Here is a 71,424-nt window from a genome sequence, read left to right as displayed (position 1 = left end):
AAAGAGACAGGGGAAAACAAACAGGAAACAAAACCCTGGGTTCCAGGGAAATCTCACTAGCCTAAAATCTCCACGGTAGCTGGGAGGCTGACTCCGCCACTGGCTGGGATCTTGTCCAAGGGTGTCTTACATTCATGGAGCACAAATTGAGGGTGATGTGATGTTATCTGCATGGCTGAAGTAGCCTTTTTTCTGACTTTGGACCTGGCACTTCCAATCCTTACCCTCAGTGACCTCTGTCTTCGTGGGCTCATTCTTGGGCAGGAGAACTTTGCACGCAGCCTGCTCTCAGGGGAGTCCCCTGGAAACTAGCCACCCACATAACGTCTTGCTTTTAGGATCTGGTGGGACATGTGCGTGTGTGTAAGAGAGAGACACTGAAATACGTTACGTGGGGAGGAAAACACTGAAATTTTTAAATGTTTATTTATTTGGGAGAGAGAGAGAGAACGTGCACACACGAGCAGGGGAGGGGCAGAGAGAGGGAGAGAGAATCCCAAGCAGGCTTTGTGCTGTCAGCGCAGAGCCCCACGTGGCATTCAGTCTCATGAACCGTGAGATCGTGACCTGTGCCGATAACAGATAAATCCAGAAGCCCAAGTGGCTTCTGCCCCGCAGGCACTCCTGCTCCCTCAGAACAGTGATGCAGGAACCCAGGCTCATTCCATCTGGTGGCCCCCGCGGCCTCAACAAGATCACCAGGGGCTTGTCCCCATGCCAGCCGGCCAGAGGGGGAGAGCAGGGAAGACTGATCGGGAGGGGTTTAAGGCCCGTCTCATTGCCTAGGGCTGCCGTAACAAACCACCCCAACCTAGGGGCTTAAAATATCAAGAACGTATTCTCCCACAGTTCTGGGGAGCACACGTCTGAAATCAAGGTGTCAGCAGAATTGATTCCTTCTGGAGGCTCTGAGGGAGAACCTGTTCCATGCCTCCCTCCCAGTTTCGGGTGGCTGCTGGCAATCCTGGGCATTCCTCGGCTTATACCTGTATCACTCCATTCTCTGCCTCCGTTCCCATGAACTGCTCCCCTATGTGTCTCTCTGTGACTTCTCCTTTGTTGTCTTATATGGACACTTGTTGTTGGATTTAAGGTCCACGGTAATCCAGGATGATCTTATGGACCCTTCTTCCAAATAAGGTCACAGGGACATAAAAAGAAATATATATTTGGCCTCTGCCCCTTAGTACCTAACACAGAGCTCCTAAAACCCTTATAATCTGAGTCATAAAGATGTTAGGACATGGGAATGCAAGCTGGTGCAACCACTCTGGAAAACAGTATGGAGGCTCCTCAAAACACTAAAAATAGAACTACCCTAGGACCCAGCCATTGCACTACTAGGCATTTATCCATGGGATACAGGTGTGCTGTTTTGAAGGGACACATGCACCCCCATGTTTATAGCAGCACTATCGGCAATAGCCAAAGTATGGAAAGAGCCCAAATGTCCACTGATGGATGAATAGGCAAAGAAGATGTGGCATTTATATACAATGGAGTATTACTCGGCAATCAAAAAGAATGAAATCGTGCCATCTGCAGCTATGTGGCTGGAACCGGAGGGTATTACGCTAAGTGAAATTAGTCAGAGAAAGACAAAATCATACGACTTCACTCATACGAGGACTTTAAGAGACAAAGCAGATGAACATAAGGGAAGGGAAACAAAAATAATATAAAAACAGGAAGAGGGACAAAACAGAAGAGACTCATGGAGAACAAACTGAGGGTTACTGGAGGGGTGGTGGGAGGGGGGATGGGCTAAATGGGTAAGGGGCCCTAAGGAATCTACTCCTGAAAATCATTGGTGCACTATATGCTAACTAATTTGGATGTAAATTTTAAAAAATAAAAAATTAAGTTAAATAAATAAATAAATAAATAAAATAAAAATGTTTCCTTTAAAAAAAAATGGTGCTAGGACATCTTTTGTTCTAATATTCAGTCTTTGACCCTAGTTCCTGACAGAGCTCCTAAGTCCCTAGGGGTTTCCTGGGTGACGGGAGCATCTTTTGTCTTAATGAGGTGACTCTGGGTGAGCTCCTGGATAGCTTCAGGATGAGGGCTGGTCACCCGAAAGACCAAGCCATGGTTAGAAGCTTGGAACTTTTAGACCCACCCCCATCCTCCAGGGAGCGGAGAGGGGCTGGAGATGAGTTAATCCTAAATCATGCCTACGTGATGAACCTCCATAACAATCCCTCAACTATGGGCTTTGGAGAGTTTCCAGGTGGGTGGACTTTCCACGGGCTGGGAAGGTACTGTGCTCCCCCTCCAAGGGGGCAGAAGGCCCTGTAGTCGGGACCCTCCTGGACTTCGCCCCCTGTACCTCTTCATCTAGCTGTTCATCTGTATCCTTTATAATAAACGAGTAAATATAAGTGAGTATTTCCCTGAGTTCTGTGAGCTGTTCTAACAAATTCTCAACCTGAGGAGAGGATTGTGAGATTCCCCCAATGTATAGGTACATCTGATTGGTCAGAAGTACAGGTGACAACATAGGACTTGAGATTAGTGTCTGAAGTAGGGACAGTCATGTAGGATTGAGCCCTTAACCTGTGGGGTCTGTGCTAACTTCAGGTAGTTAGCGTCCCAATTGAGTTAACTTGGAGGATAGCCAATTGGTGTCCACTGAGAAGTGGAGAATTGTTTGGTATGAGGGAACTCTCCTCCCCAATGTTTGGGGTCCGAAGTATTCGGTAGGTACAGAAAAAGTCTTTCTTTTGGTCACATCGGAGGTTCTGGGTAGACATGAATTTCGGGGGAGACACTGCCTCCCACACTACAGGGCACACCTGGATATGTTTCACCTCTTGTGCTCACTTTCCACTGGCCAGAAATTAGTCACATGGATGTACCTAATTATGAGAGACACTGGAAACTGTAATTGATCTGTGCCCAGAACAACTAGGAAACTGGTTTAGGGAACAGAGGGGAGGGTCCTTGTCCAGGACCAGAAAGCCTAGGCTCCCAGGGGAAGGAATGACTCTCCCTTAGGCAGAACCCGTTACATACTGACATCTCTCGTATCTAGCCCCCTTGCCTGTGGCAAACACTGGCTGATCTGCCATCAGACATTTTCTCCTTGATTCGCAAGTTTCAAGGTCTGTTCCAGGTGCTTGTGTGAGCTAACAGAGCTGGTTTCACAGCTTGTCCTTCAGGTGAAATCCTTCAAGGCCCTCGCGTCCTAGATTACCTGGGCGCATTGCAAATTCTTCCCCACCCTCCTAGGCAGTCTCTCCCTCCTCTCGTTATACCTCTTGTCAGGGGAAAATACTTATGCCTCATTGCAGTTGCTTCCTTCCATGGGAGCGTGTTCCCTCGGCCTAGGCACTCCTGGTAACCTTCTATCACTTACTGGCTGGAGGGAGACAAGACAAACCAGGTTGGTAATTTTGGAAGGTAGAACCCAGACTTTTCCGGTTTCCTTTTTCTTGGGTGCTAGTTTCTAATAAGGACTGCAAGTTATATTCCGGTCCTCTAGCCTGCCTGGTTTGGGGCTTCAGAATTAGGAAGCTGATTTGCCTGCGGACATAAGCCAGATTTTTCAATATCAGCTTAACAAAGGTGATATTTTTGACCCTAAACACGTTACTCTTTTTGCTGTATTTCTCATTTGGTTTAGCATCAGGCTGGGAAGAGGGGTGCTGTTGATTGAGACTTGATATCTCTACTACAGTCTTTTTAACTGCGTACTACTTAGTTGAATACACATTTATTTTTCAACGTTTATTTATTTTTGGGACAGAGAGAGAGCATGAACGGGGGAGGGGCAGAGAGAGAGGGAGACACAGAATCGGAAACAGGCTCCAGGCTCTGAGCCATCAGCCCAGAGCCGAACTCACGGACCGCGAGATCGCGACCTGGCTGAAGTCGGACGCCCAACCGACTGCGCCACCCAGGCGCCAGATACACATTTATTTTTAAAGGCCTTGGATAGTGCCTGACACATTCGGTGTTTGTGTTTGTTGAGGGAATGAGTGAAAACTGGGAAAATGATAAACACCACAAAGAAATATCACCGCTAAAAAAAAACACCCCAGAGAACTGCAAAAATGGGACATTAAAAATTCCTAGTTTTCTGGAGCATAATTTGGCAACATTTATCAAGAGCCCGGGAAATGTTTATACTTTAAGTTCGGGAATTCCAGTTCTAGAATTTAACCAGTGGAAATGGATAGATATGTAGAAAGCTGTGTCTAGGGATGTCAGCCCCAACATTTTTTAAAATGGCAAATGTTGAGCAGCACCTGGGTGGCTCAGTCAGTTAAGTGACCTACTCTTGATTTTGGCTCAGGGCATGATCTCACAGTTCGTGAGTTCGAGCCCTGCATCAGGCTCTCCACTGATTCTCTGTCTCTGTCCCTCCCACACTCCCTCTTTCCCTCTCAAAAATAAATAAACTTAAGAAAAAATTAAAATAAATAAAATGGCAAATGTTGAAACTATATAATAATACATATATAATATATATATATATGAATTCCTTTTTTTTTTCTTAAAAGAGCCATACTTAGTTTTTGTTGCTTGTAACAAAGACGTGTATGGGTGTGTTTTTTTTTTTTTGTTTGCTTTTTGGGGTTTTTTTTGGTTAAATTAGGCAGGGATCTTTGTTACAAACAACAAAAACCAAATCTCGCTCTTTTAAGCAAAAAAACAAAAAAAGCAAAAAAAACCCAGGAATTTATTAAAGGACAGTGGATAGCTCACAGAATCTCCAGGAAAAGCAGGAAATCAGACATGGAGGGTGTCAGAAAAAACAGTCAGAATAAGCCACAGTATGTCTAATGAAGACGCTCTGCTGACATTCCTGGGCACAAACACTGCAGCTGATGCTGTCAGCACCACAGCTGCTAAATGACAGGGTTCTGGAAGCTTCTGGAACCTGATGGGGCTGTCACCCTGCCTCACCTTTACCTGACTGCAGGCCTGTGATCCCTCTGCTTCTTCATACTCCAGTTTCTGGGGCAAATTCATCTCATTGGCATGGCCTAGGATACGTGACCACATTCTTGCTGCAAGGTAGCCTGGAAAAGTATTATTTCCAACTTCCCTTGTGGGAGGCAGGTTCTGTCTCACTGGGAGGGGAGTCTCTAAACATAGGAAAGGGTTCAGATACAAAGTCTACTAAGTACTAAGTACCACAAGAATGATGAACATCCATTACAGTGTTCCCTAAGGATTAGTAAGTGCACTGTGGCACAAACAATTCCATTCCATGGGAGTCTTTACAAAAAAATCATGCTTTGGAAGAAAATATAATGACCCAAGGAAGTATCATGATCTTTAAGTAAAAAAAGCAAAAAAAACTTGAGTTATAAAATAGTGTGATCCAGGGGCGCCTGGGTGGCTCAGTCGGTTAAGTGTCCAACTTTGGCTCAGGTATGATCTCACGGTTCGTGAGTTCGAGCCCCACGTCAGTCTCTGCGCTGACAGCTCAGAGCCTGGAGCCTGCTTCGAATTCTGTGTGTCTCTCTCTCTGTGTCCCTCCCCCACTCCATCTCTCCCTCTCTCTCTCTCAAAAATAAACATTAAAAAAAATTTTTTTAGTTAAAAAAATAAAATAGTGTGATCCCAAATACATTATTCAAAATTCAACAGACATAAAAACGGAACTATATACAGCAGAATGTTAATAGAGGGAGTCTGGGTGGAGGGAGCTTTGTGAGTTTTTTCTATTTTATACCTTTCCGGGATTTCCAAATTTTCTGAATGAGCACGCATTTTTATAATTAGCAGACAAGTAATGCAAAGATTTTCAAGAGACTAGAACTGAGCAAAACAGAAACGGTAGGTGAAACATCTTAGTAACAAGCCCTTGAGGAGCACACTAGCCCTTCACTTGGAAAAAAATGACAGTAGACTTTCATCAAAACCTCAGACACACCAGCATCTGTAAGTCTGCAAGACCTTAGGAGACACAGTCTTCATTTTCTTTTCTTTTTAAAAAAATGGTTTTTTTTTTTAACATTTATTTATTATTAAGAGACAGAGAGAGACAAAGCATGAGAAGGGGAGGGGCAGAGAGAGGGGGAGACACAGAACCCGAAGCAGGCTCCGGGCTCTGAGCGGTCAGCACAGAGCCCGACGCGGGGCTCGAACTCACAGACCGTGAGATCATGGCCTAAGCTGAAGTTGGACGCTTAACCGCCTGAACCACCCAGGCGCCACTTATTTTTCTTTTAATGTTTATTTTTAAGAGGCGGGGAGGGGCAGAGAGAGAGGGAGACATAGAATCCCAAGCAGGCTCCAGGCTCTGAGCTGTTGGCACAGAGCCTGACGTGGGGCTTGAACTCATGAACTGTGAGATCAGGTCCTGAGCCGAAGTCTGACACGGACTGAGCCACCCAGACCCCCCACAGTCTTCATTGTCTGTAACGCTCAACTAGTCAATTTCCCCCAGAGGAGGCTCTTAAGTAGGCGGAGGCCTGCTGGCCTGGAGGCACCCTTCTGTACCTACCCCAGGAAACACAGTAAATATACATAAATACCACAGGTGGCTTCTTTGTGGGGTGCGGCGCCGGCTCTGGACCCGAGGTCTGACTGTGGGAAGGGTGTTGATACCCAAGTGGGGCGCAGGTGGAAATAAATGATGGCTCCACTGTGAGCCCCAAGACATTTTTCAACCAGGGAGAAAAGGTCAGGCTTTCAGGAGTTTGAGAGACAGGAGAAAAAAAAAAAGTGACAATTAATGGTGGTGAAAAAGACAAAAAACCCCAAACAGCTACAAGCAAAAGTGGGACAAAATTCAAAATTAGCCTAAGAATATACAGCCAAAAGTTACTGGCATTGAAGAGAAGGAAGAAAGAAACCAACACTTTTTGGGCGTTGCCAAAGTACCCGAGAGTGGGCTAAGGGCTTTAGGGTATATTTATCTTCCTTTGGTGGGTTAATCACTCTGACCAGGCCTCCAATGTAGCTTGAGCCAAGGGCTTGAGGGTTGCAGGCACAATTTTCCTTTCAAAGGGCTTTCAAATTCTCACCAGTAAAATCACTCATTTTTGTCAAACCACATAAACCAGTGAGATCTCCATGAAGTGTGTTAAAAGGCCTCTTGCTATGTTGGCTTCAGTTGGAGGTGCGGATTCAAATGCAGATTTCTAGGGGAACTGAACCTGCTTAATGCTCAGAGGAGGGTCTGGAGAGCTGCATAGACACTCCCCAGGGGGAGTTCATCATAGCCATGTTGGAGAAGCAGGTGGCCAGCTGCCTCCCCAGGTCTGCTGGCTGGGCTCTGAGCAAAGACTCAGACCTTAGTCCCCACGCTGGCTCTGCCACTCAGCAGATCTGTGACCGTGAGCTCTTGGCTCCACCTCTTTGTACTGTCAGATATCCACCCCCCCCACCTCCCCCACCCCCGTACTTCCTGGAGGACAAACTGAGATAATAGAAATAACAGAAATGAAAGTGCGCTGAAAGCTAACAGTGCTCTGCAAAATGAGGCGGCGTGACCACATCAGATAATTTCATCAACTTAGAAAGTTCAGAACTCAGTGTTCTGGGGGAGAGCAAATGGGGCGGGGTGGGGGGGGGGTGCTGTACTGCTTTAACAAACTAGACCTGGTCCAGGAAGGGCAAACCTCACTCCAGGGAAGGCTGGAGGGCGGCTCTGTGTGGTTTCATGGGGTTAAACCGCCAAGAGTTCCTGCGGCCTCTCTTCAGGCTGACCCCAGCACCACCCTCTAGGCTCAGGGTGGTGTGGCTGTCTCCAAGTCTGAGGTCGGTTCCTGTTCTGTCAAATTCCAATCCTGAGAGCCCGACTTGGTTGGTCTGGCAGTTTGTTGGAGACAGAAGCGTCTGACTGCAGGGTGGCCTTGCTGGGCCCTGGGCCAGGGCTGGGGCTGCTCAGACGTGGCTGAGCCACAGGGCAGGGCAAAGGAAGGCAAGAGGGGCAGGGATGCCAGTCCCCAAGCAAGGGTCCAGGAGGCCTTGCCCTGGCCTAGGCAGGCCTGAGCCCACCAGGAGACCCTTCCGTGAGCTGACCCCCACCCCAAATGGTGGTGACATAGCTCCCGGTGTTCATTCAACCGTCTGCTAAATACTTGCCGATCACTCACCAGTCACAGACCCTGTGCCGGGCTCCAAGAAAACCACAGTGGACAATACACCGCCCTGTTTTCAAACTGCTTACAGTTTAGTGGTTCTTACCCTCGAGTTTGGATCTAAATCCCTAGAGAGCTTGTTCAAAGGGCTGATTCCTGAGCCCCAGCCCCAAGATTCTGACTTCGCAAGGCTGGAAGGGGCACCAAGCATCTCACGTGATTATCCTGGGGAGGGCGGGGGGGGGGGCGGTGTGTGTCTTCTCACCAGGTTTGGAGACACGCTGCTGTAGCCCAAAACTTTGGGGAAGAACGAGGTGAAATGCGGCCTGGAGAATGTTGCCTGTTCCATGGGGACTACCCATAGGTAGCTTTAGACGGGGAAGGAGAGGGTGCACACTGGTGAACAAGGCTGACGTTGGGAGTTGGGGAAGCACTTTCTCTGCATTGGGTTACCCACCTTCCATCAGGCAAGCCCCCTTGCCAGCCAGCCTCCTCCTTCCTTGGATTTTCAGCACCCTATGAGGTGAGATGTTTTGCCTGGCTGGAGGCTCATTTGGGCTGGATTCCCCTGTGCTCTGTAATTGTCTGTAGCTGGCCTGGCTGGTGCCTTTTGGGTTTTTTTTCTGGATACCTTGCCCCCTGATTATTTTCCGTCCTGGTTTTCTGGCAAACTGTGAGCCTGGGTAACTTTGTACTTCTCATGCATTCTAGAATCTTAAACGCTCTCTCTCTGTTCAGACTCAGAAAGCTACTGTAATTAACCCTACTCACCCTCAAATCCATTTTAACACAGAATCTGGATTAGGAGGCCTAGTAAATGCACAGTGGAATCAGGACTCTATTCTCTGACCACCACCTGCCCACCCCCTGCTGCAAGTTTTAAAAAAGTTATTATCAAAACTAGAGCACTTCTTTAAAAGGAAAATAACCAGACTTAAGAAAGATGTTAGTCTGGAGGAAAACCGATTGGGGTCTTGAATCTTGTGTCCAAAATACATTTGTGTAAGAATTTTGTTGTGTCTGGGGCAAGCGTCTCCAGTTGAGGGTCTCTCAATTCCACTTATTTTTAAGAGTTTTTCTAGTGCTTAATAAAGGGAGGGGGGCAGTCCCTGGAAAGGTTCTAGAAAGTAAAATGAAAGAAAAGAATGAAAACGCAAAAAGTGAAGCTTCCATATTCTAGAAAGGTTTAGACGGTTTGTTGTACCATTGGGAAAATAGCACCAATGCTGACTGCAGTGATTTGGAAAGGACGGAAAACAAACCAGAGTGGTTCTCTGCCTGGGCTCCCCTCAGGCTCCACTACTTGCAACGTGGCAAGCTTCCCAATTTCTGAAAAACTCCGTTTCCTGACTGGCAAGATGAGGACACGAGGACCAACTTGTAGGTTAAGTAAGATAATTTGTGTAGAGCTTAGCAGTACAGTGCCTGACACTGGGATGTAATAAAATAAATGCCTACCATCCCCATCCCCATCCTCCGCACCATCCCCATCCTCCTCACCATTGCCTCCCTCCTCACCATCACCTTTCTCATCATCATCTGCCTCACCATCAGCCTCCTTGTCACTATCAGCATCATCTCTCAGAGTTCACCAGGTTGCTTTCCGTAGTAAAAGGTGGCCACTTTAAGGAATACAGTTTTCTCTCATCCTTAAGGTAGTAGCCCCTTTAGTTCTGTCATTTAGCGAAGCTTTTGGGGGACTTTTTCCCAAAGTGAGACTTATTGAATAGTGTAATGCCTGGTTCTGAACATTACATGCCATTTCTCTTTCAATTCTCTCCACACCCCTGCGTGGTGAGGTTCCTCTATTGTTAACATGAGTGTGGATGAGGAAATTCAATCAGAGAGCATAAGGAACTTGTCAAGGTCGCACAGCTGTTACGGGGCAAGCTAGCTCTTTCATTTGAGCCTACGTTTACCATTATCATTGACGAAACACTTTACCACTATGAACTCTGGTCTTTGTCTATATAGAAAAATAGAGGATCGCTGATAAGAGCAATTTATGAATGATCAATAAATTATTCAGAAATTGAAATTATCCACTTCATCTTGAAAATGCAGGATAGAGGGGCGCCTGGGTGGCGCAGTCGGTTAAGCGTCCGACTTCAGCCAGGTCACGATCTCGCGGTCCGTGGGTTCGAGCCCCGCGTCGGGCTCTGGGCTGATGGCTCAGAGCCTGGAGCCTGCTTCCGATTCTGTGTCTCCCTCTCTCTCTGCCCCTCCCCCGTTCATGCTCTGTCTCTCTCTGTCCCCCAAAAATAAATAAACGTTGAAAAAAAAAAAAAGAAAATGCAGGATAGTTATGAGATTTAAATGAGAAAGCACATTTTTATAAAGCATCTAGCATATTATAGTCATTTAAGAAATGTCAAAGTCCTCCTGTTTATACCTTAGCATACTGTCCCATCATCAGTCGCCCCAAAGGACCTACCAAGGGGCATGCAGAGTAAGTGCTCAATACTTTCTTCTTACTTGAATGAACTTGAGCTTCTTGAGCGGTCTTGTAACTGAGAAAGTGTCCTCCAATTTCTCGGTTGCCTGGCTTGTCCCACAGAATAACCTTGAGCTGGCAGGGCCCTAGGCACGGATGGTCCCTTCTATTCCGCGGGGTCTCTTGTCAGAAGACTGCAGGAGAAAAATGAGGAGGGACAAGGAATATTTGGAGAGTTGAGCAGGGGTTGGAAGAGGGAAGAGATTAGAGGGACAGAGGGAAAAACTCAAGGAAAAAGAGGGGGGTGCCCTCCCCTCTTTCTGCTAATGCATGCTTCAAGGCACTCTGGGACTCCTTCACTTCATGCTGTCAGTTGGGACCCTGTCCATGGCAGACTTCCTTCCATCTACCTTCTGTCTGTCCCACTGGGCTCACTCTTCAGGTCCTAGTTATAGGCTAGAACTCGAGTAGCCTGCCTGCTGTGTTATTTAGGACAAAGGCTAGGTGGCTGCAACAGGAGGCTGAAGTTTACTTTCCTCACAGAACAGTTCTGGCCGACACTCCGGGGTTGGCGTGGGGGGGCTTGATCGTGTCAGAGACCCAGGCTCCCCCCCATCCTGCCCTGCAGGCTCCTCCAGAATGCTGCCTTCCCTGCACAAACATGGCTCAGCCCCAATCCACAGCCCACGAGAAGGAGAGACGAAAGGGAAGCACGAGGTCCTCGCTTCGTAAGCACATGATCTGAAAGTTGCACATGCTATGCCCTCGGCAGCCTGTTAACCACAGGGATTTGGTGTTAGTTTGCTGAGGCTCTCATAGGCTGGGGGGCTTAGACCATGGAAGTTTCTTTTCTGTCATTTCTGGGGGCTGGAAGTCCAAGATCAAGGTGTCGGCATGTTTGGGTTCTCCTGAGGCCTCTGTCCTTGGCTTGCAGGTGGCCATCCTCCTGCTGTGTCTTCACGTGGTCTTTCCTCTGTGCGTCTGTCTCCAAATTTCCTCTTAAAACAACACCAGTCCTACGGGACTAGGGCCTAACCTGAGGGCCTCGTTTTCATCTAATCACCTCTGTAAAGGCTCTCAGTCACATGCTGAGGGACTGGGAGTTAGGACTTCAACATGGGAATCTGGGGAGCACATAATTCAGCTCACATCAGGGGCCATATGTCCAGCTGAACCAGAGAGGAGAGCATCCCTCCGGCCTCTCCCTGCCAATGCGTATCTCTTAGGGACTATCTAAATCACGGCCCCTCCTTCCAGACTGTGCCTTGGGCTTTCTGTCTCTACCTTGGCTTAGGCGGTATCTTTCCTGAGGATGTCTTCCTCCCACACCCAAACCTTGCAATGCTCCCCACCTCTTCCCCCCACAGTGCCCTGTCCTTGATAAAAGTTGTCCTTTTACGGCCCCACAAAATGTCATTTCACTCCCTCAGTCATACATTCAGTCGACAGACACCCGCTGATGCCCTACTGTGTGCGGGGCTGGATGAGCCGCTGGAAACCCGCAGTCTCTGTTCTTCAGTGCTCACAGTCTGGCCACGGAGTTTCACCCCTCTGCCCTCCCTGCCATACTTGACCAATCCCGCTCAGACTCTGAAGGAAAACCACTCTTGTGCGTCTCCTCTATACCCAATGCTCTACTGCAACCTGCTTCACTTCTGACGCTCCAACCCTCTTTTTTTTTTTTTTTAATGTTTATTTTTTTATTTTTTGAGAGAGAGAGAGAGCACGAGCCGCAGAGGGACAGAGAGAGAGGGAGACACAGACTCCGAAGCAGGCTCCAGGCTCTGGGCTGTCAGCACAGAGCCCGTCATGGGGCTCGAACCCGTGAAACATGAGATCATGCCCTGAGCCGAAGTCAGACACTCAACCAATTAAGCCACTCAGGCTCCCCCATCCAATCCTCTAATCAAGACGGTTGCCCCTGGCAACCAGCCCCCATCCTTAGGTTACTAGCAGCTTTCCAAAAGTCACCTCCTTAACATAGGGTGTGGTTGAAAGGGGCTTGTTATGAATAACAAAATAACAATCCATTTCACCTTTACGGCTCTGCAGCTACATCAGGAACCAGGAAAAAGAGATGCCTCCTTAGCTCATATCACTTAGGAAATTAAAAAGGTTTCAGGAGCTAGTTCCAGGATGGAAGACCAAATATATGTTTCTTATTCTAAATTACAATATCACAGATGCTTATGCCACACTTTGCTGTGTGAGGCTGCTATTTATATACTAGCTTTATTTCTTCTTCTAGAGAGGAAGTGCAAAGTCCAGGGATGAGCATACACTACAAGCTGTCTGAGTCAATAACACTTAATTTTAAAAAGTAAACCTGATCCACTTCTGGGTATATACCCAAAGGAATTTAAAGCAGGACTTGAACAGATATTTGTACCCCCACATTCATAGCAGCATTATAACAATAGCCAGAAGGTGGAAACAACCCAAATGTCCATGAATGGATGAACAGATAAATGAAAACCGGTAAAGCCGTACGATGGAATAGTAACCTTAAAAAAAGAGAGGAAATTCTGACATATGCTACAAAATGGATAAACCTTGAATCCATCATGCTAAATGAAATAGGCTAGTTACAAAGAATAAATACCGCATGATCCCACTAATATGAGGCACCTAGAGTAGTTAAATTCATAGATACAGAAAGTATCCTGGGTGGCTCCTGGGTGGCTCAGTCTGTTAAGTGTCAGACTCTTGATTTCAGCTTAAGTCACGATCTCACGGTTCCTAGGATCGAGCCCCACATCGGGATCTGCGCTGACAGCATGGAGCCTGCTTGGGATTCTTTCTCCTCACTCTTTGCCCCTCAGAGAAAATAAATAAACATTAAAAAAAAAGAAAGAAAGAAAGTAGACTAGAGGTTCGGGGGAGGGGGAAGGGGACAGGGAGATTGGAGCTATTGTTTAATGGGAACAGTTTCAGTTCAGGAAATGAGAAACTTCTGGAGATGGGTGGTGGTGATGGAGGCACAACGATGTGAATGTGTGTAATGTCACTGAATTGTACCCTCAAAAGTGCTTAAAATGATACATTCTGTTATGTGTATTTTACCTCCCTTCTCTCAAGAAAAAGTAAATCTGGTAACGTGGACAGCTTGGGACGCACCGTTCTCCTATCATCAGCCCAAGCCAGCTCCTTGTCAGAGCACTGTGCGAGGTTTATATGCACACACTTCAGCTGGATGTCAGGCCTGGGAGCCTCAGGGATTATTTTGGAGGAGAGGGGTGAGAACAGGTACTTCCTGTTAGCCTGGAGACTTGGACCACCGGCTACACCTTCCGTTCACAGAAAGCTTCAATTGTTGCAGGAAATTTTGCATATTTTTTTTTCCTAGCAGTGGTTTTTCTTTAGCTTCTAGAACAACTGTTAATTATCAAAGAGACAGCGTTTTTACTGACAGGAAAAACAGAGTCTCATTCCTGTCTCAGAGGGTCCGGGGGGTCCTGGTATCAGACAGGATGCAGTGCCTTCTTGGACTCCTGGGGCCTGTCAATCACCTTGTGGTTCAGCCCGCCCACTGCTTCCGGAAAGATCAGTGAACTGGAACAATCCTCCCAGTTCTTCCACCCACATCCGTGTTACAGGAAGGACCAAACTTTGAACCCAACTAGGTAGGTGGTGGGCAGGGAGGGCACCTACTTGAATAAGTTTTAAAGAAACACAGGCGCCATTTCTTGACTCTTTGCTGACCCCTCCGAGAGCGCTTTGGCCACCCCAGAGCTGTTATGTGAGCTTTGATAAACCTTTGAAGCAGCAAAGCTGGCCTGGCCCAGCTATTATTAGTAGGAGAACTTTTGACCCTGGTCTAGATAGGAAAGGGTGTCTGACAGCCCCCAACTGGCTAAGCCTGGAGATAATTAATGCTCCTGTCACCTTTTCATCCCCTGTTGCTCTGTCTGGAATGCTCCTTAGTGCCAGAAACCTAAGATGAGCTTGTGTCAGAGTTGCTCCTGGGTATTAGGGGCACACTCCGACTGGGCTGGGCTGATGAGTTCTGTTTGCCTCCAACCTGCACTGTTCTCAATCTTCCAAGTTCTGGAAACCTGAAGTACGTGGAAATTAGGGATTTCCTGTGATTATTGGAAATAGCCAGTATGAAGTCGCCCCGATCTTACTGTAAAGGAATATATTCTTTAAAAAAAATTTGTTTTTAATGTTTATTTGTTTTTGAGAGAGAAAGCATGAGTGAGGGAGGCACAGAGAGAGAGGGAGACACAGAATCTGAAGCAGGTCCCAGGCCCTGAGCTGTCAACACAGAGCCCGACGCAGGGCTTGAACTCACGAACCGTGAGCCAGAGTTGGATGCTTAACCGACTGAGCCACCCATGCACCCCTGTAAAGGAATATATTCTTTATCAAAACTAATATGCCAAGTACGACCTTATACATGGTGAGGGTTAGAAAGGAAAGTAACGAAAAGTCAATCTTCCTGGGTTCAAATCCCAGTGTTGTCACTTACTGTGTGACCTTGGGCAAGTTATTTGACCTCTTTAGCCTCGTTCTCTGTATCTATAAAATGGGAATACTAGGTAGGTACCTCACTGAGATATTGTGAGGGGTACGTGAGATGCTCCATATAAAGTGCTTAGCAGTGTCTGCAACAGAATATGCTAGTTATGGTAATTGTTACTTTGACATTCAAGCAGAAGAATGTATTTATGCATGACTTTCATTTGTAATATTTTCTAAGACATTTTCATGCCCAGTCTATATATCTTTTTACTAATCGGTATGTAGTAAAAAGCAGAGAAAAACATGACCGTCTGAGAATGCAGAACTCTGCGAAGTGCTTTGCAGTATCACAGCTCTCCAAACACCTGGGTGCCCAGCCCACGCACGTGTTGTTTTGACACCTGGAAGACTGAGCATTTCCAGGCAGATTACACGTCCCTAAGTTTTAGGGAATCACAGAAGGAGAAAGAATGTCAGAAATGCACTTGATTTTTCACCGTCCAAACGGGCGGTAACTAAACGCACGTACTTGGCACTGAATGGCATGTCTGAGGAGGCAACCAGAGGCGGAGAACTTGAAGTTCTGCAACTTGCCCTCCAAAGAACACAGATCTGACATGGTGCTCCCACCACCACGCCACTTCTGGGAGACCAGGCTGGAGTGTTCTATATTCCTTAACCTGTCTTACATGGGTCATCTTTGAGGGCAAGACAGAATTTTGCTGGGGCTCCAACCCCAGAATGAGACCAAGTCACGTCATTGTGAACAACAGCCTTCTGTGCCAGTGCCTAGAGCTGGCTTAACAACGCAGGGAGGTTTTCGTATTCCGGTTCTACTCAAAGGCCAACGTTTGGGATCTTGGTGTGAGATGGTCACATAATACAGAACTATACAGAGAAGACCATTTCCATTGATGGGACCGAATCATTTCAGCAATTGGCTTGTACTCTGAAATCATGAGTAGCAGTGCTAGTTAACGCTGTTGCTTGGTGACCTGCCCATGGGTCCATGTGGCTACTAGCGACTTTACAGGACTTCTTTTTCTTTCTTTCTTTCTTTCTTTCTTTCTTTCTTTCTTTCTTTCTTTCTTTCTTTCTTTTCTTTTCTTTTCTTTTCTTTTTTTCTTTCTTTCTTTCTTTCTTTCTTTCTTTCTTTCTTTCTTTCTTTCTTTCTTTCTGACTTCTTTTTCTCCTTCTTCTTCCTCCTCTTCATCTGGTAAGGCTAATGCATATTTAGCCATAGGTTAACCTCCTTATCTAAGTGGAAACCAAAGCGTCACCTTGAAAATCTTCCCAAACACTCCTACCTCACATCATTTTCCACAAATGAGCTGTGTAGTTTGTATGACCAGACATAGTAGTTAAATAGAAGGGGATCTTGGACCTCATTTTGATATTTTTGATGTTCGGAATGCTCTCTAAACATCAAACCAGATGGTCTGATCAATGTCCAATATTACACCTGATAGATTAAGTATTACAAATCCTAATTTAACGTAATTTTGCCAGTATAGTTTCCTATAGCATCCTCAGCTTTCCCTTTGTGGAACTCAATTATTACTATCCGTCTAGATGATGCTACTGACCCCCTCCCCCTTTAGAAGGCCCTTCCTGTACTCTAAATTGCCCTCCTCCCATCAAGAGTAATGATGAATTTGCACAGGACCATACACATCTATCTTATGCTCATGTACGATGACATTCATTTCACAGACTTGGAGTGCAGCAGGCATTTGTCACATTTGCTTGCTCTAAATTCATTAATTTTTTTTTTTTTAATCTGATTTTCCCTGGGAAACCAATTCCCCACTCTGAGTGCATATGTTTGGAGTGGCTAAATCCACGAGTCCCCTCGCAATGTCCCCTCCCCTTTGCAACATGGGCCACCTGCAATCCAACCTCCACTGGCTGTGTAATCTACCCTCAGGCACAGAGATGGCACAGGAGTGAGCACTTGGTCCAGATGGCCCAATGACACTTAGTGTCGGGAGGTTTAATGGAACCCTTGTAAAAAGGATCTCTCTTTCCTGGAGCAGGTGGGGCGGGGTGGGGGGGATGTTTTTGACTGGAATGTGAACCTGGAATAACTCTTAGCCATTTCACCTCTGAATGGGAGGAGCTTATTTAAATGAAATCAACACAGAGAAAGCAGTCAAAGGACCCACGTAGAGAGAGACCAGGTCCTAATGACAGCACTGAAGCCCCTGCAGATTCCCCCAAATTTCTTCTGGACTTTGGTTTTACGTACTAATAATACTTTTTTTTTTTTTTTTGGCTTAAGTCTATTTGAGTTGTGCTCATTGAATCAGTGAATGAGTGGGTGAATGAATGAATGAATCTGGCCACACACCAACAAAACCAAGAACACCTGCTACCATCCAAGTCAGTTTCTGTGCCATAGCTTTATATCACAGTGAGTCATTCCCATGTGTGACAGGCATTGTTAGTTGCCCACCGGTCTGCCACTTCTCCTGTCCCCTCCCTCCCCCCCCACCCGCCCCCCACCTGGTTTCTTGTTAACAGGGCAACCAGGATCCAGCCTGCAGGGATAACTCATAATTGATCCCTAGTATGTCTCAACAGAGGACACTTACAAGACTTTTAGGATAGCTGGTCCCCACTCATTAAATGACAGTAACCATTTTTGACCACTAAAAAGGCCCTCCTCACTGTCCACTGTCATCCCCCACATTTTTAAACTCTTGTTGCTTCTTTCTGACAAATACTCGTTTTCCAAAATTTTCTTATTTTTTAATAAGAAATAAGGGGAGTAGAATTCTGCCAATGAAAAATAAAATTCCTTCCTGTCCCTGCTCTCTTTCTTTCCCCGGTGAATGAAAGGGTGTGAGGATGTGATGCTTGTGAGGCAGCAGCCATATTTAGACCAGAAGTGTATTAGTTTTCTAGAAGTGCTGTAACAAATGACCACAAACCCAGTGACTTAAAACAACAGAAATTTATTTTCTCGTCAGTTTGGAGGCCAGAAGTCTGAAGTCAAGACACCGGCAAGGTTGGTCTCTTCCAGAACCTCTGAGTGAGAATTTGTCATTCTGTGCCTCTGTCTTCACAGCTCCTTCTTGGTATTTTTCCTCCCTTTCTCTTCTAAAGACACTTGTCATAGGATTTAGGGTCCATCCTAATTCAGGATAATCTTGTCTTGAGATTAATTATATCTACAAAGACTCTTGTTCCAAATGAGGTCAACGTCACAGGTTCTGGGTTGATCGCTCTTTTGTGAGGCATCTTGAGATTAATTATGTCTACAAAGACTCTTGGTCCAAATGAGGTCACAGTCACAGGTTCTAGGTGGACATATCTTTTGTGAGGCCACCTTTTTTCTTTTCTTTTCTTTTTCTTTCTTTCTTTCTTTCTTTCTTTCTTTTTTTTTTTTTTTTTTTTTTTTTTTTTTTTTGAGAGACAGCATGACAGGGGAGGGGCAGAGAGAAAGGGAGAGAGAGAATCCCAAGCAGGCTCCACACTGTCAGCACAGAGCCCGATGTGGGGCTCAATCTCACAAACCACGATATCATGACTTGAGCTGAAATCAAAAGTTGGACACTTAACCGACTGAGCCACCCAGGCACCCCATGAGGCCACCATTCACTCATGATAATGAGGTAACAAATTTAGGATGGAAAGTCAACACATGAGAATGCAAGAGAAGAATGTTGGAAATCCAGGGTTCTCAATGATATTATCCACTCATGGATGGTTTTTGAGCCACTCGTTCGAGTCTATGACCTGTCACCTTATGTCAGCTAATCAAGAAGCCTCAGAACAACCCTTCCTCATACACACGCGTCAGTAAGGTCTCTGGCTCAGGATTTCACTGTAGTTCATTTGCTGCTTTCACCTGATGGTCAGTTTAGTGGAACCTGGCAAATTCAGCAAGAAGGCAAGGAAATTCAATTTAATTTAAATTACCACATTTGGTGGATTAGGAACGATGTGAGAAACAGGAAAAATCAGGGCAATGTGTCATTCAGTGTTGATTTATTTTGACCAGGAATGTTTAATTTCAATTATTCATTGTAGACTTTTGTAGGAGAGCGGCTAATGTGTTCCAGGAAGCTGTGTTAAGGGAACACATGAAGCAAACGGCAGCTTGTGAGCTCACAGTCCTCTGCACAAAACCCTTCCCTGAGGTAAGATCTGGAAGAAGGGAGGGAAGAATTCAGTCCTTCGTGCAGTCAGGCAGCTGGCATTTTTTGTTTTGATTTTTTTTTAATCACCCAAGTAGCGTGGATATTCTCTTTGTCTTTTTAATTTTTAAATTTAATTTCTTTTTATATGCCTTGGCATATGCAAAAGTTTCTCCAGATGCATAAATGCAATTGTATGTGGTTCCACTCTAGTTTGCTTTTCCATTTATTACTGGCCCCCCCGCTTCCCTCTCTGGTCTTCCCCTCACCACATGGCCCCTACCCCCTACCTACGCACTCCCGTAGTGCGTGATTACAACCAACTACGGGTCCGTCCTTATCATTCCCCATCTACACACACTGTAAGAAGCCATAGCCAGGCCTGTCCACGGAAAGCTCCCATGTGGACCTGAATGGTAAAGCCCTGGATCATGTAAATGCAGACACAGATGCTGGGCAGCCATAGGACCTGAGACTCGGGCACCGCAAAGGGGAGTCGCTCGGTGTGGATGAGTCGTGGATGGTGGGCTTGGCCGGCCGGGTTCGCAGAGCACCTGAATTGCTGGGTGACATGTGACATCATCAGATGCTGGCCAGGCCTTTGTGGGGGTGGATGGTAAAGCCCAGGAGGCCTCTGTTTAGGGCAGCCTCCTCTGGCTGGGGTCTTCTGTAGGAGGAACAGAAGGCCATCCCTGGAACCTCCCTCTCTCTGATGCACTCTTTGTGCTGTTCTCGTAAGTTTTTACGCTCGGTGGAGCTTGTGAGTAGGACTAAGCAATACTAAAGAGCTTCATCTCTGCCGTCTTTGAATCAGTTCAGGTCTTCTCAGATTCAGGTATAAGGCCTAAATAGGGAGGAGTGTTTATACAGTGAATTTGTACAGGGGCCCCTGGGCGGCTCCAACTTTGACTCAGGTCATGATCTCGCGGTTCATGTCGCGGTTCTCCCGCGAGCCCGACGTCAGGCTCTGCACTGACAGCTCAGGGCCTGGAGCCGGCTCCAGATTCTGTCTCCCTCTCTCTCTCTCTGCCTTTCCCCTGCTCATGCTCTGGCCCTCAATCTCTCTCTCTTTCAAAAACAAGCGGACATTTGAAAATGTAAATAAATGAAATAAGTTTGTAAGTTGGGGCACCTGGTTAGCTTAGTCGGTTAAGCGTCTGACTCTTGATTTCGGCTCAGGTCACGCCCTCACGATTTGTGAGGTTGAGCCCTACATCAGGCTCTGTGCGGACAGCACAGAGTCTGCTTGTGTTTCTCTCTCTGCCTCTCTCCCACTAGCGTGCGCTCTCTCTCTCCCTCTCAAAATAAACAAACTAATCCCAAAAAGTATTTTAAAATGAGTTTGGGGGCGCCTGGGTGGCGCAGTCGGTTAAGCGTCCGACTTCAGCCAGGTCACGATCTCGCGGTCTGGGAGTTCGAGCCCCGCGTCGGGCTCTGGGCTGATGGCTCAGAGCCCGGAGCCTGTTTCCGATTCTGTGTCTCCCTCTCTCTCTGCCCCTCCCCCGTTCATGCTCTGTCTCTCTCTGTCCCAAAAATAAATAAACGTTGAAAAAAAATATTTAAAATGAGTTTGTAGATCAAAAATTGGATTTGAATATTTTGTGCATCCTTCTCTATCGTCCTTTTTCTTGCTCAAGGAATTCCCTTCAGTTCAAGTGGCCTGGTGCTCGTGCATTCTTTTCTAGAGGTGTCACCTTCCGGGCCCCGTTCCGATTAATGACCATCCGTGACCCTGCCAGTTTTCCTTTTTCCTTTCTCTCTTTTTACTGTCGCGAACATTTCTGCCATAAACATCCTCGTACATATGTCCTGAGGCACAGGTGCTTTCATTGCTATGGAATGGACTTGCAGGAATGAGACTCCTGCAACAAGGATGAACCTTGAACACATGACACTGTGTGAGAGGAGCCAGTTATAAATACGATTCCACTTATATGTAGTGTTCAGAATAGGCAAATTCAAAGAGACAGATATAGATTGTTGGTGGGTGCCTAGGGGTGGGTGGGAAAAGAGGAGTGATTGGTTGCTAATGGATGCCAGGCAGGGTCGGGGTTCTTTTGGGGGGTGATGAAACGAATCTGAAATTGGTTGTGGTGGTGGTTTCACAACTCTGAATGTACTAAAAACCGTAGGATCATATACTTTAAGTGGGTGACTTGTATGGCATATACACCATAGCTCAGGAGAGCTGTTATTAAGAAAATAATGAGATTACTGGGTCAACACGTATATGTATTTTTATTTGAATCGATGCCGGCAGACTAGGTCCCAAAGAAGCGATAGCTCTTCCCATTTCCCCCAGCGCTGAATGAGAACACCCTCTTCCCACATCCCACCAGCAGTAGGTCTTATCCTTTTTTTTTTCTGATTTCACCAGTCTGGTGCATTGAAAGTGATTTCTCATGTTTACTTTAATTTGTATTTCCTGGGAAGATTCTCATCATAAAAGTTAGCAATAATGCTTGAGTACACAAGTTAATAAGCACAAGATCCCTTTCACCTCTTAGGTCACCGCCGACGTAACCATTCTCGACAGTTAGTTGGGTTTCCAGGCCCCTTTGAATGCATTTATAAACTAATAGACATACACATATCATTTTATAAATTTTTTCAATGTTTATTCTTTTTTTTTTTTTTTAATTTTTTTTTAACGTTTTATTTATTTTTTTGAGACAGAGAGAGACACAGCATGAATGGGGGAGGGTCAGAGAGAGAGGGAAACACAGAATCGGAAGCAGGCTCCAGGCTCCGAGCCATCAGCCCAGAGCCCGACGCGGGGCTCGAACTCGTGGACAGCGAGATCGTGACCTGGCTGAAGTCGGACGCTTAACCGACTGCGCCACCCAGGCGCCCCAATGTTTATTTATTCTTGAGAGAGGGAGACAGAGCACGAGCAGGGGACCGGCAGAGAGAGAAGGAGACACAGAATCTGAAGCAGCTCCGAGCTGTCAGCACAGAGCCTGGCATGGGGCTCGAACTCACGAACTGTGAGATCATGACCTGAGCCAAAGTTGGAGACTTAACTGATTGAGCCACTCAGGCACCCCATTACATATCATTTTATAATTAATAAATAGAATCACACTGGGGCTCCTGGCTGTCTTAGTAGGTTAAGTGTCTGACCCTTGGATTTGGCTCAGGTCACGCTCTCACGGTTTGCGAGTTCGAGCCCTAGGGTCAGGCTTAGCACTGGTAGTGCAGAGCCTGCTGGGGATTCTGTCTTCTCTCTCTCTGCCCCTCCCTTGCTCATGTGCTCTGTTTCTCTCTCTTTCTCAAAATAAATAAATGAACTTTAAAAAAAATAGAATCACACTAGAATGTTCTATGACTTTTTTTTTTCATGTAACTGTATGTCTTAGGGATCTTTCCAAATTAGTATATACAGCTCTAGCTCATTCTTTTAAATGGCTAAATGATATGCCATGGTGTGGGTGGACCCTAATTTATTTGACATTGATGGATATTAGATTGTATCCAGTGTTTTGCTTTTTCAAACCGTGTCTCCGTGAACAGCCTTGTGGATATGTTTACTTTACTGAGGTGAGATTCACACGGCATAAAATTAACCATTTTAATTTTTTTTTTTTCAACGTTTATTTATTTTTGGGACAGAGAGAGACAGAGCATGACCGGGGGAGGGGCAGAGAGAGAGGGAGACACAGAATCGGAAACAGGCTCCAGGCTCCGAGCCATCAGCCCAGAGCCCGACACGGGGCTCGAACTCACGGACTGCGAGATCATGACCTGGCTGAAGTTGGACGCTTAACCGACTGCGCCACCCAGGCGCCCCGAAAATTAACCATTTTAAAGTGACTATCCGGTGGCATTTAGGGCACCCCCAGCGTTGTACAACCACCCCCTCTAGCTAGGCCCAAAACTTTTCATCACCCCAAAAGGAAATCTCTTGCCCATTAAGCAGTCACTCCCCACTCTCCCCTCTCCCGAGCCCCGGGCAACCACCAATCTGCATTCTGTCTCTATGGATTTATTTACTCCAAATATTTCATGTAAATAGAAATCATACACTGCGTGACCTTCTGTGCCTGACTTTTTTTCACTTCGCATTATAATTTTGACATTTATCGTGATCGTAGTATGTATTAGCACTTCATCCCCTTTTATGGCTCAACAGACCACAATTTGCTTACCCGTTCACTCACCGATGCCCTGCTGATACATCTTTGAGCTCATAAATAACTAATGCTCACTGAACACTTACTATGTGCCTGGGACTGTTCTATTGCTTTAAATGTGTAAACTCATTTAATCCCACAGCAGTCCTGTAAGGTAGGTCCCTTATTCTACCTCATATCCCCAGTCCCAGACATCACTGACCCACTGAATCCAACTCTCAATTTGCCTACTCCTGACTTCTTATGCTACATAATATAGCACTCGCTGCTTACGCCACTTTGTTTTTTTGGTTTTTTGTTTTTAATTTTTTTTTCTTAATGTTTTTATTTATTTTTGAGACAGAGACAGAGCATGAGCAGGGAAGGGGCAGAGAGAGAGGGAGACACAGAATCGGAAGCAGACTCCAGGCTCTGAGCCATCAGCAGAGCCCGACGCGGGGCTCGAACTCACGGACTGTGAGATCATGACCTGAGCCGAAGTCGGACGCCCAACCGACTGAGCCACCCAGGCGCCCCTGCTTATGCCACTTTGAATGAATCAGTCTGTTTCTTGGAGCCAAGAGCACTCTAATTTGTCTATACTTCCTACCCACCTCCCATCCACCTAGACCCTAAGTTCTATGAGGGCAAAGGCTGTGTCGTTTGAGTCCGGCAGCTCTGGGAACAGTGCCTGGCACATAGGAGTGCTCGATAAATATTTGTTGAATGATGGACTAATCAAGTGTTTTGAAATTGAAGCTAAGGACACGACTGTTTTGGGTATGAGTATTGTTGAGAAAGTCGTCGCCATCATCGTCGTGGGAGATGGAACCCAAAAGACAGGCGGGTGTCCGTTTGGTGAGAAATGGCACTCATGCAGAAGGAAAAGTCTAAGCAAGCCCTGGAGCTGTGAGCACGTGGCCCATGGTTCTAGCACCAAGGAGTGGTCATATGTAAACTGAAGAAATGGAAACGGCAGGAGATGAGGTTGGAAAGGTTGGCTCAGATGCCAGAGTCTAAGGAAGGCCATGCTGAAGAATGTGGGCATTCTCCTCAATGGCTGGGGGTCACTGAAGAGTTCTAGGCAGGAAGATGGTGCCTAGATCAGCCGCTTAGAAAGATCCATCTGGATTGGATGCTGGCAAGCCTGGAGACAGGAAGACCAATTAGGAGATATATTTATCAGGTCCTTTTTTGTTGCAGTTGGCAAAAATCCAATTCAAATGGCTAAAAGCGGAGTGTCTGAGCTCCATGACCCCAGGAAGGGCAGATGTATCGCTGGGCTTTAGGAACACCTAGAACCCGGGTCCGGATCGCTGCCAGGCCTCCCCTTGGCTGTCCTGGTCTCAGTCCCAGCTGCAGGTTCCATTGGCTGCCTGGGGACAAGTCCCAAATGGCAGAGGCTGGAAGCTTCCCTTTAGCTGAAGATGAGACTGTTGCCCCGGGCAGGAAGAGAAGCCCATTTTCCACACTGCCGCTACCCACCAAAGGCCACCTCCTGAAGAAATACCATTTGGAACTTTCCATCTGGCCTTGATTCTGGGTGGAAAGAAGGCCAAGGGAACAGAGATGATAGTGTCACTCTTGGTGGACGGGAGGGCAAAGTGGTTGTCCTCAGCTCACCCTGTGGTGGCTGCTGGCTGCAGGCCTCTGGCAGGCTGGCCGGGGCTGGGGGTGGGGGGGGCGGTGAGAAAGGGCGCTCAGCCAAGAGAACTCACGGGGACTGGTGTCTGCCCAGCGTCTGTTAGCAGAAGCACATCTGGCTGTGACCTCAGCAATTCCACCCAAGGCCCAGGAAGCCCAGGGGCGGGTGGGACCCACTGCACTCGGCCAGCCCCGCAGGGAGGGAGAAAGCCAGAGGCCTTCACCAAACCTGGGCCAAGAGAGGCAAGGCCCCCGGCAGTGTAGGTGAAAGTGAGGTGAAGTGGGGGGAGGGGGGTGGTCATTTTAAAGCATGTACCTAAGCTGCCAGGAAAAGCTTACCCCACCTGGAAGATCCAAGGAGGCTCTTAGTGGGTCAGACCTTTGAGTTATTTTTAACTCTGGATCAGGTTACAGAGAGCATTTAGCCCACAGGCTGAACAGCTCTGGAAGGCAGACCACTGTGCTGGCAGGAGCTGGCAGGAGAGGGCCCAGCAGCTGATTCTGAGGTCACGCTGACGGGGACAGCCGCCAGCACGGGGGCCAGCTCAAGTGCAAAACCACGGAGCCCTGAGCTTCAGCAGCGACCTAGCTCCCTCCGCGGGTCCCCTTTCCCTTCAGGAAGTTTTGCACTTTAGCAAGAAAGTGGTCATAGAGTTAGATTCGCGGCCAGAGGAAGGAGCAGACGCCTGCGACCCTGCGTGTAGGGGAGACAGTGTGCCAAGGGAGAAAGCTCAGGGCTGTCCGTCAAGGAGAAGGCATCTGGACGCATCTAGGCAGGCTGGGTCTAGGACCAAACAAGAGTTTATAAGCAAAGGGCCACAAAAGCAGAGAAGCCTGGGTGTTTGGGGTGGGGGGTGGGGGTGGGGTGGGAGCTGGAACTCGAGGCAGGGACATGGGAGGAGGTTGACTGCTGGACCTTGGAGGCTGGGTAGGATTTGCTGGGCACACGGGGTATGGGGCAGGCGGGAAGAGCCACAGAGGAAATAGCCTGAGCCAGAAATAGGAGGGCTCTGGGCCCGCTGGTGAGAGGTTTTGTACCTATGGTTTATAACTCTGGGAGTCCGGGGAGAATCTCCAGAGGGTATACTGTTAACTGCCTCCCCAGGAGCCCTGACTTTCAGCCATAGGCAGGTGGAGTCAAAGAAGGGTTTGAACAGGGAGCATCGTGGTCCGAGTTACACTTTATAAACGCTTCTTGGATGGCTGTGAGTAAGGCCAGGCTGGAAGGGGAGAGCCTGAATGCGGAGAGGCTGGGCAGGAGGCTTGTACGGCAGCTCGGGTGGTGGGAAGAAGGAAATGGACAGGAACGGACAGGAGCCCTTATCTGGGGATCGCTCAGTCATGTGGGAGCACGAGGCACCAGGGCTTGGGGACGGGAGTTGATGATACCAAATTTGGGGCCTGAGTGACCAGGAGTGTGGTGGCTCCTCTAGAGGACAGGGAAGGGAGAGGGAGGTCGTGGGGGGAGCGTGCAGGTGGATCTGGGTGTGGGGCAGCCCAGGATGCAGTCGGGCTGGAACCTTGCGGGTCACCGTGTGGAGGACAGGGCCACTGCAAGGAGACAGGGTGAGGTGCCCAGGGAGAGAAGACAGAGAAAGAAGCCAGGGATGCTGGCAGAGACTGCTCATTGTTGTCGGGATCCACTGTCCCTAGTTGGAGCCGGGCACATGGCCACCCAGCTTGAGATGATGTTTCTTTCCCAGGTTGACCGCCCCCCCTCACCCCACCTTGCTGTGGCCACGTGACCAAGTGGATGTGAGCGGAAGTGGCGATGTGTGCGACGCCTAGGTCATGCCTTTTAAAAAGGAAACTGTTTCCTTTCTGTCATTCTCTTTTCCCACTGTCAACAGGCTGGGGGGGGCGGGGGGCGGGAGGGAGGCAGCTCTGATCACCAAAACAATGATACCCCTCGTAGGAATGGTGGGAGAGCTAGACAGAAATAACCCGGCTCCCGGATGGTCTGTGGAACACAGACGGCTAGCGAGTGAAAGGGAAACACACTTGTCTCTCGTGGGAGCTGGTGTCGTGGGTTACTCTGTGGGGAAGCCGGAGGGCGAGAGTGTCTTCTTTGCCACAGCAGCTAAGCCTGTATCCTAAGATCCACTAAGTTTCATTCTGTGGAGAAGAAAATGTTGAGAGATGCCAACCCTTGTGATGTACAAGTGGGGGAGAGTGGAGATAAAAAAAGAGAAGAGAGGGGCCCCTGGGTGGCTCAGCCGGTTAAGCATCTGACTTGGGCTCAGGTCATGTGGTTCGTGAGTTCGAGCCCCGCATCAGGCTCCGTGCTGACAGCTTGGAGCCTGGAGCCTGCTTTGGATTCCGTGTCTCCCTCTCTCTCTCTGCCCTTCCCCTGTTCGCACTCTGTCTCTCTCTCTCTCAAAAATGAATAAACATTTTTAAGAAATTGCTTTAAAAAAAAAAAAAGAGAGAGAAGACAAAGTAAACTGTTAACAGGTATCCAAAGGAAGAGAATAAAAAAGCAGAGGGCAAATAGGGTTAGATGCAGCAGAAAAGTCTACAAAAACAAAGGTCATCAAGAGACGCTCTGCAGCGCAACAGATTGACAGGGGCTGAAGTGAGGCTAGGGGCTTACACCAGAATGGAGGCAAGAGTCACATTCAGGCCATCCCTGTGCAGACGGCAGACTTTTTGTAAAGGTGTCACTGATTTGGACATTTTTAGTTCTGCATTGGCCTTTTAAACAGTGCGTTGGCCTTAAAAACAATCGAGGCGATACATGTGTGCATACTGGTGCTTATCTGCATGAATCATGATGTTGGTGGTATAATATGATGCCCACACAAAACTTTTAAGCCTTTAAGTGTTTATATTCATCAAAGCGTGTTTATTTTTCTCGTCAGTTGACTTTGTAATAGTGAGAAGTTATATAGGCAGAATTATGCAGTTGATGCACTAAGCTGCACTAGCTAGGAATTTTTTTAATTTAATGTTTTCTTTATATTGAGAGAGAGAGAGAGAGAGAGAGAGAGAGAGAGCCTGCTTTGGGGGCTCAAACTCACAAACCATGAGATCATGACCTGAATCTAAGTCAGATGCTCGACCGAAGGAGCCACCCAGGTGCCTCATAACTAGAATTTTTTTTTTTTTTTTTTTACTGCAAGTCAAAGATAAGTCAAACCAATCTTTTTTTTTTTTTTAATTTTTTTTAATGTTTATTTATTTTTGAGACAGAGAGAGACACAGCATGAACAGGGGAGGGGCAGAGAGAGAGGGAAACACAGAATCGGAAGCAGGCTCCAGGCTCTGAGCCATCAGCCCAGAGCCCGACACGGGGCTCGAACTCGTGGACCACGAGATCGTGACCTGAGCCGAAGTCGGACGCTTAACCGACTGAGCCACCCAGGCGCCCCCAAACCAATCTTTTTTAAACAGAAAAGTAATTCACTAGCTCACCGAACTGAAAAAGTCAGAAGTAGGCCTGCCTTCAGGCACAGTTTGATCAGGGGCTCCCAGTTTGTTGCTGAGACTTAGTTTCTCTCTTTCTTTCCCTCAGTCCTATAATGGCTTCCTTCATAAAGAATGTGGTCACCAGGGGGGCTGGCTGCACTGCTCGTCACATCTACCCTACTTCAAGCACAAGTGAGAACAAAAGTCTCTTATGGAGAAGCCCCAGCAATTGCATCATATAGGCTCTTATTTGCTCCCAGGTACAATGCTGAACCAATCATACTAGTGAGAGGAAAATACAGCTTATTAGCTGTGTGCCTTGGGCAAGTGATTTAAGTTCTCTTAGTGTTCTCCTTTCCAAAATGCAAATGGTACTCATCCCATAGGGTTGTCATGTAGCCTAAATAAGTTAACATTTAGAAAGTAGTTAGGAGGGGGTTGCCTGGGTGGCCCAGTCTGTTAAGCAACCAACTCTTGATTTTGGCTGAGGTCATGAGATCGAGCCCCACATCGGGCTCTGCCTTGACAGTGTGGAGCCTGCTCGGGATTCTCTCTTTCCCACTCTCTCTGCCCCTCCCCCCCCCCAAAACAAAAAAATAGACTTAAAAAATATATTTTAAAAAAGTACTTAGAAGAGTGCCTCGGTCAGTGTAAGCAGCAAGTATCTGTTGACCAGGCCCGAGTCACAGGCCCCCGTAACTTCCCCCCTTAGACCATAGTGACTGTGTGGGAAGGATGGCAGGTATAGGACAGAGGGGAGATCGATCCCAGGGACACGAGTGACCCATGTTCCTAAAGGGCTGGAACAGCAGGAATGGAAGACCTCACTGTTGGGTGAGGTGGAAGGCTAGATTTAGGAGGGTAGGAGAGTGTAATCAGGGAGGGGAATTTGGGGGGTGGAGGCTTAAACAGTGCTACAGTTCATGAAAAGGATCCACGAGTGGTTCTGCCTTGGGTTACTGAAGTAAATAAAGCTGGAAGCCTAAGATAATTATAAGTTCAAATTATCCAAAGATTTATCTGTGACAATCCTTGGAGACCTTTTTTTTTTTTTTTTTTTTTGGTAGGAGACCTGCCCTCATTCCTTTTTCTAGTCTTTTTTTTTTTTCTTTGAATCAATTTCATAGGATTTTAGGTCCAAAGCGATCTAAGAGGTCCCCACCAGCCCAACTCCTTCTGCTCTTGAGGGTCAAGGGAGGGTAAAGAGATTTAACCTGAAATCCAAGGGTGGTGGGAGCCCCCACCCCATCTCTGACTGCCCTGCCCCATCCTGTTCCCCTCCTGGGCTTTGTCAAATAGACGGCAGGAGCCACAGCGGCGAAGTGAAGCGTGAGTTTCACCACGAGTGGAATTAGATCGAATGACTCAGGACACTTGGGTGGTAACGGGGGCTTCTTCTCTCCCCTCAGGGTGGAGCTGCCTGGACTTTGGCCCGCACGAGTGGCCCCAGCACAGCGTGCGGGTGGATGTGTTGCCCTAGGCCTCCCGAAGACAAGCTGTATTATGAGGCCAGGCTGCAACCTGGAACTTGTAGGACTGGGGAGCAGTCAGGGCAGCCCTTCCTCTCCACGGGGAGGCTGAGCGAAGGGAGAAGGGAGTTTGCCAGCTCAAACATTCCACTCACTATTGCCTTAACGGTCCTCATCTCCTTAAGCCCCATGTCCATGGAGAGTCCTCTGAGAACCTAGATATTCTTCTGTCAAAGCACTGAATCTTTCTTGCATTTTAGTTTAGAAATCCAATCTGGGGGGACTCCACCCTCCTTCCTACATTGATTCCTACTGGGTTTTTTTTTGTCTCAGTGTTAAAACATGCCTAATATGACAGTGTGAGAGGTGGGAAGTTAAAAGGGCATCACACAGACCCCAACTGAATCCCAGCCACCCCCTTGCCGTGTGACTTTTGGGAGAGAGCGTAGACCTCTCTGGACATCAGCTTTCCTTTCTGATCCTTTAAAATGGGGATCATGATGACAGTTATCTCACGGGGCTGTGCATGGGGCGGGGGTGGAGGTTAGGAGGAAGGATGTTTGCAAAGTGCCCTGCACAGTTCCTGGGATATAGTGATTAATAGGTCAGGAAAGTGGGTGATTGTCTTGCTTCCTGGAGATCAGTGAGAGATTTGCGTGGAAGGTTCGTTACAGCCTCATAGCCCGTCTTCACTGGGGGGCTCTCCCCTGAAACACAAGTCTTTGTTTTGAAGAGTCTCAGTGGTTTAGTCCCCTGGGGGCTCAAACATTGCTTTGTAGCCTTGAAATCACTTCCACCCTTAATCCTGTTTTTAAGCAGTTTCCTCAAGCGATTAAAAAAGAACAAATGATGCAGGGCAGGTTGGAAAATACGTGCCACACTGAAAGCTGTCTTGAGGTGTATAGGTTGCCTTTTTATAATTATTTTTACTGTTCATTTCATAATAAGCAAAAATTTGAGAGTTGGACCATATTAATATACTAAAATACATTAAAAAAATTTTTTTAACGTTTATTTATTTTTGAGACAGAGAGAGATAGAGCATGAACAGGGAAGGGCAGAGAGAGAGGGAGACACAGAATCTGAAGCAGGCTCCAGGCTCTGAGCTGTCAGCACAGAGCCCGACGCGAGGCTTGAACTCACGGACCGCGAGATCATGACCTGAGCCGAAGTCGGACGCCCAACTGATCAAGCCACCCAGGCGCCCCCTAAAATACATTTTTATGTTTGTGAAATGAAAGTATAATCCCCATAAGCTAGTGTCGATATAATGTCCTCAACACAAATACATGTAGAACCGAAAAATAGAAACATTTAGGGGTCTATTTTTCTTGCTTGCTTTTATTTTTAATCTCTCAAATCTGAATTTTATTTTAGCTTTTACCTTGTTTAAAATATTTTTTTACGAATCTGCAGATATTTAAACTTTATGTGATGAAGCTTAAGATGTATGTTTTTTTCTGTAAACAGATTATTAGGGAAACAGCTTTCTTGTACTTCAGTTTTCCTATGGCTACAAACTTAAATCCAGGAGCTGGCTTCCCTGTTCTAAGAACCAGATAGTCTTTCTAGTTACTTTATCTTTGAACTTAAACTATTTCACTTTTTTTTTTTTTTTTTAGTAATCTCTACACCCCACATGGGACTCGAACTCACGACCCTGAGATTAAAAGTCACATGCTCTTCTGAGCCAGCCAGGTGCTCCTCAGACTATTTAACTTTTATACAGATGGCACAAATAGTTCAAAAAGCAGTATCTCTTCTTTAGCATTACATAACTGCAATTAACATGTAATTTATAGCTCTAGGTAAAAAAAGAAATCAATCCCTCCCTCAAATATTAAGAGTCAAGTGTCTAATGTTACAGGCTAAACTTAACACCATTTGACCCTATTATATATATTTTTTGCTGTTTATTGAATTATCTTTCCTTTTTCTACCGAAATGGAATCGGTGCTTTTTTTTTTTTTTTTTCATGTGTCTCCAGAAGACTGAACCACATCTGGATCTGTCTCTTCCTCTTCAGCCTCATTTATAATTTTTTTAAACGTTTATTTATTATTGAGAAACAGAGACAGAGCATGAGCAGGGGAGGGGCAGAGAGAGGGGGACACACACAAACCGGAGCAGGCTCCAGGCTCTGAGATGTCGGCACAGAGCCTGACGTGGGGCTCGAACTCACAAACCGTGAGATCATGACCTGAGCCAAAGTAGGATGCCCAACTGACTGAGCCACCCAGGTGCCCCTGGGATCAGTGCTTTTAAGGCAACTTGAAAAACAGCATGATCTTTTGAGCCGATCCTAAGTTTTAAAATAATTCACCTTTTTAAAACCTTTCCTTCAAAGTTGAGGACATAACATAGGACTCATAAAGCAATACTTAGAAATACAGATCGAGATTCCGTACAGAGATGTTTCATCACAGTGAGATGGTGAAATAAACACAGTTTTCATGTATTGCAGGGAAAAATTGTAAGCCACCCAGATGTTAGGAAAAGGTGATCTATTCTGAGAGGCTAAAGTATAGCTATTACAAATAATAGATTATGTATCATCTTTCCTTTTTATTTCATTATTGGCTCCTTTTTATTTATAAATTAACTCAGTACAAAGTGTACTTCTTGAGAAGCTTCCAGCACAAACACTACAAAGGAAACCTGATTAAAAAAAAATTTTTTTTAAGTTTATTTATTTTGAGAGAGAGAAAATGAAGTAGGGGCAGAGAGAGAGAGAGGAGAGAGAGAATCCAAAGCAGACTCCACACTGTCAGCACAGAGCCTGACACAGGGCTCGAACTCATGAACTGTGAGATCACGACCTGAGCCAAAATCAAGAGTCGGACACTCAACCGACTGAGCCATCCAGGTGCCCTGGAAAACCTAATTTTTAAGGACTTTACTCACAACCCAACAGTAAGAAAAAGCATACAATTCAACATATAACCTGATCTCAGTCACATAGATTTATCGGTGGCAATATCCCATACTAATGTCGGCTGTCTCTGGCTTATGGAATTCTAGGGTATTTTTAATTTTCTCTCTTTCTTTCTTTTACTTTTTAGCATATTCCAGAATCTCTACAATAAACATGTAAACTTGTATAATCAAAATTAATAAAAGGTAAAATTTTTTAAAGAAAAATATCTAGTAGAAATGAAAAGGACAGAAAATACAGAGGCCAAAGAATTTTTTAGACTTTGGGGTGAAAGACCATACCGACTAATGAATGTGTTTCGGGGTATTTCATACCAGCAGACCTCAGCCTGGGGATAGTTTCTGATGTCACTAACAAGCTTTGTTCCACCAGGAAAGGTGCTCACGTGTCAGCCGGGCTGCTGACATGTGGCTCTGCTCTGGGCAAGCCATTTCATCTTCAGGGCCTTCCTTTCCTCTTCTGAAGGTTTAGGTCTGTGCAGTGTCCAAGTCCTAAGATTCCCTTTCCAAAACCGTCTATTGAAAAATATTCCATTTTGGCTAAGAAGGTTGATTTCTACTGAACACACTTGCCCTTTGCCAGGCACTGGGATGAATTGGCCATAGTCAGGCAAGGAACAATCCCAATCCCTACTTGAAAGGCGTTTGCCATCCGATGAGAGGGCAAGATATGAACAGACAGTGGGGATGTGTTAAAAGAATGCATGGATTGCTGAGAGCACAGAGATGGGAGTTTAGACCATCGACTCTGGGCTTAGAGACATTCTGCCAGAAGAGATGACATTCGAGCTGAGTTGTAGAGAAAAAATAAGGTAGCCAGAACCGGGAAGGTATAAAGGTCTTTCTCCGGGGCGCCTGGGTGGCGCAGTCAGTTAAGCGTCCGACTTCAGCCAGGTCACGATCTCGCGGTCCGGGAGTTCGAGCCCCGCGTCGGGCTCTGGGCTGATGGCTCAGAGCCTGGAGCCTGTTTCCGATTCTGTGTCTCCCTCTCTCTCTGCCCCTCCCCCGTTCATGCTCTGTCTCTCTCTGTCCCAAAAATAAATAAACGTTGAAAAAAATTAAAAAAAAAAAAAAAAAAGGTCTTTCTCCTAGCAGCGCACCGGACAATGCTTAGGCAGTGAGAATGATCAATTTAAAACTTGAGGAATTCAAGACCCAACGACTTTCTAGTGGTTACTCAAGAAGGTCGGTGAGTAGTTAGCACCAAGTAGATCACGTCATCCACTGTGATGCCCCTCAACATCTGGGATGATAAAGACACTATTGTTTTTTTCTGGTAATTAATATACAGTGTTGTATTAGTTTCAGGTGTAGCAAATAATAATTCAACAATTCTCTACATTACTCAGTGCTCACCATAATTAAGTGTATTCTTTTGTCATTTAAAAAAATTTTCTTTTTTAATGTTTCATTTATTCTTGAGAGAGAGAGAGAGAGAGAGAGCATGAACAGGGGAGGGGCAGAGCGAGAGAGGGAGACACAGAATCCGAAGCAGGCTCCAGGCTCTGAGCTGTCAGCATAGAGCCCGATGCGGGGCTCCAACTCATGAACCGTGAGATCATGACCTAAGCCGAAGTCAGATGCTTAACCGACTGAGCCACCTAGGCGCCCCCCCAAAATTTCCTTTTTTTAAAAAAATTTTTTTTTCAACGTTTATTTATTTTTGGGACAGAGAGAGACAGAGCATGAACGGGCGAGGGGCAGAGAGAGAGGGAGACACAGAATCGGAAACAGGCTCCAGGCTCTGAGCCATCAGCCCAGAGCCCGACGCGGGGCTCGAACTCACGGGCCGTGAGATCGTGACCTGGCTGAAGTCGGACGCTTAACCGACTGCGCCACCCAGGCGCCCCCCAAAATTTCCTTTTTTAATGTTTTATTTATTCTTGAGAGAGAGAGAGAGAGAGAGAAAGAGCATGAACAGGGGAGGGGCAGAGCGAGAGAGGAAGACACAGAATCGGAAGCAGGCTCCAGGCTCTGAGCTGTCAGTGCAGAGCCCAATGCAGGGCTCGAACCCACAAGCCGTGAGATCATGACCTGAGCCGAAGTTGGATGCTTTACCTAACTGAGCCACCCATTAATAATATAATATAATATAATATATATAATATATATATAATATATATAATATATATAATATATATAATATATATAATATATATAATATATGTGTATATATATATATATATATATATATATATATATATATATTTACGTGTGCTTCCGTATCTTGGCTATGGTAAATAATGCTGCAGTAAACATAGGGGTACGTGTATCTTTTTGAGTTAGTGTGTTCATTTTCTTGGGTAGATACCCAGCAGAGGAATTACTGGATCATATGGTAATTCTATTTTTAATTTCTTTGAGGACACTCCATACTGTCTTCCACAGTGGCTGCACCAATTTGTGTTCCCACCAACCGCGGATGAGCCTACATCCTCCCCAATACTTGTTATCTCTTATCATTTTGATTCTAACCATTCTGACCGGTGTGAGGTGGTAGCTCATTGGGGTTTTGATTTGCCTTTTCCTGATGATGAGTGATGTGGAGCATCTTTTCATGTGTCTGTTGGCCGCCTGGATGTCTTCTTTGGAAAAACAGTCTACTCAGTTCCTCTGTCCATTTTTAAATCCGATTATTTGGCGTTCTCTTTGGTGTTGAGTTGTAGGAGTGCTTTATATATTTTGGATATTAGCCCCCGATTGGATATTGTCATTCACAACTATCTTCTCCCATTCAGTAGGTTGCCTTGTTGTTTTGTTGACGGTTTCCTTTGCCGTGCAAAAGCTTTTTATTTTACTGAGCTTCAATTGTTTATTTTTGCTTTTGTTTCCCTTGCCTGAGGAGACGGATGTAGAAAAGTGTTTCTATGGCTGCTGTCAAAGACATTACTTCAGGAGACGCCTGTTATTAACAGAAAAAATAAAATCTGATTTCAAGGGTAGTCCGTAACTTTTCCCACAGAGGCATTTGAGCATTTTTTTAAATGTTTATTCATTTTTAAGACAGAGAGAGAGACACAGAATGTGAGTGGGGGAGGGGCAGAGAGAGAGGGAGACATAGTATCTGAAAACAGGCTAAAGGCTCCGACCTGTCAGCCCCAAGCCAGAGGCAGGGGGGAGCTCACAAACGTGAGATCTTGACCTGAGCCAAAGTCAAACACTTAACTGACTGAACCACCCAGACACATCCCACAGAGGCATTTAAAAAATTTTTTTTTCTTAATGTTTTTATTTATTTTTGAGACAGAAAGAGACAGAGCATGAGCAGGGATGGGGCAGAGAGAGAGGGAGACACAGAATCGGAAGCAGGCTCCAGGCTCTGAGCCATCAGCACAGAGCCCAATGCGGGGCTCGAACTCACAGACTGTGAGATCATGACCTGAGCCAAAGTCGAACGCTCAACTGACTGAGCCACCCAGGTGCCCCCACAGAGGCATTTTAAAATTGCTACCAAGAGACCACCTCCCTTGGAGTCTTTGCCTCTCTGACATCACCGCCCCCCCCTTACCCTTGTCACTGCCCCTGCCGCTGCCACCACCGCCACCATCTGCAAGACAGCCTAACCTGCCTTTTGTGAAATTAGACCTCTCAGAGCACAACTTGCCTGAATTGGGCCAGCGAGCTGCTGTGAGCATGGTGCATGTCCTTGGACACATGCCTAAGGCCCTTGCCCTTTACCCCACTGATAAGATATAGAAAGAGCAGTAATAAAAGCTGGATATTATAACCAGGCCAAGGCACTCCCCACTGGGCCTGTGTCCTGCTTGGAGGGACCGGAGAAGAATTAGTTATGCAGCACCCGCAGCGGGGCCCCGGGCAGGTTGAAGGGTTTACCTTGGAGCGCTCCTGTGTGTGTTTCCTATGAATTTCCCTGCTCTCACTGCTCTAGCCCATTCCAAAATAGATACAAAGATTGTGCACAGCCTGAGACCTGAGTGAGTGTTGCCAGCTTGCGAGGGAGCTTCTCAGCTCTCAAAGCATGGTTCAGACTAGGGCTGTGGGAAAAGAGAGGAAACAGGGAGGGAAGGGAAGGGATGGAGTGGGTGATGCTCTTGAGACAGCGCAGGTAAGAAGGACCACTGCCTCCAGGCAAGTGGAAAGAAGGAGATGGTCTCAGAGATGAACTAACTGCCCTCGATTGTGGTTCCCTCAAGGATCCGTTGTGACTGGACAATTCTAATACTCAGGTTAATGCTCGCTGCTGCTACCCATCAACTGAAGAATTTTCAGTGAACACGACGAAGGTTTATTTCTGGCTCCTGTGACTGTTCCTTGCCGGTCATTTCGAACAGGGGCAGCGTTGCCGGGACAGACACCCATGTCTGCTGGCTGCAGGGAGCTTTGGCCACAGCGTGTAGGAGGCCTTTGGAAGGAAGGAACGAGGAGGACGAGAGTGAAAAGCTGTCATCTAATCCTTCCAGAAAGCCCTGGATGGTATATACCATGCCTCCCCTCGGACTCTTAATGCTCCGGGGTGGAGTGAACACAGACATCGGTTGGTGTTCAGATCCCAGGTCTGTCATTTGCTGGCTGTGCCACTGTGGGCAATTTACTCAATCTCTCTGAACCTTGGCTCCCTCATTTGAGAAACAAGATGCTGACACCTCATGTGGTGGTTGTGGGGATGAAATGACATTTAGAACGCTTACGTCAATCTGTGTTCTTCCTCTCAGCAGGGCCCCTTGACTGGTTCTTGAATGGCTCTTGCTGCTTAAGGGAATCCAGAGAAATGGGGTTAGTGTGACTGCCATCTGGAAAAAAATAAAGCAGAATTTCCTGCCTCTCTCCTCACCCCCAAATAAAGCCAGGATTTCTTTCATTATCTGGGAGTGAGATGCCTTTCTGAGCAGGATTCAAAATACAGAAACTGTGAAGGAAAGAAATGGTCAGTATGACTACATAAAGATAAGAAAAAATATCTTCCAGGGGAATAAAATAGACATAGTGAAAGAGAGGTGGCAAATTGTGGAAACATTTGTGACCATACCCTGAAGAACTAATTTCCTTAATAAATAAATAGTTCCTATAAATCCATAAGAAAAAAGCTAACAACCAAATGGAAATGATAAAAGGCTACAAACAGTTCCCAGAGAAGAAATGCAGATGGCTTTTAAAAGTTGAAAAGGTGCCCAACCTCAATTTTAATAATAAAAATGTAAAGTAAAACTACAATGAGATGCCAACTTAAAACCTTTCAGGGGGGCCTGGGTAGCTCCGCTAAGCATCTGGCTCCTGATTTCAGCTCAGCTCATGATCTGACGATTTGTGAGTTTGAGCCCCACGGCAGGCTCTGCACTGACAGCATGGAGCCTGCTTGGGATTCTCTCTCTCCCCCCCCCTCCTTCTCTCTGCCCCTCCTGCATGCGTTTTCTCTCTCTCACAAAATAAATAAACTTAAAACGCACACACGCATGCGCGCACACACGCAAAGCCTTTCAGGTTGGCAAAGATCAAAAAAATTTAGTGAAGGCATAAGGAAAGAGACCTTTACATATGTTGCTGATAGAAGTGGAACCTGATTCCCTCTTTTATGGAGACTGAGTGGTGATTCGGTCAACATTTAAATTTCATATTCGCTTTGATTTAGCAATGCTACTTTATGAATTTCATCTTGTAGATACACAGACACAAACTCCTTAAAGATCGGAAGCAGCCTAAACATCCATAAATAGAAAAGTTGTTAATTAGAGTGTGATAATGGCATATAAGTGAGTACAGAGTTAACCCTGTATGTGATAATATGCAGACTTTTCCCAAAGTGGAAAAAGAGGCAAACAGTGTGTATTTGCAGCGTGCCCTCATTCATGTTTTTAAAGAGTAAGTAGTATTATCCTCATTCGACAGGTGAAGAAAGTGAGGCTCAGAGGACTTAGGTAGCTTGCCCACAGTTATCACATAGTCTGTAGTCAGACAACAGAGTCTGGGCCAGGCCCGGGGCTATCTGATCTCTCTGGTAGTGAAATCCAGGTTTTTCACACCATGCTTTAGGGCCCCAAACCTAGTAACCAAGGGACTTTCCTACCCTGTTTTCTACTTCTTCCCTTCATATAGTTCCACAAACAAAGCTGCACTTTTGTGCATTTCTCCACGCACGTCTCTACTTTCCCACGCATCTCTGTGTCCGTGTTCATGCTGCTTAGAGTCCTGGATGAGCCAGATCAAATGCTTCCTCCTCCGGGAAGCCTTCATTGATTCTCCCAGACAAAATTCATCTTTGCCACTTCTAAAGCCTTGAGCACTTCCTCCCTTTGGGCAATCTTGGAGGGTAGGTTCTGGGGAGAATACAAGAAAGGAAGGGGGGAAAGAACAAATAGTTATCGTGGGCCTGCTCTGTGCCAGGCATGACGCCAGTGCTTACACACGGGTCTTCGCATCTAGTATGTTGCGTATTTATGATTGGGCCGTAATGTCACTGAGGGTAGGATCTGGGTCTGATTGACCCAGGGCCTAGCACTCTCCATTCCTTCAATGCAAATAATTTTTGAGATTCCGCTACATGTCAGGTGCTGTGTTTGGTGCTGGGGAAACCAAAATGAATAGGATGAACAGGGCAGAGTGGCAACGGTCCAGCTGCCTGACTCGTGGGGGAGGCACTAAGTCATATTTGGACATTATCGTAAAAGTGGGGGGAAGAGGTTTGTTGGCTGGATGGATGCATGCGTCTGATTGCGTCTGTCTGATGCCTGCCTTCACGTCCGAGCTTGCGCGGTCCATCGTGAATCCAGTCCTGTGACTGCCCTTTTCATGCACACGACTGGGGTTACAAAGTTCTCCCTCTCCCACTGTCTAGAACTACACTGTCCCATCCTGTGGCCTCTTCCTTCCTCTCACAGCACACAACCACAAGGCCCGAGTGGCTTCCACGCCGGCTCCCCTTGCAGGGCTGGGCCCTCCTGCCATCCCCAGGGCAGGGACCTTCTGGGTGCTGCCCTGAGTCAGGAGAGCTCTTGCGGCTGCCAGTGGCCAGGCCTGTTTTCCTGCCTGGGAGCGGGGAGTGGGGCAGAAGAGCCTGGCCTCCCTGGGGCAGGAATCTTCCTCTGTCCCTCCCCTGCACAGCCTGGAGACCTTCTCAGGCTCTCCTCCCAGTGGCTGCGTGCCCCGCACCCCTGCTGACCCAGCTCCTCTGCGGTTTCAACCTGACAAGGAGACCAGAGCCAGCCACTAGAGGGGAGTGAAAACCCTCTTTTTAATCCTGAATAAAGTGGGTGAGAAGGACAGCTCCCAGGGTGCTCCCCAGCCCCGCAGAAGCGAAAATAAACCAGACAACATTTAAGAAAGAAATGAAGGCAAACAACATTTTCACATTTTCCATGAATTTCCAGGTAGATATGAATCGAAAGAAATCCCTCAGGAAGTCAAATAAGAAACCTCCCAAAGCAAGATGTTTCGTGTCCACTCATTACTGTGGGATCTGCATTCACAAATTCCTCTAAGAACGCATCTGCAAAGCCCTGACCATCTAACAGCATTGCAGTAGAACACGTTTTTGTTTTTTTTGTTTTTTTTTTTTTCCTCCAGGAGGTATTTTACAAGAGAAAGACCAATATGTACATTTCTCTCACTCGGTTGTAATTCTGTCTCTTTTATTCTATTTGTCACACGGCTTAAGAACTAAATTTAGAAAGGAGATGAAAATTCAATACCTGCCTCAGCTTGGTTCTTGACAATTAGCTGTGTTCTCTCTTTTCTACCTTCCACAGGGAAAGCAGAGTCACTTTGCAGTCAGGCCATAGTTTAGTTTCCACAGACTGATGCCACCTAGTGGCGACACCAAAGCCTGGACAAGGATATCACCTTTCCACCTTTCACCTTTCACCTTTCACCCAGCAAGGTGGGGTTTAATTCTCAATAAAACTCAAAAATTCCCCAAACAGCGTTTCTGTCTTTCAGGTTATAATATGCATTACCGTGTATTATTCTTATTTTTATCTCCAATGTGTTTGCATATCTTTAGAAAGAAGTAAGTTCCCTTCCTTACGAGGCTGTTCCATTTTTTTCTCGACAGAGAAAACAAAACAGAAAAATTCTTATTGTGTAAATCCGAAGAGCTAGATTGCACCGTGTCACTTTCAAAACAGCCCTGAAAGGTACATGTTCCTCTCCCTATTTTGTGGCTGAAGAGATGGGAAGTGTCCTTGGAAGTGTCTCAGTCAATGTCACATAACCATCCCCCCCACGAAGTCCCGATTTGGAACCGATTGCCTTGTTCTCCCCGCTGATGAATTCCTGGAGGACAGGAAATGTGTTGGGTCGTAGTCTCTGAAACCCTCTGGCGCCTGGCCCCGCGGCTGGCCCATCCTAGCCCCTCAGGGCACATGCAGTAAGAACAGGGTATGGAATATATGGAATAAGGGAGTAATAAAAATAATCAACAGGCCCAAAATGGAGTCCCTTGTGCTAACGCCATGTCGCCACACTGGGACTTTATACCCAACCTAATTGCAGTTTCAACCCTTCCCAGGAATGTCATCTCAACTGGTCAGTCTGGAATTTCCTGGTTGGCATGGGTAAGGGAATTCACCTAAGAAGACAGGCCTTTTCGTCCCCCAAAGGGAGGTGATATTGCCCGAAATAATTCTTTCTTTCTTTCTTTTTTTTTTTTTTTAAATGACTTCCTTGTCTTGCCTTTAAAAACATTTTCCTTTTTGTAGCCCTTTGGAGCTTCTTTCTATTTGCTAGGTGGGATGCTGCCCGATTCATGAATGATTCAGTAAAGCCAATCATTATCTTTAACATTTACTCAGTTGAGTTTTCATTGTTTAATAGGAGAGAGATCCAGAAATCACCAGACCCCTGGGACCTGAGGGATAGATTGTACTTTAGGGAGCTTGCAGGGGTTGGGGGGGCGGGGGTGGAATGCATAGTCTGCTGGCCTCTCATTCTTGCCCTTTCCTGGCTGATTCATTTTTCAATCCTCAGCTCCAGCCCAGGCCACAGAGAATGGAGGCCACGAGGTGATGACTGCATGGGGGCAGGGAGGCAGAGAGAAATCCAGGGACATGCCTGGACGTGTCTGGGCACATCTCCGCCAACGCCAGCCCTGCTGTACCTGGAGCCATGGGGGTTTCTTTCTTCTTCTTTTTTAATGTTTAATTATTGAGAGAGAGAGAGAGAGAGTGGCAGAGAGAGAGGGAGAGAGAGAGAATCCCAAGCAGGCTCTGTGTTGTCAACAACAGAGCCTGATGTGGGGCTCTGTCTCACAAACTGTGAGACAATGACCCGAGCCGCAATCATGAGTCAGACACTCAACCGACTGAGTCACCCAGGCATCCGCCATGGGGGTTTCTTCTTCAGCCAAGACTGAGGTGGTTTATTGAGGACCTACTTTGTGCCTCTGATTCTTATTCAGTGCTCTCAAAGCATAGCAGGGCCATATCCTTGCTACCAGAAGAAAAAGAAGCCTCAGAGAAACTAGTTACTTGTCCAAGGAATAAAAAAAAAACAAACCTTCTTTACCCTCCTATGTCTACATATTTCCCAATTTAAATGTGCTTTTAAAAAGTGAATGTATGGCAAGGATGTGGAGAAAATGTGGATGCTCTGAGGAGAAATTTTACTGTGAACTGTGGCAGAAGGGGGAAGGGGTGGACAAAGGGTTTATGTTGCTTGGTTAAAGAAGATGTGTATGTTGGTGTGTGGCTGGGGAAGATCTAACAGGCAGAAAGGAACTGATGCTATCAGAGAAGGAGGGAAGGTTTGGGGCTGCAACCTTGGCAGTCAGAGAGAGGGGACAGGACCAAGGTCCCTGGGAAGGTCTGATGGCAGGGGCTACTGCATCCACTTTGCTCCCAGCTTATGGCACCAGCTAGACTCAGTGCAGGGAGGAAACCCTTTATTCTTTCCCCATCTCTAGGGGTGTTATACCCACAGCGGGTACCTTCTCCAGCCTTCTGCTGGTAAGCAGCACAGGCATCACCCGCCAGACATGGAGAACTTAGGCCCACCTCCCCTGTTGAATCAGAATCCACATGTTAACAAGAGGCCCAGGTGATGTGATCAGCAGTCCAGTTTAAGGAGCTCTGGCTTACATCTCCCCCAGCCCCCCAACCTCCAGCAGCATCCCTCTTTGCTGGGTCACCTTCCCCTCCAGACAGATCCTTCACCGGTGTCCCTTTTCAGGCCTCCAAGTGTAGCCCCCTTCCACCCATCTACACCTGGCCCCTGGAAACATGTGTAGGAGAGGGGGGGGAAAAACCTTTTTCCTCTGCCCCTCTTAGGTTCTTTGGCTAGGGCCCCACCAATTAGACTGACAAAAGATAGAACAATAAGAGAAAACAAACAGAAGTGTGTTAACATGTGCATTTGCATGGGGAGCATTCAGCCATGAGTAACTCAAAGGGGTGGTTAGAACTTGGGCTTATATAGCATGACAAAAGAACAAGAAAGTTGTAGAGAAGTGACAAGACAAAGGAAAAAAAAAACCTTTGAGCTCCTCAGGCTGGCAGGTTGTGGGAAAGCAAATATATGGGGAAACGAATGGATAAGGGCTACTTTTAGCAAGGTTTTGGCGCTTGTACGAGTCTAGAATTGACTCCAGTGATAAACTTCTGTCCTTCCTGGTAGAGAGGGCGGGGGTATACCTTGACGAACGTCCTGCTTTTAGGCAAATAGGGGGAAGGCAGAGACCTTTTCTTGTATCTGCTTCTTCTCGGTTGCCTTTAGCTCAAAATAATCCTTACATCAAAGTGGAAGGTTGGGGGTGTCCTTTTCTGCTGCTCTTCACCGGCTCGCCTCTTTCCCTCTCAGATCTGAAGCCGGATAGAGGCACCCGCAGGCAGAAGGGTGTTCCCAAGGTGGGGTCAGGTACCAGCCACTCTTCCCCCTAAATCCAGGGGACACATGTGACACTCTTCAGTTCTCTCAAAGCTTCAGTAGAGAAGGAAAAAGTTTTCCTTGACTCTCTTAGGGTACCAGCTAGGTCTAGTAATTAAACTGACAAAGATATTAACAGGAGAAAAGCATACAGATTTATTTGCTGTAAGTTGTACATGACACGGGAGCCTTCATAAGGAAATGAAGATCTGTGTATTTTTGTGCTACGTCTGACGAGGAGTGGTATAGATGAAATTGTGTAGGAATATGATACACTGAGGAGTATGGAGTAAGCAGAGTGAGCTGGGAGAAGACAGAGCACGAACGGGGAGGGGCAGAGAGAGAGGGAGACACAGCATCGGAAACAGGCTCCAGGCTCCGAGCCATCAGCCCAGAGCCCGACGCGGGGCTCGAACTCCTGGACCGCGAGATCGTGACCTGAGCTGAAGTCAGACGCTTAACCGACTGCGCCACCCAGGCGCCCCAAGCTGGTTCTTTTTAAGAAGCTGCAGACACAGGAGAAGCTTTGAAAATGGAGAAGTTCCCCTTTTGTAAAAGACATTTACATTTACAAAGGAAAGCTCCATTAGCAAGGGTGTCTCCCCATCTGTAACTTGAAGAGGAGGATGAACAAATCTTTAGAAACTCTTATGATGAAGGAGGCAGTAATTTAAATCTGCATAATAACCTTATCCTTATTTATTGTGCTTCCTTGTTTATTGCGATTCCTGGTAATCTCCCATAACTGACTCCCCACCCCAACACCTGCTTTGTCCTTAGCTTGAGATGGTACTTAAAAGTGATGGCTTCAGCCATTTTGGAGAGTTATACCTCCTTTTCCTGGATCTGTCCCGTGTATACCGGAGGTATATCAGTTATTAAACTTCTGTTTGTTTTCTTCATGGTACTCTGTCTTATGTCAATTTAATTGTTAGACCAGCCAAAGAAGTTAGAAGGGAAGAAAGGAAAACTTTTCTGCTCCTACAGTGTCCTGTTGTCTTCCGATATTAGGATGTTCCTTTCCTCCTGGTATAGGGAGGCCACCTCTCACAGGAGGGTTTTATGACCCATTCCGAGAAGGGCAGGGAAAGGTCAAAGTGAACATCCTGCTTCTGTTGTTTTCTCAGACTCCTCCAGTTTAAAATATTCAATATGCTGTTTAAAAATTTTTTTAAAACATTTATTTATTTATTTATTTATTTATTTATTTATTTATTTAAGAGAGACAGAGAGAGAGAGAGAGCACAAGCAGGGGAGGGGCAGAGAGAAGAAGAAGACACTGAATCGGAAGCAGGCTCCAGGCTCCAAGCTGTCAGCACGGAGCCCGACGTGGGGCTCGAACTCACGGACCTTGAGATCATGGCCTGAGCCGAAGTCCTACCCTGAACCCCCTGAGCCACCCAGGCGCCCCATATTCAATATGCTGTTCTAAAAAGTTAACCTTAAGAATAAAAATGCCGGGGCGCCTGGGTGGCTCAGTCGGTTGAGCATCCGACTTCAGCTCAGGTCACGATCTCGCGGTCCGTGAGTTCGAGCCCCGCGTCGGGCTCTGGGCTGATGGCTCGGAGCCTGGAGCCTGCTTCCGATTCTGTGTCTCCCTCTCTCTCTGCCCCTCCCCCGTTCGTGCTCTGTCTCTCTCTGTCTCAAAAATAAATAAACGTAAAAAAAAAAGAAATTTTTAAAAAAGAATAAAAATGCCAGTTATGTTACCAGCAAAAACGAGTTTAGTCGGGAATAGCAGAGAGCTGCAATCCAGGACAAGCAAGCTAAGGCAAAACCACGGGCAAGTGCAGGGAACAAAGGAGATGAAGGCTCTGTGATGGAGGAAAGGAGAAATTGGCAAGGCTGGTGTAAACAAAGTCCACTGGAGTAAAATGGGAGTTTGATGTACGGTGGCTTTTTGTTGTGACAGTGTCTCATCGGCTGGGCTATTGCCGGGGAGGAGGAAAGCCTTCCTTCCTCTTGCGGGAGAGTAAAGTGGTGTCCAGATGGTCATGGCCTTCTGTAGGGTCTGTGATGACCAGTGAGGAGTGATGGGGTGTGAGAGCTCCCCCTGCTGGCTGCCCTACTCCATTGTAAATGAGGAGCTCTGAAGAGCTGTACCAGATGGAAGGTTTTTTTTTAAGGCAGAGGTGAGGTGGGGCAAAGACCTCGGTGTAAACAACAACAAAAGGATTCTTTTGGGCCAGGTCACCTCCCTTCAGCAGACCAAAGGGTCTTATTAGGTAGATGACCTCACTGGTGCTGACCAGGAAATTCCAGACTGACTGGTGAAGATTACATTCCAGGGAAAGGTTGAAACTGTAACTAGGTTAGGAATTAAGCTGTGCTTTGGTGGCATGGGCCTAGCACAAGCGACTCCATTTTGGACCTGTGGTTTTCTTTTTAACAATGCCAAGGTGCTGTATTTTGGGGTAGCATGTCCTGACATCTGTCACTTCCCACACCAGGTGAGGCGAGGTGGAAATGTTCCTTTGCTTCCAGCGATGGGGGTTGGGGAGGATGGTAACAGCTCAGCACACTGACATACATCTCTCTTTACAGAAAGCCTCACTAGTGGCTGCTTCCATGCCCAGTGAAACCCCCCAGTCTTCTTGGAGATGCTTAGAGGGGGGTCATGGACAGAGAGACAGTTTCACAGTCTCTTAGAAAGTCTCACCTAGGCATTTGTATTTGTTATCTATTGCTGTGTTCCAAGTTGCCCCAAATTTTAGCATTTAAAACAACAAATACTTATTATCTCACGGTTTCTGTGTGTTAAGGATTGAGCTGCTTGGCTCCAGAATTCATAGGTTGAAACTCTAACCCCTAGTGCTTTAGAACGTGATTAGATCTGGAGGTCGTGCCTTTAAAGAGGTAGTTAAGATTAAATGAGGTCATAAGGTGGGCCACGATCCAATATGACTAGTGTCCTTGTAAGAAGTGGGATAGGTACCAGGGGTTGTTGCCTACAGAGGAAAGGCCCTGTGAGGACACAGAGAGGAGGTGGCCATCTGCAAGCCAAGGAGGGAGGCCTCAGGAGAAACCGAACCTGCCAACGCTTTGACTTTGACTTCCAGCCTCCAGAGCTGTGAGAAAATAAATGTCTGTTGTTTGCGCCACCCGGTCTGGGGGACTTTGTCATGACAGCCTCAGCAAACTGATACACTGTGAGTCAGCAAAGCACAGCTCAGCTGGGGGCCTTAGGCTTAGGCTGTCTCCCAAGGCTGCAATCAAGATGTCCATTTCAGGCTGCGGTCATTTCAAGGCTTGACTGGGAGCGTCCACTTTCAAGCTCACTTTCATGGCTGCTGGCAGGCCTCCGGTCCTCACTGACTTGGCCAGAGATGTGAGTTCTTTGCCAGGGGGGCCTCCTCATAGGGCAGTTCAGAACACGGCAGCTGGATTAGCACAGAATGAGCAAGGGAGCCCAACAGAAGCCATAGTCTTTTAATAACTAATCACATAAGGACATGTGCCACTTTTACAGTATTCTGTTTATTAGGAGTGAATCGCCAGGCCTAGGTCACCCTCGAGAGGAGGCGACGAGGCAAATGCACGAGTACTAGGCGACGAGGACCATGGGGAGCTATCTTAGGGGCTGCTTTCCATTATCAACTGGCACTCCACTTCGGGATTGAGGGGTACTTAGCACCTGTGGCACTGTTTTCTGTCTTTGTCTTCAGCCAAGATGTAGACAACAAAGAAAGGACCATGTGACAGCCCGTTACACCAGTGTCAAGAGAGAAGCGTGGGTACATACATTTCCTGGTGGATTTGGTAGTAGGAAGATAAGGAAATGTCTGAATGGTTCTATTTTTCAGAGAAGTATGAAGTATGGTCATTAGCTGGAACTGAGGCTATGGAAGGCAGACAAACTTGGCTATTGGTACAGCAAAGACTCATGCTCCCTCACCTTCCCCTTCCACATTATAGAGTAGACAAGCTAGGAACTACACGTCCCAGACTCCCCCACATCCAGATGGGGCCATGTGACTAGCTGCCCATTGACTATAAGTTTGTGGCATTTTCTGGCTAAGGAAGTTACCCATTTCCCCGTTTTCCCTCTCATATGCACAAGCTGTTGGGTGGGTATGGAGATCTTTAAGGCTGTAGGAGAAAGGAGCCACAAGATGAAAGGCACCTGGGTTTCTGAAAGCCATCTTTCAACCAAAGAAAACCTGGCTCAGACTTGTCCGCAGGACACCGGACAAGGGTGACCCACTCAGATGTCTCCATAGCCAGAAATGGGCCGAGGAAGAGCAGAGCTGCGGGCCAAAGGACTTCTTGACCCTGTATGCCCCAGGACCCGAGTACAACCATAAGAGAAGAGTGCCCCCCAAAATGACTGAAAACGACTTCCAGCACCCACATGAAAAATTATATGAAATTGCAGTGACTTGTGCTCCATCAATACGGGTGTGCCAGAAACATCACACGTTTTTACTTTGTTAAATTAAATTTAGTTTCTAAGCCTCCACCCTGCCAAAGTGGTGGAAGGTCGGTTGCAGGCGTTATTGGTGCTCCAACCCTCTCCTCAATGTCACATAGCGTGCGGGAGGCCAGCGTGGTGTCCCCAAACAAGGCAAGGCCTATGGTCTTTGATTCAGCGCTGATATTCGTAAAGGGAGTACCCAAAGTCCTCAGTAGCCCTGCTGTGTTCTCTGGGCACAGTTCTAAGAATAGGACCAGGTCCGTTAACTACCTAGGAAGGCACCAACCTCAGGAATCTTGCCGCATCTTCAAGTTTCCTGTCATTATTACACGTCTTTGTCCTCTGCTTTCCACGGTCCTTGATCTTGTCATCACAAAAAAACAAGCTGAGTGAAAGTTTCAGGCAAGTCCTAGAAAAAATTTAAATAGAGGTGCCACCACTCCCTGAATGATGTCATGACCTTAGTCCAAGCATAGACATTAGGCCAGTTCACAAACATTTGTGGACAAAACTGAGTTTGCCAGTGGTGGCTACGAGAATGCATCACTCATATGCAACTGCGGGTAGTGCAACTGACCAAAGGCTTCAGCCGCCACTCCAAAATCTTTCACGTTTCACGCCAAGGCCACGCCTCCCCACCATTCTTCCCATTGCTAGGGGGCGTGCCCATTGTTAGAGGGCGTGGCCTCCTCTGCCTTGTGACTGCTTGGGAACTCCCTGACAGCCATATCATATCAATCCTTCTTTAGATTGCAAGGCAATGTAAGTCAGTTCTCCCCCAGAGTGCCTTCCCCCTTTCCGTTGCTCAGTGCCAGACCCACATTATGGTTCGAAGCCAGGCTCCCCCACTCTCTTCTGGCTCCCTCCAAGTTTGCTCTCTCTGATGCCTCCCCTAATAAATTTCTCCTATCTTTTATCATCTCACATCTGCTCCTGGGAGGACTCAGACGAACCTGTTCTCCCCATTCGGTACGCTCACTTTCCTTTTTATAGGTATGTCATGTATTTAGATAGCAAATATCAGTTAAATGTACTTCCTCATTTGAACTGTGAAATGCAACATATAAGGACAAATGTTTTAAGTATAACTGTTAAGACTTCTTCCGACCTTCAAGAGTTAAGTCGTTTCAACTGCACTTGAACATTGATTTTTGCTGAATTTGGCAACTGCTACTATTCATTCTGAGCTTTAAAATCTCAAGTGGCTGTTGAGTTCCCTCATGACCTTTAACTCTCCCTAGAAACTCTGAACTACTTAAAAACAAAAGTCGATGGCATTGAAAATACATAAAAGCAATGCAACATCATTCAGAGTAGTGTCGAAGAGACAGGAAGGGGGTTTCTTATAATGCCGCCCATCCAAACACAATAGCTGCCATTTTAGGGGTCCGTGTCTCCCCTACTACCCTCCCTTCTCTCCAGAGCCTCCTCCTGTCTAGACGGTTGTTCACCGAACTGCCTGTGTTCAGCATGAACCTCAGGTTCTTAGACCTGGAGGCACATCAGAATCATCTCTGGAGCTTTTAAAAATGGCCAGGGCCCAGGCCTGAGCTGGATCTCATTAACCTGAATCTATTCTTCTTCCATCTGGGGGTCCGGGTGCAGAATTGAATCGGTCAGACTTTACCATATATACCACTTTACCAGCACTGAGTTATTCAAAGAGTCCTGCTTTTTAGTTTCTTTGACCTCTTGGTCCCTGATCACCCGAGGTACCCCATGGACTTTATATACGTTCTTAAGTACGCATCTGTGTTTGCAAATGGATCATGTTCTGAGTCTTTGTGTTTTTGTTTTTTTTTTTAATTTTTTTTTCAACGTTTATTTATTTTTGGGACAGAGAGAGACAGAACATGAACGGGGGAGGGGCAGAGAGAGAGGAAGACACAGAATCGGAAACAGGCTCCAGGCTCCGAGCCATCAGCCCAGAGAGCCTGACGCGGGGCTCGAACTCACAGACCGTGAGATCGTGACCTGGCTGAAGTCGGACGCTTAACCGACTGCGCCACCCAGGCGCCCCTGAGTCTTTGTGTTTTTAATGTACATTCATAAATTGTATGCTTTCTTACCTTTTGCTCTCAATACTACGTTTTGAGGTTCTGTGCTGATGGACGTATGAATGTCTATTCATGGCTTCTCATTTCTTCATGGTATCCCTCGCACTTGACTGTCCGTCGCCTAGGGACGGACGCCTGTGTTGCCTTCAGCTGGCCTCTGGCCCCGGCAGTTCTGCAGCGAGCGTCCTCACGCACGTCCCCTCGTGAGCCTGGGTGAGAACTCCCCTTGGAAGGAGTGTTCTAAGCATCTGTGACTGATTCTGATCTCATGCACAGCCAGGGGTGAGGACCACTGCCATTCCTCAACAAACTTTGTGATCTTTGAAGGCCTTCTTCACACATCTCTTCTATGGGACTGACTCCTCCCTAGCTGAAATCTGAGATACTTTGGCTACTTCGTTTTTACCCCATAAAAATCTTCCTTTGGGAACTCAGAATACTAAAGTAAAAATGACGGGTCATATCTTAAATGTGACCCTGTGTTTATTTCCTATTGTTGCTCTAACAAAGTACCACAATCTCGGTGGTTTAAAACAACACAAATTTATCTGCTTACAATTCTGGAGAGGTCAGAAGTCCTAAAATTAAGACGTCCGCAGGACTGTGTTCTCTCTGCAGACTTTGGGGGAGAATTCATTTCCTTGCCTTTTCCACTTCTCAGAGGCCACCTGCATTCCTTGGCTCGTGGCCCCTTGGCTTACATCACTACGACCTTTGCTCTGTCCTACTCTGGATGGGACCCTCCTGCCTCCTTTTTCGAGGGACCCTTGTGATTACATTGGGCTCACCTGGATAACCCAGGATACTCTCCCCATTTCAAAATCTTTACTCACACTTGCAAATATGACTTAAAACTCTTTGTCATGTAAAGTGACATATCCGCAGGTTCCAGGGATTAATACCGGGTGTCTTGGGTGGGTGGGAAACCACTCTGCCTACTACGTGACCATAAACTTTCCCATTTAAACGTCATTAAATTTCTTAAAATGTAACACACGCTTGTTCTGTGTTACAAACGATAGATACAGAGCTGCGTAAGGAAAAAGATGATGGCTTGGCCCACCCTTTCCTGATAATTCCTGTGGGGAAACAGGCTTGCATCCACGCCTAACCTCACACATGCAGATCTGCATGTTGTGCTGCGTGGTACAGAACCAGGACCATAAACATTAACCTGCAACGTTTTCCTCTTCATGTGTCATGGAATCCCTCCAGGCCAACCCAGAGGGACCTCACCCATCATTTCTTTTAACTAGCCAAATAAATATCCCACAGGATGGGTAGACCAACTGATTCAGCTATTCTCTCGTTGGGAGATATTCAGATGGTGTTCTGATAGCCCCACCTTCAAACCCAGCTTCAAAATGTGCCCTTTTGTTTGTTTGCACCAGCGCTCTTATTTCCGGAAGATTCCCCAAAGTAGAATGGGGCCTCCAAAGATAAGCACGTTCTTAGGGGACAATGTCAGGTTATTTTCCCAAAGTTTTAGTCATTTACACTTTTACCATCAAGAAATGAGTGTGTCCACTTTCCTGCAAAACTGCCTCTCAGCCAGAGTTAAATAGTATTGTTCTCTATAGCGTATGCTAATTGGATGTGCGAACGAAGAGTGTGCCATTGTTATTTTGATTCATATTTCCACGAAGACCACAGGCGTCGTGGGGTTTTTTCCGTGTTTATTGACTACTTGCATTTTCTCTTCCACAAATTGCCTGCTTATATTCTCGCTTATCGTTTAAAAAAATTTTTTTTATTTTATTATTTTTGAACGGATTTTGTATTTAAGAAGAGTTTTAGATTTACAGAAAAAAATTGTGAAGCTCGGGTCGAGTCCAAGCCCATTTCCCCTACTAATAACATCTTAGGTTACTATGGTACATTTGTTACAATGAATGAACGAATATCGATACATTTTTATTAAAGTGAATACTTTATCCAGATTTCCTTAGTTTTTACCTAATGTACTTTTTCTGTTCCAGAAGGCCACTTTACGGCTGGTTGCTGTATCTCCTCAGGCTCCCCTCGGCTTTGACAGCTTCTCAGACTTGCCTTGTTTTTGATGACCTTGACAATTTGGGGGAGTACTGGTCAGGCATTGTTTTTTCAGAATGTCCCTGTACTGAGATTTGCCTGAGCCTTTTCTCGTGACGAGACGGGTGTTAGAGCACATACCATCAACGTGACTCATCACTGTTGGTGTTGACTTTGATCACCTGGCTGAGGTTGTATTTGTCAGATTCCTCCGCTCCAGTTAATCTTCCCGCCTGCCTTTTCCGTGCTGTATACTCTTTGGAAGGAGGTCATGTAGACACCTCACACCTAAGGAGTAGGGAGTTATGCTCTGCCTCTTTGAGGACAGAGTCTTTGTGAATAATTTGGAATTCTTCTGCGGGAGAGATTTGTTTCCTCTCCCTTATTTAATTATTTAAGCATTCATTTCTATCCATGTAGATGCACGGATATTTACTTTACACAGGTTGTTCCAGCTTTGACCACTGGGACCTCTTTCGGTTGGCTCCCATGTCCCTTCGACATACCCCCACCAATGTGATTTTGGTTTCTTTGTTTTTTTGTTTTTTTTTTAATTTTTTTTTTCAACTTTTTTTTTTTATTTTTATTTTTGGGACAGAGAGAGACAGAGCATGAACGGGGGAGGGACAGAGAGAGAGGGAGACACAGAATCGGAAACAGGCTCCAGGCTCTGAGCCATCAGCCCAGAGCCCGACGCGGGGCTCGAACTCACAGACCGCGAGATCGTGACCTGGCTGAAGTCGGACGCTTAACCGACTGCGCCACCCAGGCGCTCCGGTTTCTTTGTTTTTATGAGTACTTCCTTGCTTTGTGCCACTACAGGATCCTCCAGGTTCCTCTTGTATATTCCTTCCCTTATCCTAGAATCAGCTATTTCTCCAAGCAGTCTTGGTTTCTTTATTGGAGAATGGTTTTACAAACCAAGGCCTGGGCATAAGATATGCCCATTACTAGTTGAGTGTTGCTGCTTCTACGTCCTCTCAGCTGGCAAAGCAAAGGAAATATATGTGCGCCATAGAAACTAATGTTTATACACATATCTGTAAGTATTTCCATATGAACATGGGTTCATTCCCATGTCTGCAACTCTAGTCCATGGCCACTCCAACAGTGAGAAGCCTGGCTCCCGCCATCCCCCAATATTTACTTAACTGTTCATTTCCAGCAGACAGGTCTCACTGTATCAGAATTGTTAACCTCCATCCCCTGATGGGAAACTTCATCAACAAGAGTAAAGTTTTATGTACAGTTCTTTTTGCCTTCAGTCTTATAATTCCACTCATTTCCAAAGCTACTCAGGTCACCACCTTCTTCTCCCACCTACTTCAGTAAGATGTTTTAATACATTTATAATGCAGATTATTTGGTCTATGCTCTATCCTGGTATCCCTTGACCTCCTAAATGGTTTTTTAAAATTTGTATATACTGGTTCACTCTTTGTGCTTTAAAATTCTGTGGGTTTTAACAAATTATGTAGTGTCCTGTGCCTATAGTCTCAGTGTCGTACAGAAGAGCCAGGCTTCTCACTGTTGGAGTGGCCATGGACTAGAGTTGCAGACATAGGAATGAACTCATGTTCGTATGGAAATGCTTATCGATATGTATATAAACATTAGTTTCTATGGCACACATATATTTCCTTGCTTTGTCAGCTGAGAGGACGTAGAAGCAGCAACACTCAACTAGCAATGGGCTTATCTTATGCTCAGGCCTTGGTTTGTTGAAGTCCCTTGCTTCATTTATCCAAGCCTCCACCCCCTCCTGCCAAACCCCCAGCGATCACCGTTTCTACTGTCTCTTCTAGTTTGGCTTTCCCAGATCTCCTATCACTGGGATCATACAGTAGATAGGCATTCATTGAGAAATAGGTACTGAAGTTTTACCTGTGTCTTTTTGTGACTTGATACTTTAAAAAATATTACCACCCTATTCTGTGGATGTACCACAGTTTATTTATCCACTCAGCGTCCTATTGAAGGACATCTTTGCTGTTCCCAGTCTGGGGAGATTATGAATAAAGCTGCCATGAGCCTTCTTCTTGCCCATTTTTAAGTTGCTTGTCTTCTGTTTTCCACATTGTCTATTAAGGATATATACTTTGTCAAGTTACAACTATTTTTCTCTAGTCTGTTATTTTTCTTTTGACTTGATTTTTGCCTCAATATTGTAAAATGTAATTGACTACATCTGTATTTTCTGTTATGGCTACTGGATATCCCATCTTTTGTTTGTTTGTTTCTTCGTTTTTGAGGTATTGTCAGGTTATAAATATATTTTGAAAACTTACAGTTGACATACAATATTATATCTGTTTATGTCTTATGAAAAGCTCACCATGGGTGTAGTCACCATCTGTCACCTTACAAAGTTATTACAATACTGTTGACTCTACTCTCTATGCTGGACTGTCCACCCCATGACTTACTTATTTTATAACTGGAAGTCTGCAGCTCTCAATCTCTTTCACCTGTTTGGCCCATTTCCCCCTACCTCTCTCACCTCTGGCAACTACCAGTTTGTTCTCTGTATTTAGTCATCCGTTTCTATTTTGTTTTGGTTGTTCATTTGTTTTGTTTTTTAGAGTCCACATATAAGTGAAATCATATGGTGTTTGTCTTCCTCTGACTTACTTCACTTAGCCTAACACCCTCTAGTTCCGTCCATGTGGTCGCAAATGGCAAGATCTCATTCTTTTTGATTGCTGAGTAATACTCCGTTGTATATATATATATATATATACCACATCTTCTTTATCCAATCATCTGTCGATGGGCACTTGGATTGCTTCTATATCTTGGCTATTGTAAATAATGCTGCAATACACGTAGGAGTGCAGGTATCTTTTCAAATTAGTGTTTTCGTTTTCTTTGGGTAAATACCTAGAAGTGAAGTTGCTGGATCGCACTGTATTTCAACTTTTAATCTTTTGAGGAAATTCTGTACTGTTTTTCACCGTTGCCGTACCAATTACATTCTCACCAACAGTGTGCAAGGCTTCCCCTTTCTCCATATCCTTGCCAACACATATTTCTTGTTTTTTTGACACTAGCCATCCTTACAGGTGTGAAGTGTTATCTCATTGTGGTTTTGATTTTTATTTCCCTGATTAGCAATGCTGAGCATCTTTTCGTGTGTCTGTTGGCCATTGGCAGGTCTTCTCTGGGAAAAGGTCTGTTCAGTTCCTCTGCCCGGGTGGTTTTTTTTTTTTTTTTTTTTTTTTTTTTGGAAGGGGGTGTTGAGTTGTATAAGTTCTTTATCTGTTTTGGATATTAATTCCTTATTGGATATATCGTTTGCAAATATCTTCTCTCATTCAGTAGGTTGACTTGTCGTTTTGTTGATGGTTTCCTTCACTGTGCACTGGGAACCCCATCTTGCTCTGATGGTTTTCCTCCTCCCAAGGTTAAAAAACATCCTCCTGAATTTCTCTTCTGTTACATATTATGGAAGAGTGTATAGGTTTAAGCAAAAGGGGTAGAAATGCTGAAGGATAACAGAGGATCTGGGGACAGCGACTGTGGAGCTGAGAAGCATTTTGCCCCTGAATTTTGAGTGGTCCATCATGTGGGCTTTCTAGGACCTGCTCTCAGTGAGAGTTTTCATGGGGTCTCTTCAGACACTGTAGTTCTAGGAGCAAGGAGCTATGTGGCCGCCTTTGGAGAATCAAAACCAGACCTCAGGGTTGTTTCTCTGAGCTCGTCCGTCCCATTCCTGTATCCCTTTATTTGTATGCTTTATATTTGTCTCCCACCTAGACTATGAGCTCCATAAAGTGGAGATCCAGGTCTGGCCTGTTGATCCCTGATCCTTTAATGCCTGGCATGAGGCCCTGTCTAGCAGGAAGGCAGGTAAGGAGGAAAGATAAAAGGAAAGAGCCTTGGCTTTTTTCCATTAACCCTGAAGTTTCATATTAAGGTCTTTGTTTTGTTGTTACCCCTCAGTGGCTAACCTCATCAAAGCACATCACCAGGGCTCCCTCACCCTCCGCTGTGGTTGGCCAATGGGATGCACTCTCAGGGAGGAAAGAGTGGGCGAGAGTATCTATTCCTCTCACTCCCCACCTGCTGGGCAGTCCTTCTGGCGGCAGGTGCACCCTTCTATAGCCACACCCTTCAAGCAGCTCCTCGCCCAGGGTCCCAGATGTCATCTGGACACCGGGGATCCCATTTCTTCCCCTGCCTCTGCAGGTCAGGTTGAGAGCAGCTTCTCTCTGTTGGTAGTTACCGTGGGCATCAACATCCCTTATTACTTAAGAGCTTTAAAAAATTCCAGCTGAGTGTAGGCTCAGTTTCCTGCCTGGACTCTGACAGATCCCTAAAGGGCAGAAAATAGGGAAAGAAGCAAAAGAGGTTGGAAGGATAAGGGGGCTCCTCAGAAGAGCTCACACAGACCCAGGAGGAGCAATTCATTTGTCCACTGAGGGAGTGAGGACTTAGAAAGGGCGTGTGTGAGGCCTGCCCCCCGACGGGCCACCTGAGTCACCCCAGCTGCCCTGTGGCTAGTGGAGCTGTCCTCTGTGTGTCCCTCAGTGCTTGGTTCTGTCTGAATAGGAATCCTTGATAAGGTGGAATTATAACTTTTCACTTTGTGTGTCTCCCACGCTGGACTGAAAACTCATCAAAGGCAAAGATTTGGGTGTGGGCCATTTCTGCATTCTGCTCGCTTCTCTCAGGCTGCTGGGCACAGAGGCGTCTTTGTGAGGGTTCACGTGAAGAAGGAACGAAGGCTCCTCCCACAGCTGAACCCCATGGGCCCACTCTTCCAGAACCCACCCCTTCGTAGGAGGTGGATCCGCCTCAGAAGGCCCTGGCCAGGTCCTGAAGGCTAAAAATATTGGATCCTGATAATACCGGAAGGTGACTAAGCTGCTGACTCAAGAAAACCAACTTCCTCTTCCAAAATAGTTGCCTACTCTATCATCGAGTTGTTTTGCCCAGATACATGCTGGTCTCAGGCATTCCTGCCTCCTTTGAAAGCTTCTTCAAGGGCTGCCAGTTTGGCTCAAACACCTTTTTTGCTACCGTGCCTTTTCACTCTGTTGCTGTTATCTGAATAACCTGTCCCAGCCCCTTAACACCTCAGTCAGCAGACCCCGACTCCCACACGGGCAATACCCCTGGACCACAATATTCCATCCCCAAACCAGGACTCGGTCACCGGGCTGTCCCGGGAAATCTGGGATACAGACTATATTTATATAATTTATAGAAACTATATTTATAGAAACAACAGTAAGCCTTGATCCATTTTCAATTTAAATGGTTTTAATAACCACAAACATAGGGGAAAGAAACTAGTGAACAAAACTTGTGTTTGACTCTAGTAGTTATTTTCACAGGCATGGTGACTGTATTCCTATAATCTTTTAATGCAGTATTAATTTCAAATGTTCCATGAGTAAAAATATTTTTAAATGTTGAATATTATGTTTTAATATTGCTGTATTGCTTTCAATAAAAGCAATTGCTTACACATATGATGACATTTCGTATACCGCTGTTTAAGATTTTTCACCTGAAATCGCTGACCAGGTGACCACATCAGCTAAGCTCAACCCTGCAGTCATCCCATCCCAGGTGCCAGAGAGTGAGTGAAGAAGCCTCCAGAAGACTCCTGCCATGCTCTGTCTGAATTTCTCACCTATGAATTTATGAGTGTAAAAAATAAATTGACAAACCAGGGTAAAACTCCTTTCAGATCATTTTCTTTAGTTTAGTGGGTGAAAATACAGTTATACAGTTCAAATTTCAGTTGAAGGGAAGGGGTATCTTCCCCCAGAACCTTCCAGGCTAGTAATTCCAGATACTCTAAAGCTTGGTGGTCCCAGTTCTACTAAGGGAAGAAGTTATTCCAGCTGTGCAGGGTTATGTGCATGCCTGTAGGGGCGCTCTCTACTATGCAAAGAGAAAGATGACCCTACTGGAAAAGGTTCTAACTGGTAGACCAGTTGCCTCAGGAACAGTGAATTCTGGATTTCCAACATCTCTTCTTGCATCCTGGCTCTAGGAGTCCTCCGTTACTGACACGTTCTCTGAAGCACACCCAAGGCCCTCGAATCATGGGCCTCCTCACCTGTCAAAGCCAGGTTTATTGACCTTTGGGTGACTAAAAGTGGTACCAGAACTTGGGAGTGGTTAGGGAGAAGAGTACGTAAAATTGTCAAATTTTAGCCATTCATCAAGATCCAGTGGCCTAAGCAGTGATGTAGTTAGTTTTTGTTTTATAATTTTAGAAACAGCCCCCAATACTTCCTGTACAGCTCCAGACTGGAAAGAAGTGCTTCTGGGTCAGCGTGGGAAGCAGGTGCTCCCTGAGGGCAACTTCTGAGTTCATCTTCTACCCGTGATCACAAATCACGCAACTCCTCCGAGAGTCTGTTGAGAATGCTACGGTACATGCCCACAACCCTACAAACTTCGCTTGATTTCACCTAGGTCACCCAGCAAGACCCTCCCTCCCTTACCTTTCTTACAAACCCACAGTTTCTTCTGGCTCGGGTATCAATTTTCCCTTAACTTTCAGCATAATGTCCTCAGCCGGAAGGCTTTATCGGAGTGTCCCAACCTCTTCCAGCGTGTGACACTCCTAGGTTTGTATGGGAGAGAGGGAGACAGAGAAAGAGAAACAGACACAGAGAGAGACAGAGACAGAAGGAATTTTTGTGCAGGGAAGAGAAGTTGGGATTCCAGATGGTCCAATGGTTGGTGGTCCCCATTCTACTAAGGGCGGAAGTGACCCCCAACAGAGCGGGGTTGTGTGCGTGCCTGTGGGGCCTGTGCGTGTGTGCCTGTTCCATTAGTTCTGGGGACGTGAACAATTTGTAAATAAGATGACTTTACAATGACTGAAGAACAGTCAACTGAAGATCTTTAATGTCACTTTATACAATCCTTTCCTATACAAGTTTTAAAAGAGAACGCTCAGTACATGGGAGCCAGGGGGTATGGATTCCCCTCAATCCTGTCCCTGAGAAGCTTTTTCGGGAGAATACTATTAAACAGCTCCCTAGCTCTAGAATGTATTCGGTGTCCGCTAAGAAATGCAACAATCTTCATCTCCAACCTGAGTTCTACAATGTTCACCAAGCACGTGTATTAGAAGGTGGTGTATTAATTTGTACGTCCGTTCGCCAGAACATGCTGGACAGCGAAGTAGCCCAGAGGCTCCCTCATCTTTCAGTTACCCCCTGGGCCAGTGTCTCACCTCTGCTCACTCCAGAGTCTCCCCCTTTCCCATCTCCCACCCTGGTGGATGAAGGACGGTGTTTCAGTTAGACTCTGAGCTGCAAGTGTACCAAAGGCCGCAGCAGAGCTATCTAAGCCCCAGCGGCCCGTCTGACCAGTGAAAGACAGTTCTGAGAACAGCAAATGTTCCCTCTCTCTCCTCGCTCGTCTCTGCTTTTTTCCTCATTCTCCGGAGCCTGGTTAGTTCACGGAACGCACCCTGCTTTACGCCTTTCCTCAAGGATGCAGACAAGACCCACACCCAAGCTCTGCCTCCTCTGCCTGGCTTCACCCTCCCCCACCCCTTCCCCTTGAACGGAAGGGACTTAACACCTACACGGCACAATTTAGTTCTTGATTCCACGCTGCCAGGTGTCATGACAATTAGATCACGGGTGTTGGTCTTGTCTTTGCTATGAGAAGCGCCCGGACAGGTACTGCTCTTTGACGATAGCTCCTGACACATAGCAGGTACTCACCAGACAAACACTTGCCTTTATATAGAGTCTTTCATCCTGAGGGCGGGCGAGCAGAGTCGGGCTACCAACCCACTACAGGCCGGGCTGTGGGCTGAGGGGTGGCCTCCTGCTTCCCTGAAGCATCCCGAGAGGCACTGATGTCCACAATGCATTCCACGGAAATGCCCAAGACCCGGAAGGCCCCTCTGGCCTCTCCTAGCCCTTGTAAACTCAGTTTTTTGGTACTTCTTCCCCAATCCCTCCACGCTACCCCTCCTTGAACTCAATTTGAGGCATTTGTGAAACGGGTATTTTCTTCTCCCCATCCCTGCCGCAGAGCACAGTACGGGCATTTAAAATCATAAAGTCTGGCTGGCAGGTGGGATGAATGAATGAACTGCTGGACTAACAGAGGGTGAGTAGGTAAGTGGGGAAATGAAGGAACGTACCACTGCCGAGAGCACCCTGGGTGGCGCCTTCCAGAGGACAGGGATTCCTGTTTGTTTAGGACCCGTGTGGGGATTCCCTGGACTCTACGGGTGAAATGTTTTCAAAATCATTTTCAAAAATTTGTGACTGAGAAACAAGAATATTTATAAATCAAACCATGGCAAGACACTTGTAAGTGTAACTCTACGATTCGGTCCACACAAACATACTTATTTATACCTAGTTCCTGGGTAATCAGTTTTCGAGATGTTCAATGTTTTTTCTTCACCACCTGTATTAGAGGGCCATTACTTCCCTCAATTGAAAGCAAAATAGGTCTGCTATCACCATCAATATTCTTTAACCTTGCACTTGAAGGAAGCTTTTAAAGAAAAAAGGCTGGGAGAGCTTTAAGATCCCATGCAGAGTTTCTTAACCTTAGTTGCATGTTTGAATTACCTAGGGAGGCTTTTAAAAGTCTTGAGGCTCAGGCTGTACCTTAAATCTACTACCTTACAGTCTCTGGAGATGGGACCCAAGCATCAGCTTTTTTTTTTCTTTTTTAAAAAAGGTCTCTTTTTTCTTTTTTTAAAATCTTTCTTTTCTTTCTTTCTTTCCTTCTTTCTTTCTTTCTTTCTTTCTTTCTTTCTTTCTTTCTTTCTTTCCCTCCCTCCCTCCCTCCCTCCCTCCCTCCCTTCCTTCCTTCCTTCCTTCCTTCCTTCCTTCCTTCCTTCCTTCCTTCCTTCCTTCCCTTTTCTTCCTTCCTCTGTTTGGCATCCATATTTTTAAAGCTCCCCCAAGTGATTCCCATGTGCAGCCAAAGGCTGAGAACCACTGTTCAACCCACCCACAGCTGAGACCATTGAACGACTCACCGTGCACACGTGAGGGTGTTTGTTGTGTTCCCTGCAGGAGTCTGCTCTGCAACCCGCCCGGGTCTCAGTCTGATCCCTCCCCAAGGGCTCCTTCCTCCTTCGCACTTATTTCTGTCTTGGCAGTCACGGATGGCTCATGGGCATGTCCATGAGGATCCGATTCGGGTGAATTAGGCTATCATTCTGTGCTAGCTAGCACTTTGGGAAAGCTGTATTTCTCCACTCATGAACTTTGAACTGAACTTCTGTGCCTACAAGAAGTTTCAGGGATTGAGAAGAGCAGATAGTCGAAATCAATCACAGGGAGGTTGCACACCATCCTGAACCCGAGCTGGCCGTTCTCCCCAATCAGTTATGTTGAGAAACGAAAGCTGCCTAGGGACACCCCACCCTCGGTCCGTGGACACGCTTCCCCTCAGTCCCGCGCGTTGGCACGCCCATCTTTGCCCCAGTAAAACCCCGGCCCATTTCGAGGGCCGAGCCACACTCCGCGGAGCTCCCCACTGCGGCAGCTTTAACAGTGCTTGCCTTCTACCTACCGAGTCTCCGTGTCTGCTTTCCCAGTTTGGTTTGTGGGCTAGGCCATCTCACTGGATCTTTTGGAAAAACAGTGTGGGGATGCCCACCCAGAAACTCTCTCTTCCTGGGATTTGGCGGTAGCTGGTGCGGAGGAGGACTCAGAGAGGACAGACCTCCCCAGCTCGTCTCTTGTGCCCCACCCCCAGTCCTACGTCCACCCACCAGGCAGGGTTCCCGCAGCGATTGAACCAAGAGACCTGCACACAGCGCGGGTGGATTGCAGTTATGTATTCAGTTTCCTACCGCCTTAACTAACATGGGCCGCGGGAAGAGGGGAGAGAAACACTGGAAGAGCTGCCTGACTGGAGTAGGTGCCTTTCACTAAGTCATGCGTTCCTACGCTTTACAAAAGCATCTTCCTACAGGAAAAGCGACTCCCGCAGGGATAGCAGGGGCTGCAAGGGTCACAGGGGTTGCAGGGGTTGCAGGGGTTGCAGGGGCTGCAGGGGCTGCAGGGGCTGCAGGGGTTGCAAGGGTTGCAGGGAGAGGTGCAGGGGTAGCAGGGAGACTCGATCTTGACGCAACTGCCGAGCCCGTAGGAGTACGTCACGTCTTTCTCGTCCACGCAGGGCGGCAGGCTGAACTCTTTGCAGATGTTCATGTAGCTGTACTTTTTCGACCCGAGGCAGTCGTACCTGTTCTCCCGCTCTGCGGACACGCACACCTTTCCGTCCTTCACCCGAACTTTGACTTGATCCGGTTCAAAGCCGCACACGTTTACCGATCCTAAAATGTTACTGCTACAGCAAGAGGAGGCCAGAATTCTATTTGTTGTTCTTCTCAGTCTGGAAGTTAGAAAAAAGGAGAGGGTGGGAGGAAGAAGCTCAGATCTCAGACACAGCTTGAGAAGCAATATTTTGATCTGTTTTTCATTATTATATATATATATATATATATATATATATATATTTTTTTTTTTTTAAGTAGTACACCCTCTTTTTTTTTAAATTTTTTTTTTCAACGTTTATTTATTTTTGGGACAAAGGGAGACAGAGCATGAACGGGGGAGGGGCAGAGAGAGAGGGAGACACAGAATCGGAAACAGGCTCCAGGCTCTGAGCCATCAGCCCAGAGCCTGATGCGGGGCTCGAACCCACAGACCGCGAGATCGTGACCTGGCTGAAGTCAGACGCTTAACCGACTGCGCCACCCAGGCACCCCTATATATATATATTTTTAAGTTAGCCCTGGGCCCCTCTTGGGGCTTGAACTCAGATCAAAGGTCAAGGGTCACATAGTCTACCACCTGAGCCAGCCAGGCGCCTGATCTCTCTTTTTTTTTTTTTTAAATAGTAAAAGGAACACTAGTCATTCTGAAAAGTCAAACTTTTCCCCAAGTGTATAAAGGAAACACTGAGAGTCCACCCGTGTAAATCGCATTCTGCCACAGGTAAACCTCTGTTAACAACAGATGGTTGCTTGAAGTTCCAGATCTTTCTCTTGCCATTTAAATCCCAGCTCCTCCTCTTATTAATTGTGGAAACTTGCCTTAGTTTCCTCATCTGTAAAATGGAAATAATAACAGTACCTACACCATAGGTTTTTTTGGAAGATTAGATGAAATGATGAATGTTGCTTAAGATTGTGCTTAGTGCGTTAGAAATCTTGCTTAATTATTACTGTGATCGTTATTATTACTACTATTATATGTAGACTCTTAAGAGTTTTTTTAAGGGGTGCAACTAATAAGATACCATTTAAAATCATTATAAAGATGTCTTTCAGCCTCAGAACCCAGCCCTGCTACCCACAAGATTGGAGCCACCCTGGGCTGTCACACAGACCCAGCCTGAAAGTTCCAACAAGGCAAAAGTGCCCTGACTCTGCCCTGCCCACCGGGGCCTGTCTCTTCCTGCCACTGTGAGACTGCTCCAAATGCTGGATGGCTGGCACCCTCTGGAACAGTGAGCTTGGAGGGGTCGTGAACCGGATCCGGGTCCCATCAGCGTGCAAGGGCTAATTGTGTACCTCCCTGGCCCCCTCCTACCCCCTGACCTCCTGTTGACCCTTGAAATCCATGTGATGGGGTATTTATACTATGGAAATGGGAAAACTCTACAAATGAGGGCTTTTTATCTCCTGTCTCCCACCCCCACGTGGCTAGCTGTTAAATACCACTGTCTGCGGCCCCTGGAGCGGCAAACACGGGTCCCCGGGGTCCCTATAGAGCTGCCTTGTTGCCGCTCAACAGTCCTGTGTGAATCCTTCGTAATAACAAAATAACAACAGCAGCTCAGGCTAATTGAACACCCGTGGTGTGTCGAGAACTAGTAACACAAAGTGCCTAAGGGCACAGGCTCTGGAGCCAGAGCATTTAGGTTCAAGCGTTGGTTCTGCCGCGAGGACAAATTACTTCGCTTCTCTGTGCCTCAGTTTCCTCATCTGTCAAATTGGGACAAGAGTAGTAACCTACTTCTAGGGTTTGGGAGGTTTAAATCAGTTAATGAACGAAAAGGATTTATTGTAGTGCTTGGCACACAGGTTGGGCAGCCCGGCATTAGCCTTATGTGCTCTGGCTTTCCCTAGGGTCCATTTTCTTTCTACTTGGTGATCCTTCCAAAGACAACCTAACGTTCTGAAATGGTCTTCTTTTTATCCTTTAACATAAACAATTTTTTTTTTAAAACTCCGTGTTCTAAGAGACACTCCTGGCACATCTTGCAACACTTGGCCTCCAAAGGAAGGTTTTGGAGCACGTGATTTCTAGAACTTCTTCCAGTTTGACAAGTCTGAACTTTGCAGTTGGATGATGGGTTTGAGATACCTTTTTAGTTCTTGCCTTTTAGGCTGAATTTTGTTTGTACCCTGCTTTTTGTTAAAGAAGTTATATGAGTTCATTGTAGAAAACTTAGAAAATATACAGATAAGCAAAAAAAAAAAAAAAATGGAATAGGTCGCAAAATACCCGTAATCGTACAGAGCATCTCACATTTTGGTGCTCGATTTTCCTCTGTGTGTGTATTTCTACATACATAGGTAGATCCTTGTGTGTGTTCTTATGAAGTCATGCTCTACGTACTGATCTGAATCTGTATTTTTCACATGGTTGGCTTAACAAGCGTGAGCCCTTGTACCAAAGGTTCCGAAGCAAGGCTCTTAGAGGCTAATTTGCAAAATGACGCAATGGACTGCTGTCCTGGAAGACACCAAGGCCAACAGAAACAACTTGCGCAAGGCACCCAGAGGACTGTGAGGGTCACTGAGCTGCATTTCCGCCTCCGGCCCCAAGGAACCTGGGGAGCATGGGGTACAGATGTCTTTCATGCCCTGGGTGTGCCAGGGTACCCACGGGCCATACTAAGGAGAAAGGAAGAGAACTGGACTTAAAAAAAAAAAAAAAAGGTCTTTATCTCTGTGGAAAAAACAAAACAGGAGAAAACGCACTCTACTCTCCCTGGATGGGCAGAGAGGAGCTCACAAAGATGTCCCGCGCCCTCTCTGGATGGGCCACGACTGGGAAGCCTGAACAGCCAAAGGCAAGAGTGAAACAGAGAGCAGAATGGGTGCCCCTGGATCTCTCCGGAACCTCCCATGGTGTGGACGTGGAATGAGAAACCTCAAACCCTGGCACGAAGGACCACGAAGGTCCTCACAAAACAGGACCAAGGATCCCAGGCAGGGGTGCCAGGACCCCTCGCTACTGCTAAACTGATTCTGCTGAAGGCCTCCTGCCCTCCCAGATATGGATCTGGGAGCCAGTTCTACAAGCCAAAGTGGGCTTCCAAATCCTTCTCCTCCTGTCATCAATCTGAAGTCTTGGAGTGCAATTGCATGTTGTTGTTGTTGTTGTTGTTCAGATTCCCCCTCTTTCTCTGGCCGGGTCACTCTGGCCCCTTTGCCCCTGCGGCAGCTGCACAGAGGTCTCACAAATCTGAGTCTTTGGGAAATTGCCTAAAAATTCTAGGCCAAAGGAGGTGTCTCCTCCCTTTTGCTTCTTGGTCGGGGCTGATCTGTGGGGTGGGGTGGCTTTAGGAGAAATTGCAGGAGCCACATTTTACTTGTCAGATTTAACTGACTCCTGTCTGGCCAGGTACCTATCACCCCACAAGGGATTTTCCATGGCTCTGTAGTGTTCTGGGCAAAGGTGGGGCGGGGGGGGGGGGGGATGTTGCCTCCTATAATTGTTATTGTGAGGCTGGAGCTTGGCCACAGCACACATAGGGAAATCAGCCCCCTGGCTCGTTGCAGAATCCTCTCAGGGAAGCTGAGGGAAAGCGAGTGGACAGATGGGGTCCATGACTGCCACTCGGGAATACGCGTCTTCTCCCTACTCGAGCTGCAGTTCACCTGAGTGTATCATCACCAAGCTCCCGAATGTGCAACACGCTGCCCTCAGCAACGGTGAGCTGTACGGTCAGCCATTTTCACAAAGCCCTAAGTGAGCTTCAGCCTGGTGCTGAATGAAATAATGAAGGTGTCAAAAAGAGGCCTATCTCCACCCAGGACCAAAGGGAGGTAGGCCTTGGAGTACTGTGCTTTTTCTCCTAAGTCTAGACCCCTTCCAAAGACCCACCAAACTCTATTCCTCCTTTCCAACTCATCTTTCCCTTTCTCTTCTTCCTTCTGTCTCTTCACCTTTCCTGCCTTGTCTCTCTTCTGACTTTTGGATGATACTGAAGAACAGTGTCACTCCGCGGGGGCAGGGTAGCAAATACAGGGGCATCAGAGGCCCCAGCAGTGCTTGTGGGAACACAGGTGCTGGTCCCCACGCCCAGAGTTTCCAACTCAGCGGCTTGAGGGAGGAGCCAAGAACTCACATTTCTAAGCAGTTCCACCTGATGCTGGTCCCGAGCCCGTTCTTTGAGAACCACTGACGGGCTGGTTAAGCACAGGAATCCCAGACTCAGGCAAATCCGGCTTTCCCAGCTCCTAGTGGTCAAGAACACTGCTCCTGAATCTGTTTCATCATCTCTAGAACAGCCAAGACGTCGCAAGGATCAGGTGAAGACGAAAGGCGGCACATAATTTTCGCTCGATAAAGGGTGAGTGTCTTTATCAGGCTGGACCGGGCTCCACCTTCCTCAGACTTCCCTGAAACCTGAGGCTTTAAGTGACCCAGCCTCAAGTCCTGTGTCATTAACCAATAAGGTGAAACCAGATAATAGACAAGCCTTTGGCCTCGAGGGACAGCCATTCCTGCCCCTACCCCCTGGGGTGACTGGGCTCGGAGACCTGTGGGTATGAAGGAATTATGGGGAGGGGTAACAAGGGGCCACACTCTCTTCCCCCTCTGCAGGGACTCTGAGGGAGAGACTGCTCTGCCCTTGCCTATGGGTCAGAGCATGGGGAGGTAGAAGGAGTTCCCTGACGGCTGGGCCCACAAAGCACTCACCAAGAGGCTGTCATTAGCCTCACCAAATAAGAGCGAGTCGGTGAAAACCTTGGTCTTAGAACAGGAAGGAGTAAACAAAGAATGAAATGAGAGGGCCAGTTTTTGAAGTTTGCAGAAGATGGTGCCCCTCATGTGGGGATTTTCAAGAGAGATTGAGACCCATCACAGATAGTTGGATGAGTGGAAGAAATCAGGCTGAGTTTCTGGGTATTAAGCAGCAAAGGGTGCGAGCCTGAGCCCAATGAGCCCCTCCAGCTCAGCTGCAAATCCAGCATTTGTCTGCAAGGCACCAGGGGTCGGAGCTGAGAAGGGGGCTCCGTCCATTAGATGGTCAACCCCTAAGGGCAGGGCTGAGGAAGGGCTGGTGTGCATTTGTCTGTGCCCCTTCGGTATAGAGGAAAGGGAAGCCCACGAAGTGTGGTAGTGAATCGGGCGCAAACTTAAGACAGGCTAGTGGCATGGCTTCTTACAAAGGGAACCAGATTCAGTCACCGTAGTCCCTCTAAATCCAGAAGAGGAAGGAAGAGTCAGGGAAATTGCTAGTGCTTGCGGTGCAAAGGGTAGTTGGGGGAGGAAAAGAGAATATCAAAGAAGGTAAAAAAAAAAACAAAAAAAAAATGGAAGTACTTACTTGAGTCTCTACTAAGGAAGATACTGCCAAGGTGCTAGGTAAACAATGGAAATGGATTGGACCTTCTATACCTGGTCTAAAAACACACACGTACAACACACACTCATCAATCAACTAACATACACGCGGGAATGCTCAGGAAACTTATGGGAGAAATGAGCCTTCTTAACCAGTTGTTAAAAGAGCAGGTTGACCCTCAGACAGAAAGACAGTTCCAATGGGGTAATGGCAGCTATAGACCGGGGAATCTTTCCTATTGGACAAAGAACCTTCAGGACAATGCAGCCTGGCGTCAGAAAGCGCATGTCATACCTAACCAAACTGTTAGCGTTCTTTAAAGGGATAGAAGATCATGTGAATACGACTTCTAAACCCACAAAGCCTTGGGCAAGTTTTCACAGCAAAGATTGTTTAAAAAAAGTGAATCAACATGATATTTCTGGATCTACTTAGTCATGGATTGGGAGCTAGCTGAGAAATAAGGAAAAAGAGGCATTTCACTGGAAGAAAAAAATATTAATAGTAGGAGTCCTCTGGGATTGGGGCTGGATCAGGCTTTAACATTTTCATCCATGGTCAGGAAAATTGAATATTTAGGTTTGCAGGTAACAACACAAAGCCTTTCTGGATAGTGAAATGTCAAGCTATCAGAAATAGAGCATAGGAGGGTTTCACAAGGTGGTATAAATGGGAGGAAAGTGGCTGGGAGGAGACACAGCAGGCAAGACTGAGGTCATTTCCAGAAAGGACTCAGCGTTATCAGTTCAGAGACCAGGGAATTAATGTAAAGACATCACCAGCTTCACATAGTGCCTCAGGCACAGGAAAAATGTAAGCAAAATCCAGACATTGTCAGGAGAAGTATCACAACGCATAGAAAGCATCATCTCTTATATAAACCACACTGCCGAGAAGTAAGTTTGAGGTTGTGTCTATTGCATGCCAAGAAGTAGGGGCTCCTAGAGCTGGTGGAGGGCACCCAGGGGGTGGACAACAGAGAGGCACCCTTATCTGAAGAGTCTGGGGAGGAGGGCCAGTCAGGAGACAAAGGCTGGAAGAACTTGGATCAAGGGTATTCAAGGATTCAGAGGCACAAAGACAGTAGATACAGGCCTGCTCACAAGTAACCCTTCATGCAGACCAATTAAAGAAGAAATTCCTAACTCCCAGTGTGCAAAACTTATATAACTTGATACTCTGAGCAGTAAAAATAAAAACTATTTCAGGGGCACAGAGGTGGCTCAGTCGGTTAAGCATCCAACTCCTGATTTCAGCACAGGTCATGATCTCACAGTTCGTGTGTTCGAGCCCTGAGTTGGGCTCTACGCTGGCAGTGTGGAGCCTGCTTTGGGTTCTTTCTCTCTCTCACTCCCTCTCTCTCTCTCTCTCTCTGCCCCTCCCCTGCTCTCTCTTTCTCTCTCTCTCTCTCAAAATAAATAAACATTAAAATAAAATCTTTTTAAAAAAATTTTTTTTAACGTTTATTTATTTTTGAGACAGAGAGAGACAGAGCGTGAACAGGGGAGGGGCAGAGAGAGAGGGAGACACAGAATCTGAAACAGGCTCCAGGCTCTGAGCTGTCAGCACAGAGCCCGACACGGGGCTCGAACTCACAGACCGTGAGATCATGACCTGAGCCGAAGTCAGACGCTTAACCGGCCGAGCCACCCAGGCGCCCCTAAAATAAAATCTTAAAAAAAAAAAAACTGTTTCAAATTGAGTGTAGATTTGTTTAAACGCAATAGCCCCATCCCAGACTATTGTCAGAGGTCCATTCCTGATCTTGGTGACTGATGACTTGGACAATAGTTGCCCTATTGTCCTTTCTTCTGGAACATCCTGGTCACTGTTATCAAGTATCTGTCTCTGTCTCAGACTCTATCTCTCCATCTGTCCATCCATCTATCCATCCACCTACCTATCTATCTAATCTATTAATCTATCACCTGCCTCCTTAGCACAGAAGGCAGCACGTCAGTCTCAAAACCTATTAATTGATTGTTGGGATAGGAACAATGTTGTTTAAGGATAGAAACTTGCAACGAGTAGTAAATAAGTCTCAGAGATCTAGTGCACAGTATAGTAAATACAGACAACAATGTTGCATTATAATCATCAAACTTGCTAAGAGACTAGAATGTAAATATTCCAACCACTAAAAGGAAATGATAATTATGGAACACGGGAGAGGTGCTAATTGTCACTACAATGGCAATCATTAGAATATAGAAATGTATCAAACACGCTATAAATCCGCACAATGTTACGTGTCAAGTATATTTCAATCAAAAAATCTATCATCCATTTGTGCCCATCTTTTTAAAAGTAGTAGCATATTAAGTAGTTTTTCTTGCCTTTTTCATGTAATACATCAACACATACAATACTTCATCAGCCTGCTTTACATCTACTTAGCATCCTAGTGTATAGACGTACCATAATTTATTTAACCAGAGGACAGTACTTTCAACAATTGTTTTCGTCAGTTGTACCAGACCGGATGGCATGTAGCGGAAAGTTAGAAAACCTTCTCCAGGCCATAAAAGGAAATGCAATCAAACAAAATTGTAAAAAGTGGCTTTAAACATTACCCAATTCAATTAAAACCCTCTCGACTCTGTTCTGAAAGCTGCGACTCTCAGGTCTGTAGTTCAGGAGCACAACTTTTGCTACTGCCGGAGAGGGCGCCGAGGTAACAGGCCCAGCTCCGGATGGGTTTTAAGTGGGCCTGGGGTTGGGGCATGGGAGAAGGGTTCTCCTACAAAACCGAGGGAACGCCTCTGTTCAATTTTCTCCCCTGCTCTTAGAGCCTCTGGCGAACATTAAGGATTTGATCAATTGTTATTGCTTCTCCTGTAGTCATTTCTGTAAGCCCAAATCTACTCAAATCACTTTACTCATAACCAGAAAAAATGTTTAGTTTGCTCCTTCCAATAGCTTTTTAATGACACCTCCTATTTCTTTCCCTCATTAAAGCCGCATTATTTATCATGTCGGCACTCCTACCATAAACCAACACAACCTTGGCAATCGACATCATTCCGTTGTCTTTTGAGAATCTTACGGTTCCTGTCCTGGACCCATTTACTCTTCTGTTCTTAAATCTTTGCTAAATCACCAGAGTTACTATCTTGAGCCCTTTTCGTCTTTGTCCGAGCACCAGCTGTGGCATCCCCTCCCCCATTTCAGCTCAGAAGGTTAATACACCAGCTATGAACAATCTTAAAACGTGCTTTTACTTGGCAAGCTCTCTCTTTTCATCTTCTATGGCTCTAATGGCTTTCCTCTCCAAACTTCTGAGAGATGGCCGCAGGCAGTAAAGCTTGACGTCACACAGGCAACACGGATAGAGGTCGCACAGGCCACAGGAGCGCGCTCGCTTCGAGTAGCACAGGCAGTACGGGTAGGGGTGCAGGTCGCAGCAGCAGTATGGGTGCATGTACAAGTCGCAGAGGCATCGCGTGCATTCGTCGATGCATCTCAACTGCCTTAGTTCTCGGTCCACCTTCTTTATGTCCCTTCTAACACTGTCCAAAAGACAACTCAGTGCAGCCATTACAGTCACACCTTATTGTTTTGTGAGTACCTTTGGGAAATGGCACTCAGGGGGGAAAAAATTGTTCTAAGCTCTTCTCAGAAGTTTCTTTTAAAAATAAATGAGGCCCACATGATTCACTTACTTTAAAGCTTGTGTTCTATGACCTCACCACCCTCCAAAGTATGTCATAGTCTCTGGTTACCATGTGAACTGCACACAGTCACGGTCTCCAGAGGCCCTCCTTAGAGTTACAGAGCTCCTCGCAGAACCATCCTAATGTTGAGATTTCATTTACCTTGAAGTTGGATGGGTCCCCTCAAGCAGTCATGGCCCTTTGGGGTTCATGGGGGTAACCGTCAATGTCCTTGGCTTGTGTCTGTCCTTAGGCCTGG

General features: G+C 46.5%; 1 protein-coding gene and 1 long non-coding RNA gene across 2 annotated transcripts; one reads left to right on the top strand and one right to left on the bottom strand.

Annotated features, from left to right (window-relative positions):
* Nucleotides 1–48,571: 48,571 nt before the first annotated feature.
* On the top strand, nt 48,572–57,643 carry LOC123383055. Its single transcript, XR_006592327.1, has 3 exons — nt 48,572–48,847; nt 55,723–55,815; nt 57,473–57,643. It is a non-coding gene; the product is annotated as an uncharacterized LOC123383055 (long non-coding RNA).
* Nucleotides 57,644–61,744: 4,101 nt separating this feature from the next.
* Nucleotides 61,745–71,188, bottom strand: ODF1 (outer dense fiber of sperm tails 1). The gene is made up of 2 exons (XM_004000028.6): nt 70,734–71,188; nt 61,745–62,316 (listed from the first exon to the last, which is right to left on the bottom strand). Exons 1-2 carry the CDS (start codon nt 71,048–71,050, stop codon nt 61,875–61,877), a joined length of 759 nt encoding a protein of 252 aa, XP_004000077.2. The 5' UTR covers nt 71,051–71,188; the 3' UTR covers nt 61,745–61,874.
* Nucleotides 71,189–71,424: the final 236 nt, after the last annotated feature.

This window comes from Felis catus, chromosome F2 (assembly GCF_018350175.1).
Source record: "Felis catus isolate Fca126 chromosome F2, F.catus_Fca126_mat1.0, whole genome shotgun sequence".
NCBI lineage: Eukaryota > Metazoa > Chordata > Mammalia > Carnivora > Felidae > Felis > Felis catus.
This window is presented reverse-complemented; position numbering and strand designations above follow the sequence as displayed.

What these genes read in the sequence shown, in the direction of transcription:
- ODF1 (XM_004000028.6), bottom strand. Translation starts at nt 71,050, where the DNA reads ATGGCTGCACTGAGTTGTCTTTTGGACAGTGTTAGAAGGGACATAAAG. An exon ending in GAAAAGAGAGAGCTTGCCAA is followed by an intron (nt 62,317 to 70,733) that starts GTAAAAGCACGT and finishes TCTAACTTCCAG; the next exon opens with ACTGAGAAGAACAACAAATA.